The 63,471-nt window shown below is 44.9% G+C and overlaps 2 protein-coding genes and 1 pseudogene across 2 annotated transcripts; all 3 read right to left on the bottom strand.

The window, feature by feature from the left end:
• The window catches only part of LOC106991448 (integral membrane protein 2C-like), a 1,978-nt pseudogene extending 1,665 nt beyond the window's left edge, over positions 1-313 (bottom strand).
• Positions 314-6,444: 6,131 nt separating this feature from the next.
• IL20 (interleukin 20) lies at positions 6,445-9,390 on the bottom strand. Its single transcript, XM_004013961.5, has 5 exons — positions 9,235-9,390; positions 8,888-8,953; positions 8,625-8,777; positions 7,887-7,961; positions 6,445-6,522 (listed from the first exon to the last, which is right to left on the bottom strand). Exons 1-5 carry the CDS (start codon positions 9,388-9,390, stop codon positions 6,445-6,447), a joined length of 528 nt encoding a protein of 175 aa, XP_004014010.3.
• Positions 9,391-27,947: 18,557 nt separating this feature from the next.
• Positions 27,948-37,361, bottom strand: IL19 (interleukin 19). Its single transcript, XM_012186967.4, has 6 exons — positions 37,311-37,361; positions 33,839-33,985; positions 33,633-33,698; positions 31,197-31,349; positions 30,186-30,251; positions 27,948-28,508 (listed from the first exon to the last, which is right to left on the bottom strand). The coding sequence occupies exons 2-6, from the start codon at positions 33,980-33,982 to the stop codon at positions 28,398-28,400; spliced, it is 540 nt and encodes a 179-aa protein (XP_012042357.1). The 5' UTR covers positions 33,983-33,985; positions 37,311-37,361; the 3' UTR covers positions 27,948-28,397.
• Positions 37,362-63,471: the final 26,110 nt, after the last annotated feature.

The following is a 63,471-nucleotide window of genomic DNA, read 5'->3' as shown; positions in this document are numbered from 1 at the left end:
AATCTGCAGTGTGGCTTATCTATTTTCTAGCAAAAGCCAAAGCTGTTAATTCATGAAAAAATTGACTGAGGGCCACAAACAGAAAAAGCAGTTTCTCTTTTTTTTTTTTTTTTAACTTTTAAAGACACTTTCCATTCGCCTGCTTTTGAATTTAGTCCTCATCAATAATGTAATTTTGTACTGTGCTGAGATAAGGTAGGCTTTTTTAACATAGTCCTGTCCTGCAGGAACTTAACAGTCCTGCAGGGGAATGGTCCATTCATTCTCCATCTGTATGGAAGAGAAACAGTCAGACAAAGTTACACTGGACCATGTTGGAGAAGACCTGAGTCCTTGAAAATAAGAAGTTGGGGCAATCCCAGGGCATGGTAGAAATGAAACGTTCAGCAGACTTTTTTATTCTTTGAGTTACCCTGCAGCTGGATCTCATTCCTAGCTTTAGAAGACACTCTGCCTTCTGAGCCAACCCCTCCATCAGAGGGAAGCCTTGTCCAGTTTCACTGACATCACCTGGATATTTCCAATCGATAGGTTTACCTCAAATTCTGAATCCAAAGCTGGTGACACAGGAGCCATACAAACCCCTTCCAATCATGAAGGCAGCAGCAGCTAGATCTGATCTTCTGAGCCAGATTTAGCACATCCAGTTTCTAGAATTCAGAATCATGTGTCCCAACTCTTTCATTTAATTTTGCAGTGTGGAATAAATGAAGACCAACCAAAAGAGAACAAGCAAAGCTATTTATTCAGAGCTTATTCTAGAAAGAGAGTCAGCCACCATGACATGTGTTTCAGCAGAGACTCTAAGAGTTGGACACAACTGAGCAACTGAACAACAAAAGCCTGCAGAAGTGGCAAATCATTACAGGAGAAAACAAGAAACTTGTCAGGTGTGCCTTGACTAAAGGTTGTTGACATGAGGGGCCATCAGTAGGCTAACTAGAAGCAGAACATCCTATGTGATTGGTTAAGGACACATTAGTTGGCTTTTTCTGGTTCATGCTAGGTTAGAAACAGGGACAAAAATTGAGGAAGTTGCCAGTTTTTAATCAAGTCCTGTTTGAATCCAATGGCTACAAGAGTTATAGTTTGCCTTCATGGGCTGGTTGCTAGAGATTGTGGTCTGAGTTCATATCAATCTAACTTACAGATAGTAGACCAGCTCTGTAGGCTGCTTACTGCAGATAATGGGTTGGTTTCCTGGGCTGGGTGTTGCAGACTGAGGATCAGAGGTCTACTTTTATACCTAGTCTAGCCATTGTCCATCTTTATATGCACTCTCTCAGAAGAAACTGAGGCCTAGAGAAGTAGAGTGGTTCTAAGACTCTTAATCCAAGGTCTAAGAGCTTAAAGTAATCAGAGCTGACAGGTCAATCCTATGATTTCCAAAGGAACTTATTCTGCTTATTGAGGAGACAATGTTCAGATGCCTAGAAAAATGAAGTTCCTAAAAGATATTATAGAGGTAAGTGGCACCAGGAAGTTAATAGCTTGGAAGGAAGGCTCGTCACTTTCCTCTCCAGGCAGAACCACAGCTACAGCCAGAACCTCTACTGACCAAGAGCTCTCTATGTACTGGGCATTCCAATCAGCTAGCAAAGCGAAGTGGTTAAATGCATGGTTCTCTAGGCTGCTGACTCTCTTCATAGTTTGCCTTCAGAAATATTTGCTGTGAACTTGAACGAGAGATTTTACCTTTCTGGTCTTTAGTTTCCTCATCCATAAAATGGGAATAACAGCAGCACCTATCTCATCATGCTCTTGTGCGAATTAAATGGATGGACGCCTGTAACACACTTAGAACAGTACCTGATACTTAAGATGTGCTTGTACAAGTTAGATATGACAATCTTGTTTATTCTTCACATCAACCCAGCCTGATAAGTGGTATAATCCTACTTTTCAGATAAAGAAACTAAGGATAATACTAAGGGTAGCTATGTCACTTGTCCAAGACAGTGAATTTCTGAGTCAATATTTTCACTCATATCTCTATGAAGCCCAAACTTATTATTCTTCACTACTGAGCTTCTGAACACAAGATGCCACTGTTGGGAAAGAAGTGGTATATAGAATGGGAAGCCATATAGGGCTGTGGTATCAGGGTGTCTGTGTTCAACTCTTTGTTCTGCCCTTACACAAATTACTTATCACCTTTGAACACATTTTCACTTGCAAACTGGTAATAATAACCTATCTCACAGGTTTAAGGATTAAATAAGACAGTGTTTTAAGGATTAAATAAGATAATGTATGTGAAGTTTCCAGTACAGTGACTGGCACATAAGTACTTAATACATGACAGCAATGATTTTAATTGTTTAATTTTAATTTAATGAATTGAAAGCAACAATTGCAAACTATTCTTTAGAGTCTGTCCCTTAAAAGCCCACCTTCATGTCCCCAAACTGACTTGACTCTCCACTGCTGTATTCCCCATTGTTGGCACTGTGATAGGTCAAGGGGAGACCAGAAAAATAACTTAGAGGAGGAAATGGGTCCTGCAGGGGAGAGGAATAGACAGGTAAGGAGTGGTCACATGGTAACATGGAATTCCAAAAGACCAAGGCTTCCCATGGCCGAGACTTCCAGAAGAATCAGAAATGCTTCTCAGGAAACAAATGGAGGAGCTTCATCCTCAGCTCTGTAGGTCAACCTGAGACATGCCCATCCGAAAGACTCAAACTTGGCAGGTAAAACTAGCCTCCTCTTTGCCATCAAGTATCTCTTGGAGGTCGTAGTGTTAGTCACTCAGTTATGTCCAACTGTTTGGAGCCCACCAGGCTCCTCCATCCATGGATTCTCCAGGCAGGAATACTGGAGTGGTTTGCAATTTCCTTCTCCAAGGGATCTTCCTGACCCAGGAACTGAACCTGGGTCTCCAACACTGCAGGCAGACTCTGCCATCTGAGCTACGAGGGAAGCCCTCTCTTGGAGATATTGGTTCTCATTTTACACTGAGCTCAGTGAAGTCTCCTTCTCAACTATTCCTTGAGAGCCGAAGCTGAGTTGTTTGTCAGACTGGTCAGGGAAACCAGGGAAGGGGCAACAAGAAATTCTGATAGGAGAAGGGTGATCATAATGAGGAAAATAAAAGCAGAAAATGCCCTGTTTTAAAGGAATGTAAAGAACCATTTCTTCCATCACCCTGAAACATTGATGTTATCAACTTGCTTTCCAGAAGAAGAAATTAAATTCCGAGAAGGTTAAGTTTTACAGCCCAAACCACTCAGATACTGAAAGGTGAATCATGATTTGAATCCGATAAAAAAAGATGTAGAAAAAACATACCTAAATATTTCAGACTTATTATCTGTGGGTGATAAGATTATGAGTGATTTTAATTTTCTTTTCTATACGTCTTTGTATTTTCCTAATTTTCTCCACTGGGTAGTTGTCACTTAATAATGAGAAAAAATAAAGTTCTTTAAGTTTCATCAGGGCCTGGGATAAGGGCTGGGAGCAGAGACAGCAAAGAAAGCTCACTACAGAAGCATTAGTCTGCTATTTCTGAAGCTGGGCAAGGTAAACTGCTAAGCTGAGATGCAGCTCAGAATGAGCTGGAGAGGGAGGAGGCAAGCAGCCCAGGCCAGAGTTTTGGCTCCTTCGAGCCCAGGGAAGCTCAGCATGAAAGGGGCCTGGACCGAGAACACCAACTTAGTAGTTGGTTCCAAACACAAAGACTTGATCCAAGAACAACCTAGACTGTGGGGCTGGCCAGAATCCAAAATGGAAGGGCCTTCAAAGAGGGCACATGCAGCTCCCTAGGCAGGACACTTTGCACCTATGTGTTCTTAACCCTTATAATAGAACCTCCTGCCTATTGTAATTTGTGTTGCAATTAAGACCTCTGACACAAAAGTATGAGAGCCTGAAATGAAGGAGAAAGCAGGGGCACAGAGAAGACTGCTCAGTGCTAGGGAGGAAGAAGCAGGGAGGGCTGATGCCCCTCATCCCCACACAGCCCCTTCGTGTGGAGGAATCAGAGCTGTGGGTGAATTAGGAGACAGAATTGGGGGTGCATTTGGCAGCGGAGAGAAGCCCTAGGTTCCCACAGGCAACTTCCTGCCCCAAAGGAGTAAGAGGTCCCTAGGTCATATGAGACTCAAGCTCATCCCTTTAGAAACCCATCCCACTCAAGCTCAATTCCAGTGGAAACCATTGTTTCCACTCCTGAAGCATTCTCAAGCTCCAAGCAGATATTATACAAAGAAAACTTTATTTGTAAAAAATATCCTGGCCACATAGGTTTCCATAGCTGGAAGACACAAGTCTGGGGTCTAGGAGTTGAATGGAGTGGTCAGTAATTTTAACACAAGCCTGTAACTTTACATCAAAATTCCTTCTTCCACAACCCACACTTAGTAGCCATTAGTTCAGTTTTAAATATCTCACAGAACACTGGTGGTCAGTAAACATGTCCTTAATTTAATAAAATTCTAGCCACTCCTCTAGAATTTAGAGAGTTTGTTCACTCTATGAAAAACCTGCTCTAGTCAGCTTATAAATATAATCTCTGAATTGTTTTTAAAAAGTCTCATTTTCAAATATAAAAATAAATAAGTTAAATAGAAAAAATAAATAAATACATTAATAAATACAACCAACAGTAGAAAAGATCTTACTAAAATCTTATAAAACCATGATCCAGATTAAGAGTTCAGTTCTGTTTAGTCACTCTGACTAAACAGTCCCGTCCAACTCTCTGCGAGCCCATGGACTGCAGCATGCCAGGCTTCCCTGTCCATCATCGACTCCCTGAGCTTGCTCAAACTCATGTCCATCAAGCCAGTGATGCCATCCAGCCATCTCATTCTCTGCCATCCCCTTCTCCTTCCTACCTTCAATCTTTCCCAGCATCAGGGTCTTTTCCAATGAGTCAGTTCTTCCCATCAGGTGGCCAAAGTACTGGAGTTTCAGCTTCAGGATCAGTCCTTCCAGTGAGTATTCAGAACTGATTTATTACTATATATCCCTTATCTAGTCCTTTGGAATAGACTGATTGCATCTCCTTGCAGTCCAAAGGACTCTCAAGAGTCTTCTCCAACACCACGGTTCAAAAGCATCAGTTCTTCAGTGCTCAGCTTTCTTAATAGTCCAACTCTCACATCCATACATGACTACTGGAAAAGCCATAGCTTTGACTATGTAGACCTGTGTTGGCAAAGTAATGTCTCTGCTTTTTAATATGCTGTCTAGGTTGGTCATAGCTTTTCTTCCAAGGAGTAAGTGTCTTTTAATTTCAAGGCTGCAGTCATCATCTGCAGTGATTTTGCTAAGTCGCTTCAGTCATGTCTGACTCTGTGCAACCCCATAGACGGCAGCCCACCAGGCTCTGCCATCCCTGGGATTCTCCAGGCAAGAACACTGGAGTGGGTTGCCATTTCCTTCTCCAATGTATGAAAGTGAAAAGTGAGACTGAAGTCGCTCAGTCGTGTCCCACTCTTAGCGACCCCATGGACAGCAGCCCACCAGGCTTCTCCGTCCTTGGGATTTTCCAGGCAAGGGTACTGGAGCAGGGTGCCATTGCAGTGATTTTGGAGCCCCAGAACTAAAGTCTCTTGCTGTTTCCATTGTTTCCCATCTATTTGCCATGAAGTGATGGCACTGGATGCCGTGATCTTAGTTTTCTGAATGTTGAATTTTAAGCCAATGTTTTCACTCACTTCTTTCACTTTCATCAAGAGGCCCTTTAGTTCTTCTTCACTTTCTGCCATAAGAGTGGTGTCATCTGCATATCTGAGGTTATTGGTATTTCTCCCAGAAATCTTGATTCCAGCTTGTGGTTCAGCCAGCCTGACATTTCACATGATAAACTCTGCAAATAAGTTAAATAAACAGGATGACAATATACAACCTTGACATACTCCTTTCCTATTTGGAACCAGTCTGTTGTTCCATGTCCAGTTCTAACTGTTGCTTCTTGGCCTGCATACAGATTTCTCAGGAGGCAGGTAAGGTGGTCTGGTATTCCCATCTCTTTAAGAATTTTCCACAGTTTGTTGTGATCCACAGGGTCAAAGGCTTTAGCGTAGTCAATAAAGCAGTAGTAGATGTTTCTCTGAAACTCTCTTGCTTTTTCGATGATCCAGAGGATGTTGACAATTTGATATATGGTTCCTCTGCCTTTTCTAAATCCAGCTTGAACATCTGGAAGTTCTTGGTTCATGTACTGTTGAAGACTGGCTTGGAGAATTTTGAGCATTACTTTGCTAACCTGTGAGATGAATGCAATTGTGCAGTAGTTTGAACATTCTCTGGCATTGTGTTTCTTTAATTAAGAGTAGAAACACTAATAGCCACAATAAGGAAACAAATAATAAATAAATAATGGACATGGTGACCAGCACTAAATTACACAACAAACAGACAGCGGTTTGGGGTCATAATTCCATGAGTCCTGAGGGCTGAGCCCAGAATACTCTCAGCAGCATCACTTTCATCCTAGTCCACCTCTTCCATCCATCGCAAGAGAATGTCTAGCTCCCCCAAAGCCTTCACCACCGCTGCCTGAGGCGGAAGCTGGAAGACACAAAGTAAAGAGGTGAGCAACTCATAAAGAGACAACATGGGCTCCAAGTTTAATCCTCTCCTTTCACTGGTAGGTCTGTCAGGGATTATAAATGGAGGATATTTTCAAAATGAAGAGCTTGAAAGACATTATGGAACCTCAACATCTCACAAGAGGGAAAATCAGGGAGTCTAGTCACACTCGCAGAGAAGGCAATGGCAACCCATTCCAGTACCCTTGCCTGGAAAATGCCATGGACCGCAGAGCCTGTCTATGGGGGTCGCTAAAAGTCGGACACGACTGAAGCGACTTAGCAGCAGCAGCAGCAGTCACACTAGTCTTACATAGGAAAACTAAGGTCCAGAAGAGTAGCAGAATTGGGACTACAACCCAAGCTTCTTGAAACACAGAGAGTAAAGCTGCTTTTAAAAGAAAGATATGTGTTTCTGTGTGTGTGTGTGTTTGTGTGTGTAGGGATTGCCTACTGTGCATCCTCGCACTGAACAAATATTTACTGTACTAAGCACTGGACTGGCTAGGGATTCAGGGATAAATGACACCATCACTACCCACAGGGAATTTACAGTCATGTAAAGGAGACAAGCAGAAGCAGGCAATTAAAATGCCGTGTGGTGAATAACTGCCGGGGTCCCCTCAGGACAACAGAGAGGCACTTAAGTCTCAGAGAAGTAGCCAGTGCCTTCCCGGAAGTGATGCCTAGGCTGCATCTTAAAGGATGAGCAGAGCGTGCAGCAAGCAAACTCCAGTCTTCCTGACAGAGGTTCGAAGGCTTTGAGGTGAGAAAGAGCATGGCAAAGGCATGTGTGAAATGGCGAATGCCTGTTTTTGAAGGTATGTATATGTGTGTGAAGGCTTCCCCGGTGGCCCGGCAGTAAAGATTCTGCCTGCAATGCAGGAGACACAGGAGATGAGGGTTCCATCCCTGGGTCAGGAAGACCCCCTGGAGGAGGGCTTGGCAACCCACTCAGGTATTCTTGCCTGGAGAATCCCATGGACAGAGGAGCCTGGTGAGCTGCAGTCCACAGGGTTGCAAAGAGTCAGACACGACTGAAGCGACTTAGCGTGCACACGTATGTGTGTGAATGTGGAAAACTAATGCCTCTTATCTGTGCAACTGGAAGGTCCAGGTGTCTCGGGTGACTTGATGGAATCACAGCTATTCCTTCTTGATTCCCAGAGTGTCTTCCAGAAACAGCACCCTTCTAAAGCCTGCAGATGGATAGTCTACATGCGCTCAGAGGGCCACTAACCTGAGGGCTATAGGATTTCTTTGAGTATGAATATCCATCCCACCCATCTATGATCTCAGTTCTAAAAACACACTCATCCCAACCAAGGCCAAAATTGCATATACCTCTTCGAAATGACTCAGAATCTGGCTGTATTTCTCCTTTGCTTCTTCCCCACAAGGGCATGACATATGGGCATGCTGAAAAGAATACCAAAGAATGAGAGATGTTATTAAAGATTGCAATTTTCTGCCATTGACATGAAGTAGGTAGGAGTTCTGCTCTTTCCACCTATAGAAATCTTTTCATATCTCTTTATTTGGGATCACTAAAGTGTACATCAGCTAGAAAAGGAAGCCAGCATTTTAGGCTCAAATATAGAGCTCATTGCTTCTGTTCAGAAACAGGCAGCGTTGAAGGAGTTTGTGAGCGCCATATCCCTTCCAGCCTGCACCCCTGTTCTAATCTAGTTCCCTCCCAGAGAGCATCATGGGAAGAGCAAATTGGATTCTGAGGTCCTATCTTGAGATTGAATCTGGTGGTCTGCTAATTATCTGCCTGGACTCAGGATGCCCTGAAACATCATAGGATAACTCACAGAAGAACCATAACTTCATTCACATATAGTGATGATTATCAGTGACATCAAAGAGCCAGCACTTTATAGTTCTTTAGACATTTTGCATAGAACATGTATCCAAAAGTCAATATAACTGAGTTCTTATTACCTAGTCACATAGCTCAACACAGATTATTTTAGAACTCTCGAACTCAGTTTTTCCATCCATTAAATGGGTCTAAGATGAGCCTGATTGCTAAGTTATGTGCTGAGGTGGATCCTTTTACCCAAGACCCATACTCACACAGAGCTGGAGGTCCTTCTTGATGGTGAGAAGAGAGTTGGCAAGACGGCTGACCTTCCGAAAGATATGGTGGTCAGGGGGTTGATAGTTTTTGAATACCCTGTCCAGGTAAAGTCTCAGTATATGATGGAGGAGGCAGCACTGATCTGCAGGCTACAAAGAAGACTGGTGTGTTGGTAAGGGCAGGGTGTCCAGGGACAAGGTCAATGAAGATGTCCCCAACTCATATTTCCTCCCAGAATTCATATGGACCAAACACATACCTTTGTGCCTTGCAAAAACTGAGTCTTCCTCAAGATTCTGATGTCAATGATTTCATCTTTTGCTTGCTAAACAGAAAAGGGCAAGGTAAGAAAGTACAAGTCAGTGACTCCCGCCAGGATCCTAGACATCAAGACATCCACTCCATGCCATGGCCCAGTGGGCAGAGTGCCTCTCCAAAAACACTTTTACATTATGAACTGTAGATATTTCCTGGGAACATATCCTGCTGGTAAGGAGCCCCCAACCTGCTTCTTTTCGTAACCACCCTGCTGGAGGACAGATAAAAACAAGTAGAAAAGTGGGGAGGCAGTCGCAAGATGAAGGGTAGGGTGCCTCCCTCACATACCACACTGTCCCGAATCTCTGAAAATCCACTTCGAATTCCCTGAAGATTAGTGGTGATCACACAGCTTCCCAAATGCAGTGTTTTCAGCCCAGCAGAAGGTGTCCAGAAGAGATAAAACACAGAAAGAAGGCAGAGGGGAAGACCAGAACCTCTCATCTTGTGCCAGAATCTGGAGACCACAGGAGCTAAGAATTCAAAGGGAAGAGCGTGACTTACCGATTTCCCCATCCCATCCCTTAATAAGCCAATGCCACCACTGAGGACTTCTCTCTCCTATCCCCCATGCCCCTTGAGAAACTTAATAGCTTCATCTGACTTCAGATGGTCTGGCCCATTCATTCAACTTACTAAGACTGTGAGCCTCCCAGAAGAGACGCCTTCAGGTGCCTGTTCAGAGCCTGCTTATGGGTTGGTGCTACAGGTCCTGGTTCCTTTATTTTGTTCCCCTCCCAGCCCCATCGTCATCGCCCAGCAGGTAAAGCCTGGGGCAGCAGGCACTTTCAGTGAGTAGACATAGGATGACATCTCAGGGATAATGTCAAAACTTGTTTTGGCGAATTGACGTATATAGTCTTCATTTCCAGAATGCCAGTGTAACTCACCCTTCTCCTCCCCTTAGATCTACAGAGGAACTGGGGGAAAACAACCACATAGAAGCTGTTGCTGAGCCACCAAAAGCATTTGAGGGAAATTGTCTGGAGTGTTATGGCCGTCCCCAGGGCAGAGAAATTTAGCTCTACTGGACATTTATCTGAGATCAAGTTGATTGTTTGGGGATGGTAGATTTATTTCAGCCTAGAAGCCAGGTAGAAAGTCAATGATTTCATAATAATCCCACCAGGGAAAGACAAGTTCTGATGGGCAATCAGCCTAATTCCACCTAACACATCTCCACCCTCCCAGGGTGGCTGGACTCCACTGTGCCCTCTGTAGGAAGACTGTAGTCAGGCACACCTGGGGCTAATCCAAGAGTATAAGCTTTCCTAACCTTGTAACTCAGGTTCAAGATCAAGAAAGCGTTCCCAAGAGAAAGAGGGAAAAGGCGGCAAGGAACTCATTTCTTCTTTGGGTGAAGCTTGCTCTGGGCATTTACTTGCTGAGTGTTAAGATAAAATAATAATGGGCTGAGATTAGGAAGAGGAGAGTGAAGCACTCATCTCAGGCACAAAACTTGAGGGGGCAAAAGTCTCTTTGATCAAGATACAGAATGTTTTAATGCAGTAGCAAAATTAATGAAAAAAAATCCATGGTGAACAAAGATCGACAATTTAAATAAAGACAGAATCTGACAGTGCCATGCCGAGCCATGTTGGAATCCAGGACAACAGGGGAAATGAGTACTAATACCTGTCTGTGCCGTGCTTCGTCTCAGGCACGTCTGACTCTTTGCAACCCGATGGACTGTAGCTCACTAGGCTCCTCTGTCCATGGGGATTCTCCAGGCAAGAATACTGGAGTGGGTTGCCATGCCCTCCTCCAGGGCATCTTTCCAACCCAGGGATCAAACCAAGGCCTCCTGCGTCACAGGCAGATTCTTTACTGACGGAGCCACCAGTGAAGCTCAAGAATACTGGAGGAGGTATAGCCTACCCCATCTCCAGGGGATCTTCCCGACCCAGGAATTGAACTGGGGTCTCCTGCATTGCAGATGAATTCTTTACCAGCTGAGCTAAACAGGGAAGCACTCATATCTATCTATATATGATCTATCGAGCCATTTATATATGTTTATCATCCATCTATATCTATCTATGTATCTATATCTGTAAATATGTTTCTGTGTATCAATGGTGATTAATTTTTCCCAGAAATATATGATGAAAATATCAGTGATGAGTTTCTTCCCTTAAAATCAGAAAAGTAAAATTATAATAAATTGTGTTTGGGACATAAATAACATATTTAAGCTTAAAAATAATGTGAGTTGTAATACAATTACTTTTCAAATTTTCAATAATTTTCCACTACCTTAATATCTTGAAAAAATAACATACACAAAATAATAAAAGTATATGTTTAGGGATGTACATCTTTCCCCTTTACATTAGGCTCCAGTGTGGCTTGGCACAGCACTAATAATCATTACTGCTTACTGATATTCTCCTATTTGCCAAGCAATAGGCTTGGTATAATTTACGTCACATTCACTTGGGATACTGCCACATACAGGAAAAGGGGATAAACTAAACCCCAAAGTATCAACGAGAACTCTGGGTTAGAAACAGTCCAAATGTGTGCTCTACAAATCTCCATCGATGTAGGTTATCCCAGTTTTCCCAAGACTGAGGGGCGTCCAGGACATCGGGCTTTCACTGGAAATGTCACAGGCAAATCTGGGAGTTACTCCCTCTCCATCTATGTGACCTTGGACTAGTTAACTCACCTCTTTGAGTTTTCTTTTCTTAGCCCCCAAATAGTGATAATTCAATTTACCTCAGAAATTTGTTTAGACATTTAAACAAATGATGCATGATTTGTGGACATAGCACCTAGTGAGTGATCAATTCTTTTCAAAAAGATTTGAACCAAATCATTCAAATAGAGAATGATGTTAGTTGCCTTGATCGTAGTAGGTGTGTGGTAAATATATATTCAATTCAACAATTTGATCAGCATGTATTAAGTACCCACTATCTTGAATGTCATACTAGATACTGGAGTACGAAGATAAACGTGACAACTCTTTATCCTCCAGGATATTTTGTCCTAATGAAAAGGGCTCCTTTAGACATGGCCCTGGACACACCTGGGGAGATGATTGGGAGAACTGGACTTACCTCCGGAACCATGTGAATTGTGTAGAGAGAGGGCGCCCTCTTACCGGAGTTCAGGAAGGGCTGCTGTCTGCAGTCTCCTAGGAGTCTGTCTCAAACTAAGAGGCTTCCGATTCTGTATCTGTAAGTCACATGAAGGAAGTCAGCTCCAGCAGGTGAGGGCTAAAACTCCCTTGGAATTTCTCTGGTGACAGTGTACTTCCTCCCAGCCTGAGGCAGTTTAATTGCAGGCTGGATTACCTCAACACCTTCCTCCACGAAGAAGCACTTCTTGGGGATTACTTGTTATAGTTATTAGTTAAAGGAAACCTCTTTCTGTTTGCCTCCCAAAAGGAAGGTAAAATGGTAATCAGGACAGAAAAGATACCTGAATTACAGAACTGAAAGAGAATTCCAAGAGGTGCTTTCCCCTCCTCTACACCCAGGCGCCCTAACCAGGTTGCTCCCTAACCCAAACACCGTAGACTCACTCCCCTATTTTCTGTTGCCCTTGCTTTTCCCACCACTTCTCTTCAAAAATGGCTACCCTATTTTCCCTCCATTCATCACTGAAGAGTGGCCCCCAATGCTTTATTCCTAAACTACTTTGGCCCAAAGCAATCTCTCTCTTCTCTGATTTCCAATAGCAGATTTTTCTTTGGCATGTGAGAATCTAATGTTGCCCTCTGTGACAAGGACTAATCCATCAGGCAGGACCACACCTCTAGGCAAAATTAAATTAAGGCACCTGAGATTAACCCTCCAACAATGCTTTGAAAACTCTCAAAATGGTAGAAAGTATAATGTATTCCTTTGCAACTTTTTTTCCTATTCAATATCTAAGACTCTGAAATACTGTATTTGAGTCCAGAGATTCCATAGTTAACAGGAAGACTGGCATGTTGTTTTGTCTTTCTGGATTTCAGTTTGTAAAATGGGAGCAATAGAATAGATAATGTATAAGACCTTTTCCAATTCTGACATTCAATGTCACTATGATGCTTGGCTCATCTATCTTTGATCAGAACACTCCTTTTAATGTCTTCCTAAAGTTCTTTGAAAATGGAGACTATAACTTTTCATTATAAGGCTTGATAAATGTTGAAAACATGTGTGAATATCTAAATATCTCTTGAGTTTATGCCTGTTTTTCCATCCTTGTTGCTAAGTAAACAATTTCTCATCCATAACTGTGATTGAAGTAAAATTGAGAAACATGGTCTAACAAGACATTCAGTAAATATAAGCTGTCCTCCCATCAGTCAATTCCTTTTCATTAACCATGAAGAACCCAACTGTTTTGTTCTAAGTTACCTGTAATGATTAAGTCAACTTAGTTATTCACGTGCAATCTCAACTGACTTTAATAATGAAGTCTGTCCTTTTCCTATATCAGAATATGTTATTCTTTTAAAAATCTAATGAATAGATCCCATTCTGCACTCTGCACAAACACCAATTCAATTTACCTGCTATTAAAAAAAAACTTCCTCTGCCTCACCCTAACCTTTTTCTCAGTCTACACCACCACTTACCAAGGCAAAATGTATCCCTTCTTCCCACCTGCGGAGCTTACCTTTGTTTTGTATAGCTCTTTTGTAGTTAGCACAGTGAATTCACTTTTTTGGTTATATATTTGTATCTCCCACTAGCTTGAGAGCACCTTGTTCAACTTCATGGTCCCAATACCCAGTGGTTCCTGGAAAGCGCTCAGCAAAGGTGCCTATTGTATAGCCCAAGGAACTTGGTGACTATTGAATTAACACATTGATTTCAAGTTTTTCCTTCTTTATTCTGTAGCCTAAAACCACAGGATCTCAGGCTTAGCTGAACCTGAAAATGGAGACTTACAAATTAATCAGTAATTACCAAAGAGCCTAAAACTAGACTGAGAGAGGAGGATGGGGACACAAGAATGAAAAATGAGCTAGTTGGAGGGTCGAAGCAAAATTAGTTATGTGAAGGAGTTGGGACTTTATCCAAAAGCAAGGTGTTACGAGGGCTTTCAGCAAGGAGCAATTCAATTAGAGAGACACTGGAAAATCGCCTTCAGGGAGGAACTGGAGGCAAGGAATGCAGCCATTGACGTGCTCCCAGAGAGATTTCAGTGTGGCTTCAACCAGTAGCAGCAGCACAGAGAGATGTGGATGGACTTGAGGGAATTTGAATACTTTTTTTTTTTAAATTTGGAGGCTGATTAAATGTATAGTTTAGGGCACGGGGGAGTCAAGGATAGTAAAAATTGGGCTAGGCTGAATCATATGCAATTTCCATCTGTGTAGGTCAAGATGGTCTGATATTACAAATGAACTTATCTATGAAACTAAAACAGACTCACAGAGAGAACAGACTTGGTTGTCAAGGGGGGAAGAGGGAATATACTGAATCGCTTCGCTGTATACCAGAAACCAACACAATATTGTGAACCAACTATATGGCAATAAAAAAAAATTAAAAATAAAAAAAGACTGGTCTGATATGGGCCTTGTCAAATGATTCGATCAAATAATTATTATTATAATGATAATATATATAAAGTATCCTAAGCCTAGTACCTGGACTGACATATTAAGTACTGTAGACATTATAATCATAGTATATAATATGTAGTATGTATAAACTAATACATGTAAACTGAGTCTCATGTAATTCTCATAAAATTCCATTAAAAGAAATATAAGCTTTTTGAGGGTAAGAATTTTGTCTGCCTTGTCGACTGCTGTATTACAAATGCCTAGAATAGGTCCCAGTTCATAGTAAGCATTTAATAAATGTGGGTTGAATAAATTATTATCTCTTTGAGGTAGGTCTTATAACTCAACTTTCTGAGGAAGAAACTTAAGCTTAGAAGTTGAGTGGTTTTCCCAAGTTCCCCCAGCCAGTAAATGGCAGGACTTACTCAAAAAGCATCTTTTTCTACTGTTATTACTGATGTGAGGATACTAAGGCCCAGGGAGTCAACATGGAGATGAAGGAGACAGCTGGTGACAGGATGGAGACATTGACCTAGTTGGAATTTATTACTCTTTGCATTAAATTGTGTGTTCTTAGGGACAAGGGGCTCCAGAAAGGTGGTGGGAACGTGTCAGGGGGCAGGATCCCCAGTCCTACTTCTGGCCCCGTGTACAAGGAAGAGACCTGACACGATGTCCAGTTGGAAGAACAGACCACCCATCTTATCTGTCTGAGAACAATCCATAAAAACAATTTTTCTCACTCTAGTACTCTTGCCTGGAAAATCCCATGGACAGAGGAGCCTGGTAGGCAGCAGTCCGTGGGGTCACTAAGAGTCTGACACAACTGAGCGACTTCACTTTCACTTTTCACTTTCATGCATTGGAGAAGGAAATGGCAGCCCACTCCAGTGTTCTTGCCTGGATAATCTCAGGGACAGTGGAGCTTGATGGGCTGCCGCCTCTGGGGTCGCACAGAGTCAGACACGACTGAAGCAACTTAGCAGCAGCAGCAGCAGCAGCACTCCCCATCATCCCTCCCAGGATTCCTGAATCACTAGGATAATTCCATTCTATCATAGGCAATGCCAGCTGCTTAAGGACCCATTTCATAGGCAATAAACAGGATGGGTGTCATTACTGAGTTTGTGAAGCAAGCAAGGAACTGTTGCAACTCACTCTCAAGTCCTGAAATCAGAAGGTTTTCAAACTTCCCAATATAATGAAACTCAGCTTTTCTTGTAGCATTTATTTTTAATCATACCATTCTAAGAATATGTTGATTCAGTATTGCAAATAATTGCTGGAAATAATTGCAAATTATTCCCACACCTTCTGTAACATGACCTACTCAAGTTGTAACAAAAATTACTACAAAGTTGGACAAAAGTGAAGTAGGGTTTTATTGTCTCTTCCCTTTGCAAGCTGACCCCTGCCTGCTGATATAATCCTGCCTGTAATGCAAGCATTTCATCATTTAATTTGGGGGGAGCCCAGGGGGACCCCTGCCACAATATCACTCCTAGAGTATTAGAGCTAAAAGCGATTTCAAGTGCATCTAGTCCAATTCCTTCATTCCACAAATGGAGAAACTATGGTTCAGAGTGATTAAGTAACTTGCCCAAGGTCACTTAGCTGGTAAAAGATTTAAGCATTGGAATCAATCAAGTATTCTTTCCAATAAATAACACTTTTAACCCATTGTGAACAGTAGGTAGCATCCCTTGAAAATGGGAGAAGCTTTCCTATCACAATTCTGGCAGAAGAAATAAGTTTTCTATGGAAAGAATGTAGAGGGTGTTGATTGGCCTAAATGGGATTGAGAACCAGGAGACTTCTAACACTTACTTTCTCACCAACAACTGTCAGGGTGACCTTGGATGACCCATGACCAGTCCTTACATTTCAGGCATTCACCTGAAATGTAAATTAATTCACCTGAAATTTTATTGATTCATCAGTAAAATGGAGAATAAAACCTATCTTGCCTGTCTGGCTCATTGATTTGCCAGGAAGTTTTAAAATATATGCATAGTTATGCAAATCATAAAAAAACAAGAGTAGATTTTGATTACTGTTTGTATATAATAGAATAGATTTTAAATTATTGTTTCCATAAACATGTACTAACTAAATGACTTCAATCTGCAAGACACTGCTGAATGCTATGAATATTGGTGATGCCTCAGGAGGTCTCACGCCCTTGGCTGCTTTATAGCCCCTCTGGGGGGACATGGCACCTGCTTACAGAACACAGAGAAAATCAACACTTTCTGCTGGGAAAGATTTCAGGCAGGAGGAGAAGGGGACAACAGAGGATGAGATGGTTGGATGGCATCAGCAATTCAATGGACATGAGTTTCAGTAAACTCTGGGAGTTGGTGACAGACAGGGAGGCCTGGCCCAGAGTCGGACACGACTGAGAGACTGAACTGAACTGAACTCAGTGAGTAGAGGGTAGGAGCTGAGGAAAACAGAGGAGAGAGGCTCACACAGTGGAAGGTTTGAGCTGACCCTTTAAATGGACGAGGAGGAGGAATAGGGCATCCAGCACAGAGATGACTGGGACGGCAGAGCTGACAAGGTGTTTGAGGACAGGCAGGTGAACCAGCAGTGGCAGACCTAAGTTGGAAATACGGCCGCATCATTGCTGCTGCTGCTGCTAAGTCGCTTCAGTCATGTCCAACTCTGTGCGATCCCATAGGCGGCAGCCCACCAGGCCCCTCTGTCCCTGGGCCTCTCCAGGCAAGAGTATTGGAGTGGGTTGCCATTTCTTTCTCCAGTGCATGAAAGTGAAAAGTGAAAGTGAAGTCTCGGAGTCCTGTCCGACTCCTAGCGATCCCATGGACTGCAGCTACCAGGCCGCATCATTAAGGAGCACAAATATCCTGCCAAGGATTTCAATTTGAACTGGAAGTCTAGAAGCCAAAGTTGTAGCTCTAGCCTCAGCCTCATCCCACTGTGTGGTCTTGGGGAAATCACTTCCCTTCTCTGAACGTGTTTCCTCATCTGTGAGTTGTGCAGTAATGATTTCTTAAGTCTCTTTCAGCTGGGCCTTTTGATTCTATAATTCTTTGTTTTTGCCCTGAGGCAAGAGGGAGCCATGAAGAGTCTTAGAGTGAGAGACACGGTAACAGCTCTGCACTAACCAGGAGATTTTCAAGGGCCCCGCCATGCAGAGCGCACTGTCAGGGCTCAGCTGGAATGGATGGGGATGGTGTGACTTGGCAGAGAAACGGGGGTACATTTCTTGAGCACACCAAGCTAACTTTCAGGAGTCTCAGAACTGCGGTTTAGCGCAAGATCGGTGCCCGGGGCAGAGGAGGGACACAAAGAATGCTTTCTTTTGAAATAAACCCGGCTTCTTAACCAAGCCATTTTTGGGCAGGAAACAATTTTCTAAAAAACCATAAAAGGAAACCCAGCGACTCCTTTTCTCCCACGGCAAGTCCTGAGTTGACAGTTCAGGGTTTTCCCTGTGTGTGATGACATCACACTTGCTGGCATCTGGGCTTCCTGCCCGATGTATCACTTGTCAGGGAAACACGTAGCAGTTAGGGTTCTGCTGAAGGAAGACTCAGCTCCCTGGGTGGGCAGGTGGACGCCTTTCTCATTCTCGGGCCTGCGGCAGAGAAGCTTGGCCCCGCCTGCGCCTGCGGCCTCGGCTGCCTCCCTGCTGGGTGGGGGTGGGCGGAGTTGCTGGGACTCCCTGCGAAGCTGCATTGTCAGTTCCGGGTCCTCAAAGCCGACAGGGTGAGTGACGTCATTTCCCTTTCCTACTTTTTTCCATCGTGTCTGTCCAACCAGCCCGACTTGCTGCCAGCCTTTCTCCTGACATTTCCTCTGACGTATCTGAGTCCCCCAAAGTTGGCTAACCCCTCCCCCTCCTGTCTATAAAGTGGGAGCCACTGCGAAAACCCTCTCCTAGACACCCAGTCTGGGAACAGAAATCCAGACAGGAGCTTGAATTAAGTTTCCTCATCAGGAGAATCCCATGGACGGAGGAGGCTACAGTTCATGGGGTCGCAAAAGAGTCGGACACGACTGAGAGACTTCACTTTCACTTTCTTTCACCTAGGAGATAAGGATGTCCTCAGTTCTTTTCCTTTTAATTCCCAAAACAAACTGCAGTTCTCCTTGTGTGGACACTGAGCTGGATGACCCATGAATACCAGCAGGAACAGGCTTAATTTCTTGGGACCTCTCCTGGGACCTCAGGGCATGGTGAGGGGAAGAGATGCTTTAATATAGAAGTTCCTAATCTGGCAGAAGGAGAGTGGGAAAAAGCCACATCTTATCTTTTCACTAACCTCTAGTCAAAATTTAACTTTTTTTTTTTTTTTAATTTCAGAGGATAGGAAACAAATATAGACCACAGTGGTATTAGCAGTGCCTGTAACCTTGTTGCTGATAGAAATCACAGATATTCTGTGTCCCATTATGGTTGTTTTAGATATCTCAACACTCATCACTGCTTAGAAATGTCAATAATTTGTAGGCCCACTGCTAGATCTTGTTAATGCATTATAGAGAAACACATTTATTATATAATACTAATTGTCATTTCCATATTTTGATAGCTGTATATTAATAAGATTGTTTTCCTTTTCAATTTTATATATTTTATGCATTTAGAAACATTATTAAAAACCATAGGCTTTACTGATGTGCCAAAGGGGCCCATGGCACACGAAAGGTTAAGAGTCTTTGTTCTAATGGCAGACGCAAAGGCCTGTGGGTATAACAACCATACTTTCCCAATTGTGACAGGCAGTTTGAGAAGAATGAGGCTGTTATAAGGATGATGGGAATGTTTGTTATCAGGACGTTCCTGGAACAATTCCAAGTCTGTGTTCATCACAGGCATAGGGAGAAGGGAGTGTCAGGATGACTTCTAAGGGCTAAGAAGTGTATCAGGGAAGGTTACTTGGAGAAAGTCCAGTTTGAGTGACGATTTGAAGAACTAATAATTTTATGAGCTTTGAGGGTGGAGAGACAGAGGCAGAAGCAGAAGGACCCTTGCTCCTTACAGCAGGAAAAGCTGCAACAAAATCCCTGAGACCAGAGAGCACTGTGGTACCTGGAGGATGGCACTTCTGTGGGTGTTGGGTAGGGCAAGGCAGTAGGTTTTGAAAAAGATTGAAAAGAGTCAAAATGCAATGAACTGTGAACAACATTCTGAGGATATTGGATTCAGACTTTTCATTTCTAAAGAATAAGTGACTGTTTTCTTTTGGTAAGCTGCTCAGGATCTAGATATCATCACACACATCCCAGGAACTCAACAAAATTGCTTATTGATGTCCTTCCTTAACTAAATTCAAAGCACTTTATCATGCACTGTTTCCCTGCAAAGAGAGTGAGCTCTCTGATGCCAGCAACTCTCACAAAAGACTTCACTTCTAGCCATCTGGACGTAATCCCACTACTCCACGGTGACCACTGAGGGATGTCATCTGCACCCTGTCTCAGGGGTATCTCATCAAGACTTTAGCTGTTCTTCTTGGGTTAGGTGGGGGGGGGGGTGTTTTAGAGGCATTGAGGAGGTGAGGGAGAGAAGGTTCTTTCTCCCCACTCACAGGGCTACTGGATCACATTGCTCCCTAGAAAGCTGGGGTTCAAGTTGGCATGATATCCTAAGGGCCCAGGAGTGCAGTGGAAGCCACCAAACTTCAGGCTTCAGGATATAAAGAGAGTAAAACAACAATTGGGCAAAATTGAAACCCAAGCCAGGGAGGCCAGAGAGAGTTCTTCTTGCTAGGGGCTAGAGACGGGGACATTGACTGGAAGATAAGAGAAAGCCAGAGATGTTCTAAAAGCCAAACGGCAAAGCCATAGGCTTCCTCCAAGAATCCAAGAAGGAGCTGCCTAGACATCTGGAGTTGCCTTTGCTGCATGCCTTTGAATTCGCTCATTCAAAAACTAAATATTTACTGAGTGCAGCATTCACACAATAGCTATTCATGAGGAGCTTAATCTAGAGAGGGATGGGTGCCAAGATATTTCTGTCATGTCAAGAACTGGAAAATCACTCTAGGTCCCAAGAACGCAAATGTGGTTGAGAGGTGGGAGTGAAGAAGGAGCAGGAGGAAGACTATTTCTGTCCTGGCGGTGGGACTGTGGTTCTCGGGAAGTTAAGTCTAGGCTGGGCTAGAGTAGGAAAGCGACAGGATGTGGCTGCAGGCTCTTCTGTTGTTTGTTTATGGCACTCACCGTGTGCCAGGCACTACACGTTTCATAAAATATTAACTCACTTGATCTTTGAAGTCAAGTGAAGTGAAAGTTGTTCAGTCATGTCTGACTCTTTACAACCCCACAGACTATACAGTCCATGGAATTCTCCAGGCCAGACTACTGGAGTGGGTAGCCTTTCCCTTCTGCACGGGACCTTCCTAACCCAGGGATCGAACCCAGGTCTCCTACATGGCAGGCAGATACTTTACCAGCTGAGCCACAAGGGAAGCCCAAGAATACTGAAGTGGGTAGCCTATCCCTTCTCCAGGTGATCTTCCCAACCCGCAGATCAAACTGGGGTTTCCTGCATTGTAGGTGGATTCTTTACCAACTGAGCTATCAGAGAAGTTGATCTTTAGGCAACCCTTAATGCAGGGATGAGTATTCTCTTTATTTTCCAAATAAAGAAACTGAGGCACAGAGTCTTCTTTGAGTATCTAGGAAAGTGACCAGACGTCCAGACCAAAGCCATGCTGAGATAAACTTATCTCCGGGTATGAAAGCTGGATTTTGAAACCTCTCCTGGTCCCAGTGCCTGAACCAAGCCTTAAGGCCACGCAGAAGAGGTCTCTTTCACAATATTCAGTCCTGACTGACAGTGGTTCCATCGCAGAGACCTGAGACTGGGCTAGGTTTCCATAACAGAGCTGCAAATGTACAGACTAGCTCTAGAGCTCATAATAACTTTTTAAGAATATGCATGCATGCCAAGTCTCTTTAGCTGTGTATGATTCGCTGCAACTCTATGGACTATAACCCGCCAGGCTCCTCTGTCCATGGTATTCTCCAGGCGAGAATACTGGAGTTGGTTTCCATGACCTCCTCTAGGGGATCTTCCCTTCCCAGGGACTAAACCCATGTCTCTTAAGTCTCCTGCATTGGCAGGCAGGTTCTTTATCACCAGTGCTACCTGGGAAGCACTTTTAAGAATATATCCTCCCCCAAACTCCTTGAGAGTCCCTTAGATAGTAAGGATATCCACCCAGTCCATCCTAAAGGAAATCAGTCCTGAATATTCATTGGAAGGACTGATACTGAAGCTGAAACTCCAGTGCTTTGGCCACCTGATGTGAAGAACTGACTCATTTGAAAAGACCCTGATGCTGGGAAAGATTGAAGGTGAGAGGAGAAAGGGATGACAGAGGATGAGATGGTTGGATGGCATCACCAACTTAATGGAAGTGAGTTTGAGTAAACCCCGGGAGTTGGTGATGGACAGGGAGGCCTGGCATGCTGCAGTCCGTGGGGTCACAAAGAGTCAGACACGACTGAATGACTGAACCAAACTGAACTGAAACTCCTTGGCCAAACATGACATGCTGACCCCTGAGTCTACCTCCAGGAATGATCAGTTGGCTTCTGCCACTGAGCAGGGGCATTTGTTCACAGCTGCAGAGGACGTCAAGTGAGTTGGATGTACCCAGGATTGTGTTAGGCGTAAACAAGCTTCAGGAGAGTCAAGGCAAGAGTTTCACACTGGGATGAGTCTGTATCAGAGAAAGGGCATGGGCAGGAGAGGCTGCAGGGGGCAGTCTGAATAGCAGGAGAATCCGGAGGGCTACCCGGCTTGGCTGGCCAGATAAATCTTCAAGCACCTGTATGAGGGGCTCAGCTGAGAGCTTCCTGGAAATACAGACACAGAAGACAGCACAGCTGGCCTGGGCCAGTGCCTTTTGCCTTGTCATACTTGCTAGTTTGAAAAAAAAAAAAAATGACATGTAAGAAGAAAGATTTCCCAAGACAATGGTGTTTCATGGGAAATGAGATTAAAAAAGCTAAAATGCCTGAATAGAAACAACCATCATTTTAGTGAGCACCAACTTCACAGCTACTATAAATGGCATCTTGGATCCTTATTACAATCCCCACACATGAGGAAAGGGGGGCACAGGTGAAGTGAACTGTTCAAGATCACGCAGCAGGACCAGGATTTCACATGAAAGCCAATCCTCTTATCCATTTGGACAAAAAAGTGTGAAAGTCATTCAGTTGTGTCTGACTCTTTGCTACCCCATGGACTGTAGCCCACCAGACTTCTCTGTCCATGAAATTCTCCAGACAAGAATAGTGGAGTAGATAGCCATTCCCTTCTCCAGGGGATCTTCCCAATCTAGGGATTGAACCCAGGTCTCCCACATTGCAGGGAGATTCTTTACCAGCTGAGCCACCAGGGAAGCCCAAGAATGCTGAAGTGGGTAGCCCATCCCTTCTCCAGCAGATCGGAGCTGACCCAGAAATGGAAACAGGGTCCCCTGTGTTGCAGGTGGGTTCTTTACCAGCTGAACTTCCTAGCAAATTCATTGTTCCAAAAGACAGCTGCCCTGAGCATGTGTGGCTGTCAGCAACCCACGCTGGAAGTTGAAAGGAGGCTAGAGTGTCCTCCAGGAGGAGACCAGACTCAGCAGTGCCAGGAACATCGTGTAACACCTTCAGAAGTCAGCCTCTGCTTCTTCGCTCCGTGTTGGTCCATAAATGTGTGTGTAACTTCACAAGCTTGCTGCTGGCAAGTCCAGGCTCCTTTTTACACAGCTGGGTTTAAAGATCTGGCAGCCAGTGTAGCAACTTGGGCTCTGGGTTAGATAGCTTGGTCCAAACAAAATGAACCTCCCCAGCAGCAAAGGGAGAGAGCACCAGATCCAGGAAGATCAGACCTGGGTTCACTTTCTGGACCTGCCATCCCTCAGATGTGACCTCAAGCAAGTCCTCCCACCTCCCTGAGTCTCAGATGCCTCTGCTGGTCACGTGGGAATGAGACCTACAACCTCCTCCATTCCTCTGAGCTTTAGTGTGTTAGTCGCTCAGTCATGTCTGACTCTTTGTGACCCCATGGACTGTAGCCTGCCAGCCTCCTCTGTCCATGGAATTCTCCAGGCAAGAAAACTGGAGTGGGTTGCCATTCCCTTCTCCAGTCTCTCTTCCCCACCCAGGGATCGAACCCAGGTATCCCTCATTGCAGGCAGAGTCTTTACCATCTGAGACACAAGGAAGTGAAGCCACATACAGAAAGTACCCACAGGGTCCTGCCGCAGGCTATGTGTTCCCTCCCCTTGCACCTGACCTGTGGAAGCTGAGCCCCAGATTTCTCCAGGGTGCCTCCTAGGAGCTAATCAAGGACTCAGAGGCCATGGTTTGGGAGAAAATTGTATACTTGGTTCCTTAGCAGGCATTTATTAAGCACCAGCTGTGTGCTTAATAAATAATAACACCAAGGAACAGAAGCACAACTCTGTGCCATGCCCCCTGTGGTCTACACAAGAGCCAGGACACGTTCTTCAAGCCTGGAAGGAGAGCAACGACAGATAGGCAAGTGAAAGAGTCAAAGTGAAGTAAGCAGGTGGGATATATAGGGGGGTTCAGTTCAGTTCAGTTCAGTCGCTCAGTCCTGTCTGACTCTTTGCGACCCCATGAATCACAGCACGCCAGGCCTCCCTGTCCATCACCAACTCCCGGAGTGCACTCAGACTCACATCCATCGAGTCCGTGATGCCATCCAGCCATCTCATCCTCGGTCGTCCCCTTCTCCTCCTTCCCACAAACCCTCCCAGCATCAGAGTCTTTTCCAATGAGTCAACTCTTCACATGAGGTGGCCAAAGTACTGGAGTTTCAGCTTTAGCATCAATCCTTCCAAAGAAATTCCAGGGCTGATCTCCTTCAGAACGGACTGGTTGGATCTCCTTGCAGTCCAAGGGACTCTCAAGAGTCTTCTCCAACACCACAGTTCAAAAGCATCAATTCTTCAGCGCTCAGCCTTCTTCACAGTCCAATTCTCACATCCATACATGACCACAGGAAAAACCATAGCCTTGACTAGCCGGACCTTGGTCGGCAAAGTAATGTCTCTGCTTTTGAATATGCTATCTAGGTTGGTCATAACTTTCCTTCCAAGGAGTAAGCGTCTTTTAATTTCATGGCTGCAGTCACCATCTGCTTTAATAGTTTTTCCTCTCTCCCTCTCTGATTCCATCTGCTCCTCCTCTACTTTTGCACCCACTGATAAAACAGTGTTTCTTTCCTACAGGTACAGCGCCTTATGCCAGTAAAGCTCCTCTTCCATTGTCCACCATGCGTGTAAGGTGGAGTAGAACACCTGCGTTGGGTATTATTAAAAGATAAACTGATGCATATTAAAAGAATTTTACCCTTTTATTTGAACAAAAATCTCTTGGAATCAGCAGCACCAAACCGGAAGTGGTTAGGAGCTCTCAGTAGTCAGGAGCCAGCTGGGAAGGACCTATGTAGAGGAGGTGTGAAAGTGAAGAAAGAAGCTGTTTGATTGGCTGTGGCTTAACGTCTAGTTGGCTCTCAGTGACTGTCCTCAGCGTTTTTATTTCATAACCTTGAGGCATTTGCAGGCTTAGATTCTGGTTTGCTTACACAGACCCCACCTAGGGCATCACAGCCACCTCACTCCAAGGGTCTCCTTGTTTACTTAACTTAACAAACCCCAGTCCCGTAACTAACTGTGTGACCCTTAGTGTGTTGTTGAGCCTCACTAAGCTTCAGGCCTCATCATCTGTGTAATTGGGTTGTTAATAATCTTTCCCATAGAGGGTTATCATGAGGTGTAGAGGAGAAAGCAGAATTATTTTCACTGGTGCATAATACGTGCTCAACACCTGGACACTGATGTTGACAGTAGAGCTCACCCTGGAAGCAGGCTGTGGGGACTGGAAGCCTGGCTCTGCTGCTTATGATCTGTGTGACATCAGGTATTTCTTGACCTCTATGTCCAGGTTCTTCCCCAAGGGTTAACCATCTGTATGGTTAACATTCAAAGAGGGGGGCTTTTTTCCTTTTATTTCACTCTCATTTCTATAGGACTGTCTAGAAAATTAAAATGAAATATATATTCATAATATATTACATTATGTGTATTACTTAGATGACTGCTTGGCTTACAAAAGCACTAAATAAGTGTTTTCCATTATTTTTGTTTTTAATTCATCTAGATCACGTATTCATGAAATGTGAATTTAACACTAAGTGCCAGACAATGAACAAACCTATCCTCATGGAGCTTACATTTGAGTAGAGAAACAGACATAATAAAGTAGAATGCTGGGGAAGCAAAGAAAGGGTATAAGATGTGCTGAAGGTGGAAATGGGGGAGTTTATGCTTAAACAGGACATCCTTTGAGTAAAGGTCTGGAGAAGGTGGAGGTGCAAGCCATGCAGGTGTCTGTGGGAAACACCCCCGCGGCAGTCACAGAAGATGAGATATGCTCTCATGAAGCTGGTCTTGCCATCATCCAGTCAGCTCAGGATGAACATCCAGCCAAGTCACCTTGAGAAGGTTGAGTCCTCTGTAAAACTGCTTCCTCTTAATAGCCTGTTAATCCCACTCGAGCATAACATTGGAGGTTTCTTTTAATCCTATCTCAGTTTAGGTGTATGTGTGCACGCAAAGCACAAAGGCCCTAACATGAGGACAAGCCTGATGTGTTTTAGAGACACAAAGCAGGTGAGCGTGGTTGAGTGGTACTGAGCCTGGGCAAGAACAGGGGACATAGTGCGAGGAAACAGCCAGGAACCTCGTGCGAGTGCAGATATGAGGGCCTCTCCAGCCATCATAATGCTCTGGCTTTCACGTGATAGCACGGGGGTCAGTGTCCACACTGCAGACAACTGAGGGTTAAGGCGACGTGGTGACCTGTCCTGGGTGGATCACGGCAGACTTGGAGCCAGACTGTGATTCCTGGCTCGGCAGTCTTTACACTACACGTGCGGCTTCCCACTCTGAGGGCTGCGGGGCCCTCATCTCACTCATAACTCACAGCAACACCTGGAGACCAGTGTTATTATCTCTGTTTTACCCAGGAGGACATTGAGACTTACAGCCACTAAGTAACTTGCTCAGAGTCACATAGGATTGGAGTCAGGACTGGCTGACTTCAGACACTAAAGCCTGTTCTATGAAATCTCTTTCCCAGGTAGGAATAAAGAAAGGTTGCTTCAGCCAGCCAGTCAGAGTATAGATACAGGACCCAGGATCGTACACGTAAAGCACTTATTTCAGCATCCAGCACATGGCAGCTGCTCAGTAAGTATCGATTCTTATTGTCATTAGCCATCTGAAGCCTGCCCACTAGAAGTTGGTGCCCATTTTGGCGAGAACCCCTCTACCCAGAATTCCTCTTGCCTTGGGCTTCAGTCATTTAGCTTTGTCACCATGACAACCATCCCTTTGTTAGAAATACCTTCTCTCCAACTCCACATGCATACCTGTGGGGGATGAATTTAGGGCCTGAAAAGATATATCTAGGTTGGGAGCAATAAGAAAGAAATGACAGAGAGACAAGACAGACATGTGGGCAGCTTTGGGCAGGAAAGAGCTCTCTGCAGGAGGCACCAGCTCTGCTCACCTCTGGCCCTGGCACACCTTCCACATCTTTTGATCACACACTACTTTGTCTAACTTGTTGTTTCTTTACATAGATCAAAGAAATAGAAGTGAAGAGTAAGTAATTAACACATCACCAGATCTCCTCCCCAGCTTCCCTTTCACTGATCTTTTGAACAAACTGTGTGAGCAAGATAACATCTAAAGAAATAAGAAAGGTCAGACAGAGTTAACAAGCCTGCACACAGTGGGGGATGGTGGCGACTCTGACCCCCCCACCCACACCCCCAGCCCATCTCAATGATTAACTGAGGTTACTTCCCTGTTTCCCTTTAAAAGCTTTTACGTCTGAGCAGAATCTTCAGAGGTGGTTTTGGGGGGTCCCCAGATTGCTGGCATTCTGAATAAAAGGCAACTTTCCTTTACATCAACATTTGTGAGTACTGATTTTGAAAGCTGTGAACAGTGGGACCCAATTCAATAACAGAGAGACAGAGAGAAAAGGTAGAAACACAGAGAAAGAGAGATCAGAAATGGAGTGACGGCGAGGAGTCATGATTAGAAGTCCTGTGCTCACCCTCTTGATCATTATGTGGAGCACAGGTGCTGGGTGGAGTCCAGTCTGAAACCCTTCTCTGTACTAACTCACTTCGAGTAAATTTTTATCCCTTTCTAGGCCTGTTTTCCCATCTATTTTTGTTCTTCAAGGCCCGTTTCATTTCTTTATTTTTAATTTATTTGTTTTTGGCAGTACTGCATGACTTGTGGGATTATTTTGTTCCCCAGTCAAGGGCTGAACCCGGGCCCTTAGCAGTGAGAATTCAGAGTCCTCACCACTAGACCACCAGGGAATTCCCCAAGGCACCTTTCATTTCTCATAGTCTCCATTCATGGTCCTTGACTGGCCTTCCTAAAACAGAAGACACTTCCACTGATTGGTAAAGAAGAGAATTTATTCAGAAAAAAACCAGTCAGTACAATATGCACCACAGGATATTGCTTAGCTCACATCACAGACATGGGATAAGAAACTTCACAATAAATTAGGGAAGCCCACCCTCTCCCTCCAGGATGGCCCCACAGGACCTCTCAACAGACATACTTTGTTATAAAAATAAAACCAGTAGACTGCTTGGATACCTTCAGGTGAGATCAGACAAGCTGGGCCCAGCCGGTGAGATTTTAGCCACAAGGTGAGGTATGCTGAAACCCAGAATTTCCCTTTACAACACCTCAGCCCAAAGAAGAGAATTCCAAACAAGCAGGAAGACGTCCTCAAAAAGACCCTCATTTGCATAAAACAGGGCCTCCCCCGTCTCCCTCACCTTCCAAGTTGGCTGTCCCCCACCAGAAACCTCTCAGGGGCTGTTCATCCTCCCAAATTAGGTTCCTTGTCTTGAGGCAGCTGAAGTTCCTTGATGATGCTTGTCAATCCAGGCTAGAAAGACGTCCAGCTCTCCCAGAGACTTGACGGCAGCAGCCCGGACCTCCAGCTGAAACCATGCAAATCATCATCATAGCCTGCCTTTCTGAGCTGTGCCATAGTTTTCAGTCACTCGCCCCATGTTCAGGTCCCCATGAGGTTTGCTTTTTATGCAACCATTCTCTCTGCAGGGCACACAGACCCTAAATTATTTTCCTAACACATGACCTAAATTGTTTTCTATAAACAGTTAAATCATGTCAGTAACTTATAAACAAAATAAGAAGTTCTTCATTCTTTGCCCTCTGTTTTTCTTCATCCTATATGTCACAGAAAAACAAACAAACAAACTTGCTTTGCTGGAAGCTCTGCTTGCTTTCCTGTTGACATCAGCTTGGCCTACTACTGCCACTCTCCCTGAAATCCACAGTGCCCGAGGGGCCCAGCAATGAGAAGGGGGAACAGCATGTCTCCGTTGGACGCTGCCGCCCCTAAGAAGGTGTCCTACCCAAAGTCACACAGCCAACTGGCAGCGGAGTTAGACTGGAACCCAAGTCTCCTGACTTACCCTAGCTCTTCCTCAGCAGAGTGGAAGAGATGGTAAGATACAAAAGTATGTCCTGTGGAGCCAGATGGCATGGGATCGAGCCCTACCTCCATCACTTAGTTGTGGTGTAAACTTAGTTAAGTTACCTAACCTGTTTGTGTCTTGGTTTTCTAATGTATCAAATATAGACAATGGCTGTAGCGTTGTAAGGAATAAGTGTGCTGCTAATGGCTTTAGTGCACTTAATACCTGGCTCATAGGAAGAACAATATGAATTTCTGCCATTGTGATGTTACTCTGTGGAGCCTCTCCATAAAGAAGAAGAGCTCTGAACAGACCTTGCAGCTCCTTGTTATTCGAAGCATTGACTTAATCTGGGAGTGTGGGTGAACCGCAGAATCTCAGACCTCATTCCAGGTCTACCAGCCAGAATCTGCATTTCAACAGAATCTCTAAATGATGCAGGTAAGAGACCGTGCTTCTAACTCCACCTCTACATGAGGTATGCGTAGGACATCCGCTCCTACACGAGAGGCGTGCTCCACCTCCACGTGAGGTGTGCGTACGACATCCGCACCTACATGAGAAGCGCTGTTCATCACCACACAGGACGCTGATCACAGTGCCTAGACACAGCGACACAGAAACACGCTACCAGGGAGCACGCTTCATGCATAACAGCTTACAGTTCACTGGGGCTCTTTGCTCCCTCTGCGCTGTGCGTGCATACTAAGTCACTCAGTCGTGTCCAACTCCGTGTGACCCCATAGACTGCAGCCCGCCAGGCTCCTCTGTCCTTGGGATGCTCCAGGCAAGAATACTGGAGTGGGTTGCCATGCCTGACCTGGGGATCGAACCCGTATCTCTTACGTCTAACCTGCATTGGCGGGCAGGTTCTTTACCACTAGCGCCACCTGGGAAGCCTTCCTCTGCCTCAGCCCTATCTTAAACAGTGTGTGCTTTCCCTCAGATCTGAACATAGTTCTGATATGTGAAAAGGAAACAGTGGAGGCATAATGGGGAGAGAGAGACCAGGAAATTAACAAGTGAGGTAAGACCAACACACTCTGCAGACACAGAACTGGGCAGACCGGCCATCAATACTGTTGAGTAAATGGATGAATTTGAGCAGGGAGGAGGCTGCCCACTCAGGCTGCTGCACCCCATCTCTCCCTTCCCTGTCCTCTCCCCCTCCCTTACCTGATCATAGTTGTCATGGATGATTCTGGTTGCATTGGTTGCTTCCTGTCTGCAGTGACACAGCTTCTGTTGCAATAAAATGGAGATAGCATCCATCAGAAGACTTTTCCACCCTGGCTCACTCTTAACACCACCTCCTATGTGAGGAGTGATAGTTCTCCTTCCTCCCAAGGTGAGAGTCGGGTGAGTCAACCCAGGCTGGGGCAGCAGGGGGCTGTAGGGGCTGTTTGTAGAATCACCTTGCATGTCACCAGGGCTGGAAAGGCCTGGAGAGCAGGGGCCAAATCTGTCTTGTCACCACCCTGTGAATGCAATACCACTCTAGGCAGGCACTCAATATTTGTTGGGCTAGTTAATCAAATAACTGGTTAAACACATCTTCACGTAAGTGGGACAGGGGTCATGACCTCTTCTAACAACTTCAGGATCCAAGGCACAGAGAGGTGAAGTAGCTTGTCACAAAGTCACCGGGAAATCATTGGCAGAGATGGGGCCAGAACCCCCGGGTTTTCTCCTGGTCTAAGTTTTTATTGGCTCTTGGGGGCTCAGTTTCATTTCTGAGGTTTGTTTTTAACAAATCACAATGAGTGTATAGGTGATGCTTATATAGGATAGGCTATATACCAGGGAACCACCCAGAGGTTGACTAGTATGGAAACCCCAAGGGCTCGGAACAAAGAAACTAGGGATGTGCCTATGATAAGCCCAGAATCCTCAACACACCCCTCTCACAGGCCAGTCCCGGGATCACTTAAGAGATCACTTTGAGGTAAGTTGGTCATCCCAGGAAGATTATCCATAAGGAAACCGGGTCTGAGGAGGAGGAAGCCCTGGGCGAGGAGGAAGCCCTGGGCAAGGAGGACCCACTAGAAGTGGTTCCTGACACTTCTGTCCCCGTGGATGACAAGGCAGGGGATTTCCCTTGGGCCCAGAACCATTTCAGAAGGCCACAAAGGGCCAGCGTGTCCTGGGCTCCATGGGGCAGGCAGGAAGTAGATGCTGGTGACTCACACATTGTTGTAGAGTCTTCTGCATGTAGAGGAAAGAGTTGGCAAGGCTGCTGATTTTTCTCATGATTTGGGGGTTCAGCTCCTGATGGTCCTTGAACACCCTGTCCACATAAAATGCCAGGAGGTTCTTGGTCACGCAGCACACATCTAAGGGCTACAGACACAAATTAAGAATAGCCCCAAAGGACCTCTTCTCTTATTATCCTAGAGACAAAAGCAGCCTGCTTGGGTTGGGGCAAAAAGGAGTGAAATAACTAAAAGCCTTTTTTTTTTTTACATTTTTATTGGTCTCAAAGTGTCCTCTTAATGACACCAAAGCTGCTTATGACAGAGTCACCAAGAAGAGATTGCAGTTCTTACCCTCTTTTCATGTGGCCAGGAGATATATTCACAGGGGATGGCGCCCAGCTATAGGCTAGAATGCTCTCTACAGCATCCCCTGACATATCATCACTAACTTCAGCTTAACTGTTTCCAGGGATCAGACACCTCCCTTTCAAAAGGAGCGATGTCTGAACAGCTTTCCTGAAAAGCACTTCCTTACACTGTACTGAAGTCTGAGTCTCTGGAACATCCTCTAGCCACTAACAGCCACTCAGTGACTGCTGCATGTCAGGCTTGTGCTAGGCACGTATTCCTTTCAGTGTGATGACTGCTCGTCTCTCCTCCAGTGTGTTCTTTTTAAATTTCAGGGATCACTTGGTTGGAGTGGAGATGTGCAAAAATGGAAACTGACAGCGGCAGAAATGCATGCATCTGGGCAGGTCCTCCTCAGAAAAGCTCCTGACTTCCTTGGGCATGGCTCAGGGCAACTGGCCAGCCAGAGTTTCCTTCTTGCAGTTTGCACTCCACCCTAAGAGCCAGTGTAGGAGAGCTGTAGGTCAGCCTGAGAAAAGAAGGGTCTGCAGCAATGTACATCTATATCTTCATTAGCATTAAGGCAGCAAAGCCTCCTTGGCCCGACAGGTAGCTTTTCCTGGATGGAAACTGAACTTGCTACACAAAACCTCTCCTCTTCCTCTGCTCCTTCTAATTCCCTTCACCAAAGGAGTAAAAAGTTGTAACCTTTGTCTCATCAAAGAGGGAGAAGGGAAGAGAATAAATATGACGATGAACTGTATACTTATCGACCACTTGCCTTAGGCCACATCAACTATTTCTAGACCTTGAGAGGACGAAGAAACAGGGGCATGAGACTTGAGAGTCTATTTCTGACAACCACTACTAACTAGACATTCTTTCTCCCAAGACGTCCTTTGGTCATTTGAAAATGATGGTTTCAGAGCAGATGACCTTTGGGTCCCTTCCAGCTGTAACATCCTGTAAGTCTCCTATACCATTGACCAGAACAGAATTTAGGAAGTGTCTCCTCGTGTTTACCATAAATAAATCAGGCCTAATAGAATGCCTAGAAGAATGATCTTGTGCCTTGTACTCTGTCACATAGATAACTGAAAGAACTGGGTTTCTCTAGAATGCTATCAAGGACAGGAGGAGCTCGCTTTTAAAGGTACTTCTCATTGGCCCCTTCTGTGAAGTGAACCATCACCTCATACATCAGCTGTTTTCCAACACACGGACTCTCAGCACCTCTAGTCTGGCAATTAGACATTCTCTCCCTGCCTTCTGGCCTCAAGCTGTCTATTGTGAAGACCATCACCAGACTGTCTTTCTAAAAGACTTTGTGGTCACCCACTCTGGTTCCAACACCCGCAGGAACTCTATGTGGCCTGTATTATAGGTCCCTGCTCAGAGCTCTCTGGCTGTCCAGTGGCTAGGATCCCACGCTTCCTCTGCTGGCGACACAGGGTCCCCCGCTGGGTAACCAAGATCCCACAAGCCACTCAGTACGACCAAAAATAAATAAAGCTGAGGCTCAGCCTGGCTTTCAAGTTTGCCTCTTTTTTTTTTTTTTCTGTCTCGCCTCATGGCTTGAGAGATCGTAGTTCCCTGACCAGGGATTGAACCCACACCCTCGGCAGTGAGAGTACAGAGTCCTGATTACGGGACCACCAGGGAATTCACCCCAGCTGCCCCTCTGTTCCCTGATATGTATTTCCATTGATCTTACACACCTATTCTCCCCAAACCCTTCCTTTCTTTTAGCCACTAACCCCAAGCCTCTTCAGCTTTTGAGACACTGCTCATTGTCTCAGCTTCCCCACAAAACCACAAAAGTCACTCTAAGCCATAGAAATCCTGCCCCATCTGAGCATGTGACACCTTAATCACTGTTGGGGTGAACACCCTCCCTGGGGTTCAAGTTCCCCAAGAAAGGAGCACACCCTCGCACATTACCTGACACGTGAGGAGTCGGCGGAGCCTCAGAGTCCAGGGAGGTCAGGGAAGAGGCGTGCACAGGCACAGATTCCCCCTCAGCCCTGGGCCACTTCCCCACAAAACGCCAGAAGATGAGTGAGCAGACAGAGGCTGGTACCTTAATGCCATGCAGGGTCTCCGATGGGGACAGGATGGTGACGTTTTGGAAGGTGTCCTTAGCTTGCTATGGAGGAAAACACGATGGGCACAAGCAGTGAGGACTTCACATCCTCCAAAGACACCGAGGTGATGAGCAGGAGCTGGCTGTCACACTAAGGTAAAGTGAGGCACGCTCCCACGCCTTCACCCCAAACCCACACTCACAATGGCTGTTTTGATTCCTCGGAAGCTCTCCTCCATACGGTGCAAGTTCGTGGAAATCAGGCATCTCCTGAGGCCTCGGGCGTGCGCTGAACACAGGAAGAGCCCGGCACCCAGGAGGCAGAGGGAAACGCACAGTGCCTTCATGTCCTGCGGGGAGGGGTGGAGTGAGCTTTCCGGCCAAGAGACCCTGACTGAGTCTCCCTTCGGACCTCGCAAGGCCGGTCAGAGTGCAGCCCAGAAAGGAGGACTCAGGACCTCAGCCTGCGGACCTTAGGGCATGTCTCCTCTGGCTTCTATGAATCAGTTGAGTTGGCCCTTCCTTGTACCCCCCACTGCACCCACTCCCCCCGCCCCCGCCCGGGAAAGCCTGATCCACAGTGTTCTCCCAACTTTCAAGGAGTGAATTTGTGAGTAAATCATTCACATGACTCAACACAGCTCGTTTTTCAACAGGGGTGAGAAGCGGTTTTTTGTTGTTTTTTTAACAAATTAAATAAAACAGGGTTGGTAATATGCCCTAGAAATTAGGCAATAGATCTGAAAAAACCATAAAACACATTTCACTTTTTTATGTTTACCCCTAAAAATAGGAGACATCTTTTTATTATATCCCCACTTGGTAACTAAGTTACATACCCACTGTGTCTGCTTAAAAGCACTCCTTTGATGCCAACTATATGGCAACCCACTCCAGGACTCTTGCCTGGAGAATCCCATGGAAGGAGGAGCCTGGTAGGCTACAGTCCATGGGGTCGCAAAGAGTCGGACACGACTGAGCGACTTTACTTTACTTTACTAGGAAGATGTCACCAGCTGAAGAAGATGGGAAAGGGAGGTACGGGGCCTCTAATAATCCGTTAGCTGCAGTGTCGAGGGAGACCCACAGATGGCAAGGTGGCGGCTTCCCCTCCATCACCCATCGAGCCAGGAGGTGCCAGGGATTTACTCACCCCTCGCTAACCTCTAACCAGGGCCAGACCCAGATCCCTGCTGCCCTCGCCCCCTGCCCAGTTCTCACACCCCCTCCTGCCTCTGTCCTTCTGTCTCTTTTCAGTGAACCCCTTTCAGTGGTGCCATGTAATATATCTTGAGAAAAGTGCCCCAAGCATGATTGTACAGCCTGCTGAGTTCTCCTCCTCTGACTTTTCCCAGCACCAGCACACATTTCACAAACAGAGCCAAGCATTAAAAATAAGTCAGAGGGCAACACTTGCGCATGGACTGGCCTCTGCCCAGCGTCGTCCATGGTACAGACTGAGCGCTCGGTTCCAGCACGTGTGTGCTGTGTAAGGTGTGTGGGCGCCACAGTGGACGAGAGGGGGGCCGCGAGCATAGGAAGCCAGCTGGGGGCTGTGGACTCCCCCACTTCTAACCACGCCTGTGGGGAGCGTGAGCCGTACCCCCCTTCCCCCGACCCCGGGTCATCCCCCAGAGTCCCAGGCTCTTCTCCAGAAGCTGAGAAGCAGTGACTCCTGCTTAAGAAACCGTGTTCCCTCACTTCTCCTTAACTCAGCAGCATTCCCAGCAAGGGACAGGTGTACGCTGAGACCTCACTGGAGAGCAGGCATTGTGGTAAAGAGCTTGATTTCTCTTCTTGCAACCTGTTTCTAGCAGAACAAGGAAACAGACCCCATTGACAGGGCAGGCAATAGAATCCTCTCTCCCCTCAAAAGACAGCTGGAGTGCTTCTGGGGAGACAAGTGACTAAAGGGGTCACAGTTTTTCTGCTGACCACTCTCAGAAGCAGTGGGGTGTTGCCTGCTTACCCCTAATGGGAGCCTCGGAAGAGAAAGATGTCCCTCAGGGGATCCCAGCCTTTTCACCGGATTCAGGCAACAGTAGTAGCTAACATTGATCATGCCTGCCTCATGCCTCGGGCTCCATGCCAAGTATTTTCCATGGTTATCTCATGCTCCCAGTCAGCCTCTAAGGGTGGTTCTCTTTCCATCCCCTTTTTACCTGAGACGGAACTGACTCTTAGCGAGGTGGAGAAACCTGCCCAAGGTACCTGGCCCCTGAGCGGCGGCGGAACCAGGATGGGAGGGCAGGTGGCCGCTCCCCTCACCTGTGCACCGCCCCCTAGATCTCAGCGGGAGACCCAGCAGATCCCCTCGCAGCAGACAGACAGGAACAAACTTCTGCCAGGTCCCACCGAGCCTGTGATACTCCTTATATTTAAAGATATACTTAAAAATAAATAAATAAAGATATACTTAATAACTGCAAATGATTAAAAATATATATACTATAAAGTTCCCAGAAGTTTTTAGAATTAAAAGAAGTTTATAGTAAAGGCTAGACTCTTTTCGATTTGAACCCTCCTGCACTGCTCTGTGAGTGTGTGTGTTTGTCGTATCCGACTCTTTGTGATCCTATGGACTGCAGCTCGCTAGGCTCCTCTGTCCATGGAATTCTCCAGGCAAAAATACTGGAGTGGGTTGCTATTACCTTCTCCAGGGGATCTTCCTAACCCAGAGATCGAACCCATAGCTCCCACATTGCAGGCAGGTTCTTTACCATCTGAGCCACCAGGGGAGCCCCCTACACTGCTGATGGGAATGTAAATCGGTGCAGCAGCTGTGGAAAACAGCGTGGAGGTTCCTCAATAAACTAAACAAGGAGTTACCACATGATCCAGCAATCCTACTCCTAGGCGTATATCAAACAAAAATATAATTCAAAAATATATGTGCAGCCCTTTATTCATAACAGCACTATTCACAATAGCCAAGACATGGAGACAACGTAGATGTCCATTGACAAGACGAATGGACGTGTACAATGGAACATCACTCGGCCACAAAAGTGAATGAAATAATGCCATTTGCAGCATCATGGATGGACCTAGAGATTATTGTACTATGCGAGGTAAGTCAGAAAGAGAGAGACAAAAGATGTACTTATATGTAGAATCTAAAACATGAAACAAATGGACATATATATGGAACAAACCGGACTCTCCTATATGGAAAACAGACTTGGGGTTGACAAGGGGGAGGGGAGTCAGGGAGGGAAGGACTGAGAGTTTGGGATTAGCAGACACAAATTACTGTGCATACAACAGATAAGCAACAGGGTCCTTCTGTGTAACAGAGGGAACTATAGTCAATATCCTGTATAAACCACCATGGAAAAGAATATGAAAAAGTATGGATATAGCTATATATACATAACTGAATCACTCTTAAGTTAACACAACATTGTAAATCAATACACTTCAATAAAACTTTAATACGATCATCAAGTTTCTGAAAACAAAACAGATCCCTTCCTTTTCCCTTTCTTCCTTCCCCCTTTCCCACTCTGCCTCTCTACTTATTGAGAAGAAAGGACTAGAAAGTTCAACCGAACACCCCTCCCCATTCTACAAAATGCCCAGCACCTGGACCACAGGTCACCTCTCTGCAGCTGTAATGGAAGAGGGCTGGGAAGGTGATGAGCAAAGCCTCAGGATGGACGCCGCCAGCCTCACCTCTCACAGGGTGCTCCAGGGCCGGCCCTATGCCTTCTCTCTGCGCTCCTTGCCACTTGGAAAGGGCTGGTCACTTTTATGCAGGTGAACACAAGGAAATGCTGTCAGGGTTTAACTGGGTGGGTCCATCTGGGGGGAGATCGTTTTTCCCCACCTTTCCTTAGCATCTTATTTCCTGAATTGTTTTCTTTTTCTTTTCAGATACAGCTGATTAATCATTATTAAGAAATGCGTCTTTCTTCTCAGTCTTGACAGGCAGCTTCTAGGAAAAATGAGCTCCCTAACTTATGCAAATGAGATGTTCTTGCAATTCAGTGTCCATACAGAAAAATCCAAGTTAGATCACTTTCCTGAGAGCTGTGGCATGTCACCAATTGTACCCTGCAGGCAACGTCAGGAAAGCAATCTTCTGACAGCCACGCCCCGCCACAGCCAGCCCTGAGATCCTGCAGGTGCCCGGCTCCTGTCTGCTGCATGTGCCCGAGCTATTCAGCACCTAACGTGTGCCAGGTGCTAGCTAAAGGCTCTACGTGCATTATTTTGTTTAACTTCGTCAGGAGGGTTTTTTCTTCCTCTCACGGAAATGCAAGGGCTTCTTTGGGCATCTCCTCTCTCTTCAGCATCTTGTCCCTTCGCCCTTTCATTCTTAATCAATGCAGAGGGGGAACATGAGACTGGGAGGCAGAGGAGCTTAGCAGCCAGGAGCAGGTCAGGAACAGAGAGTGGAATCCTTGATCTTGGGCCAGAAGACTCTCTGTCTAAATTGCTTTTTTATATGTATACAATCTCTACACTACCAGTTCTTCAGAATCAGGGTTTGGGGCGATGATGATAAAAAAAAAAAAAGATAGGGCGTAAAAAGTTTCCTCTCCAAACAAGAACTCCCTAAACAGTTTGCCTTTACCAAAACGAAACAGCTTGGGATGGGGTGTGATTATAAGAAACCCCATGGGCCCTTTGGACAACAGGCTGGAATGGAATCTGCCCCGTAGCCAGCCTGGGGACACAGAGTGGTGGGCAGCACCCAGCGGGGAAGGAAGAGGGGCAGAGAACACTGAGGACACTGTATGGGCAGAGATGCCGGGAAGTGGACCACAGGGGTTGGACATCTTGCGGTCCCGCATCTTGGACTTAATGAAATAGTACACGTTGAGGGAAGCAGTCGATTGTAGCGGTCACAGCGTTGCTCTAGATTTAACCCTGGCTCTCTCTCTTCTCTGTGAGATACTGGACAAGATGCTCAGCACTTCCCTGAAGTTTCCTAAAATAGGTAAAAATAAACTATGAGGCTCTGGATGATCTAATGGACTTGACCCTGGTGAATATTCCATAAATATTATTTATTCTGATGCTGTGTACCAGGCACCTGGAAAAGGAGAAGATACCTTTTTAGGACTCAGTGTCTCTGTGCTCCTTCTGGGGAGGAGAGGAAGAGGTAGTCTTGAGTCCAGAGATCTCCCCCTCCTCACTCCTGCTTCTCCAGGGAGGGAGACGGGCAAGGGAGTGGATGCTGCTTTTCACAGCACTGCCTAAGCTGCCGGCTCATAGCTCACAGATGGTGAGTGGATTGCAACACGGCTGACTCTTAGCCTGTATTCACCACCTTGTGCTCAGACTGTGTGTTCTCATCCAACTTTGATTTCAGGACAAAGATGTCACATCAGGAAGCGTGTAGAGAAAGGGAAAATATGTGCTGTGTTCATAGCTCCACTCCAGTACACACTGTATCATAGTAACTGGGACTGCAACTCTGGAGTCAGCCGACTCAGGCTGACTGCTTCCGCTTGCTTTGGCTGTCAGACCAAAAGCAAGCCAGTTAATCTCTGTGCCTCTGTTTATTCATCTGCAAAACGGTGCTAATTATGCCTGATGAACATTCACCATGCAGGCATGGTGTGTAGATTACATGATCAAGTGTAAGCTTTAGCACAAGGCCTGAAAAATATAAGCTATTAGAAAATGATAAGCTTTGTTATTAATTTTGCAGCACCCCCCTTTCAGTTCCTAAACTAGGAGAAAAGAGGGACAATAAGAAATTACTTTTCTCCATCCTAAGCCTCACTACTAACACATGATATAAAAAGACAAGAATACCGATTGAGGTGGAATGGCATTCCTCCCAGGATTGCAATGAAACTGTGGATTTGATCCATAGATGTGGGTTCTATCTAGCCTAGAATTGAGTCTTCTAGAGCCAGCTGACCCACCACTGGGATACCAGAGCTCCATTGCCCATTTGTTTAATGGGGACACAGACACAATGAAGGGAAACCGGAGACTGAGATGGAGATGCTCTGAGTTTGATGTGTGCTGGACACAGCTCTCTCGCACTTTCCAATCCCCTGTCCTTCCACTCCAACTCCATGAGCCACTCAAGATGCTGCCAAGGCAATTTCTTCTCCAGAAGAGGGTAGTTTGCCTCTCCGAAGAGCCAAGTCTTGGAGCTCAGACAAGAAGGGAACCAGGCATTGTGCAACACCAGAGGGCACCAAGCCCAGTGCCTTTTATGGGAATGAGGTGCCCTGGGGTTGAGCAAGGTGCAGCCCTACTGGGTGACTTGGAGGAAATGACTTAGGTTTATATGCCTAACTTCAGTGGTATATGAGGAAAACCCTATAGTTGTGAGGGCTGTATGACACCAGAAAGTATGACAGGAAGAATTTGCAAAAAAGAAATACTGATACTGATGAAGGGACAGTTCATTTGGGAAGTAAATACAGATTTAGAAAGAATATAAATGATTACTCACTTTTCTGTCTTTTTACTTATTATATTTTAAATCGAAGTATAGCTGATTTATAGTGTGTGTTAGTTTCAGCTGTATAGCACAGTGGCTCAGTTATACATATATATTTTTTTTCAGATTCTTTTCCTTTATAGGTTATTACAAAATATTGAGAATAATATAGAAAACAAACATACTTATCAGAGAGAAGGAGAGAGGAATAAAGTAGGGGGTTGGGATTAACATATATACGTTACTGTATATGATAAAGCAGATAACTAACAAAGACCTACAATATAGCATAGAGATATATACTCAGGAATGTAAATTTTAAATGTCTCAGTAAATATATCTGGATTGTAATAATTTGTTTTTAATTGTATATAACTTTTAAAATACAGCAAAAAAAATAAAAATAAAAAGAGATAAGTTTTCTGGTTCTGTTGTTCTCGTTGAGTGGCTCTGTAAATAGCTGTACTTTCGGTGTGTCGCTGGAGGAGGTGAATGCAGGGTCTTCCTGCTCTACCTTTTCAGCCCCTCTCCTGGGGGACCTTAAGCCTGAACCATTTCTCCTCTGCCTGGGATTCAGAAATGAGAGTCAGAAAAGACATCAAAGAGCACCCAGTTCCACGTTCCCTTTAAAGCCATGAACAAGCGGAGATGTGAGCCAGCCCTTCGTTCACCCAGCAAAGACACGGCACACAGTTCTCAAACCTCCTTGTCCTGGCTTCTAGCCTTTTCGAAGCCCAAGCTGCCTTCCCATCCCAGGACCAGGTGGACCGCAACCGAACAGTGGGGAGCCTCAAGCCTGTGTAGCAGGGGAGGTGACGTCAGTCTCCCAAGCCAAGCAGTTCTGACTGCCTTCACCTAGAAAGTTGATGACTTAAATGCAAACTGATCACCCCTTGCTGATGGGAAGGGAAGCACAGACCCACCTTGGGAACCTGTCCCCCACCAACCTGGCCTTTCCTGCTCCATTTTCACTCCCAAGGTTCTCAGCCGCCACCTGCTGGTCCAGGACCTCAGATGCTGTTTGACGTCAGTGGGTTCTATGGTTCAGCTGCCCTGAAACAGCCCCCGTGGAGACTGGCGGAGGGAGCAGGATGGGTCACGGAAAGAGTCCAAGCGCTACCTCCCGATTTCTGTCCTGGGTCGCTGATCTGGTCTCAGCCCCAACCACCCATCCTCCCCCAGGTCCCCGACTGTATAAAACACAAACCCAGTCTTGGTGTTCCCCTACCAAAACCTCCCCACGTGGTCTCGGGGTCTTCAGGTGAAGGAGACTGCTCCGCATGACACGCCAGCCCCATCACAGCCTGACCCTGACCGCATCTTCAGCCGCACCCCTCGTGATGAGCCTCCACGCCTCACCTAGAAAGCACACCCTGTGCTCTTCTGCCTTGCAAATGCCTACTCAGCTTTAAGACTCAGTCCAGATGACTTTCTTGTGAAGCCTCTCCCCTCTTCCTTTCCCTCTCCTCTCTTCTCTCCACCTTCCCACCACCACGTTGGTTGACTTCTGTTTCTTTCACATTCCCACTGATCGGATACAAAGACATCCAGTTAACTTTGAATCTCAGATAAACGCATCTCAGTGTTTATCCACCTGAAATTCAAAGGTAACCGAACATCCTGTATTTTTATTTGTTAAATCTGGCCACTTTCCACTGAACCTTCCACAGACTTCAACCCCCGCCAGGGCCAGATACATGAGGCCTGCGGCTCATGGGATGCTCTTTAAGAAAAGGAATTTTAAAATAGAAGTTCAAAATTAGGGACCAAAGTGAATGTTTATTAAGAATGAGAAGTGAATTGTGACAAATTACAAATCTCAAAAAGCTGACAAATTCCACAAACCCCACACAACTGAGAAAGATAGCTCAAACACTTTTAGAAATGAGCTACCTGATGCCTGTTTCTTTGCTTCTTCTATGACAATAATTTTTAACTTATTTTCTGTAAAGATGATTTTTAAAAGTCAGTCTTTCCTTTGGTATGGTTGTTCAAAATTCAGTTTTGGTCACTGATAGCTGGCAGGCATGAAAGATGGTATAGGTTTGTGCCCTACAAATTTCACAGAAATTCCCATAAATTCTGCTTCACAAGGTTCCCATTAGAAAAGAAAAAAGTATGTGATTCACTTATAATTATATGTATTGCATTATTGAGTAAATGTTTTCACTTTTACTAGATTTTAATGAAAACTAAATCTTTAGCTTACAAGTTTAGGTGTTTGATGGCTGGAAGAATTTTCAACACATTTTTTTTCTGGCTCCAAACATCTCAAACTTTGCTTCTCTTCCAAAATCCCTACACTTTCAATAAAAAGAGTCAGTACAATGGCTGGAAGGACTATTCCCTGATGCCATTCTTACACCAGGATGGGTAGCAGTGTCTTAACCACACACATATATGATTCCAAGCCATCTAAATACATCTCTCTAAGGGTCAAATTTGGATGTGAGAGTTGGACCATAAAGAAGGCTGAGTGCCAAAGAATTGATGCTTTCAAACTGTGGTACTGGAGAAGACTCTTGAGAGTCCCTTGGACTGCAAGGAGATACAACCAGTCTATCCTAAAGGAAATCAGTCCTGAATATTCACTGGAAGGACTGATGCTGAAGCTGAAGCTCCAATACTTTGGCCACCTGATGTGAAGAACTGACTCATTTGAAAAGACCCTGATACTGGGAAAGATGGAAGGCAGGAGGAGAAGGGGATGACAGAGGATGAGATGGTTAGATGGCATCACCGACTCGATGGACATGAGTTTGAGCAAACTCTGGGAGATGGTGATAGACAGGGAAGCCTGGCATGCTGCAGTCCATGGGGTCGTGAAAAGTCAGACACAACTTAGCGACTGAACCACAAAGGGCCAAATACACCCCCAAGTCAACAGCTCCTTACTCAGATCCCCAAGTTATTTTGATCTCTTCAGTGTCACCTGAAGGGAGGCCAGAGTAGAAAAGAACACTGATCTTAACTGATTAAGATAAACTTATCTTCCCTTTGTGAATTTTACAAGAACATGACATGTGAACACATACGCTTCCTTAGCTAAACAGTCATTTCTCCTGACCACAGACCCTAGGATGATATATTGCATTTTACTGTATTTTCTAATTTATTTTTCATTGAAGATTTCCACGTATGAAATTTAAGATGGCATATATATGCCGCAAACCTGCAGGCCATTGCCCCAGTCCCCCCGCCCTGATTCCTAGGACCGGTAGGCCACGGCTATCAACGTGCAGTGTCCCCTTTTGCTATTTAGCTGCATAATTCTAGAGAACACACATTTATTCTGTTTCTGAACTCTTCATTTTAGAAATGAGTTATTGGCTTCCAGGGTGGCGCAGTGGTAAAGAATTTGCCTGCTAATGTGGGAGGACCAGGAGATGTGGGTTTGATCCTTGGTCTGGAAGATCCCCTGGAGTAGGAAATGACAACCTGCTTCAGTATTCTTGCCTAGAAAATTCCATGGAGAGAGGAGCCAGGTGGGCTATTATAGGGTCACAAACAGTCTAATATGACTGAGCACACATGCACTACTGGCTTACTATAACTGAAGATAAAGATTTAGCTTCTTTACAACACCTCACACAGACATGCTCATTCCCCTTCACCATCACCAGAGCTCCTCTTCCATGGCAACAAGTCACTCAAAGCCAGGTCCACCCAGGGCAGCCAAAGCCACCGGGAAAAGGCAAAGTCCTGCTCTCTTGCCCTTGTGACAACCTGCTCCAGGGAGAATCAAAAGGATGTTATCAGGGCCAAACATTGCATGTGCCCTTATCATTCCTTTATCTGACGTTTCTCATTGTCACAAACTCAAAATTCACAGGGGAAGGAGCAAGGCTGACAGCTCAGCTCAGTTCAGTCGCTCAGTCATGTCTAACTCTTCTTGACCCCATAGACTGCAGCAACCAGGCCTCCCTAACCATCACCAACTCCCAGAGTTTACTCAAACTCACGTCCATCAAGTCGATAATGTCATGCAAGCCTCTCATCCTCTGTCGTCTCCTTCTCCTCCTCCCTTCAACCTTTCCCAGCATCAGGATCTTTTCCAGTGAGTCAGTTCTTCACATCAGGTGGCCAAAGTATTGGAACTTCAACTTCAGCATCAGTCCTTCCAATGAATATTCAGGACCGGTTTCCTTTAGGAAGGACTGGTTGTATCTCCTTGCTGTCCAAGGGACTCTCAAGAGTCTTTTCCAACACCACAGTCCAGCAAGGCTGACAGTGATAGCTAAAAAAACAAGTCGTGAGCAGCCCCCCACTGTAGTAGGTGCCTATATGCATTAACTCTTTTAATTTTCACATCTACTCCACAAGGCAGATAATATTTTTGTGTCTATTGTTTTAGAGAAGAAAGCTAAGACAGCGCTGTCAAGAGCATGCCCGGGGGCACCCAGGGAGTAAACAGCAGAGCTGGATGCCATTTGGGCTGCCCGACTCAGGCACCTCCATCCTCAGCCACCTCACTACCAGACAGGAAGGAGCAGATGGTCCAGCCGTCTCCCTCCCAGAGGAGGACACAGTGAGGCTCTGAGAGAGGACGTGACTTGCCCAAGGCTGAATAGCAGTGGAGCCGGGACCCAAACCCACACCCTCAAACTCTCAACCCAGTGCTTTTCATTCATATGCCCTTAGTCACCTCTTCTGATTTCAGACCTTCCTCCCACAGAAATAAAGACACTTCTCTTGAAGCTGAGGAAAAGCAAAGCAACAAATTATATTGCATCTAGCTTAAGAGTGCCCTTCCCAACCAACAAATCCAGGCAAGTCAGCAGAAACTGTGATTCTATGGAAATCAGATGGGGTTTTTCCTTCTTGGTAAAATGACCAGTGGCCGTTGAGAAGAGCTCCCCTGGGCACTGGGAGCCAGGGAGTTCCTGGGGAGAGCTTCACCTCAGGAGACCTGGGCGGAGGAGGGAATCGGGCTGGAGGCTGTGGGCTTGCTGTATCTGTACAGTGAGGGGACAGCAGAGAGCGGGCTGGGGGATGCGAAATGTTTGCAGGGTGAGAGCAAGCAGAGCACAAGGACTACATCTTGCTTTCTTGTTGTTTCCTGGAGGAAGCCCCAACCTGCATACCTCTGCTGTGGTATTGTCCTAGCTTTTAGGATTCTGTTCACTCAGAGAACCAGAGACATTGCTTACACTTCCTTTCCTAGAGGACTTTCTCCCCCAGGTGGCCTAAACCTCCACCAAAATTCAGATACAGAGTGATTCAGTCAGCATGCTGAGTGGGAGCTGTGATTTTCTTAGACGTGAGCTGTGATTTTCAGCTTACGGCCCAAACTTCAAGCAAGATGCAGTTCCTCCAGGAATTTCTCCCATCACCCTCCTTGCGCTCTTTCCCCTTAGTCTCTCCTTGGCACCTGGGGACTTATTTTGAGATCTGGTCACTAGGAGGTTAGGTTGGTTGAACTGTTCTAAAATCTCTCTCCCAACAGACCTGAAGCTTGAGATGGACTGAGGCTGTGTCTCCTCCCCATCAGAGAGAGCATTTCAGAAGTGACTAGATGGCCCCTTTTAGTTTGAGAAACTGAGGTCAAGTTCTTCCTTGGATATAGACCCCATGACGGCAGGGATCTTCTCTGTTTTGTTCACTGGTTTACCTCCAAAATGTAGCACATAGCAGATACTCCATAGAAATTTCTTAAGTGCATGGATTAATGACAAGGAGTGTATGTATGCACATTAAGTCCCTTCAGTTATGTCCAACTCAGTGAGACTGTATGGACTGTAGCCCACCAGGCTCCTCTGTCCATGGGATCCTCCAGGCAAGAATACTGCAGTAGGGTGCCATGCCCTCCTCCAGGGGATTTTCCCAAACCAGGAATTGAACTCAGATCTCTTGTCTCCTCACTGGCAGGTGGGTTCTTTACCATTAGCACCACCTGGAAGCCCAAAGACAGGGAATGGGACCTCCCCAAAACAGGGACAATTGCATGGTTCTTTGATGTTTCCACACACCCACCTGCACAGGGTTTTGCTAAGTTCAACATAAAGAGTTTGCCTGCTAGGCTGGGAGCCTGGTGAGAAGGGGCCCTGGATTCATACCACAGAAACACTATTTTTCTATGCCCCTTAAGTGAAGCACTTCCACAGGAAAATCAGAGAAGCCGGGCCTAAAGCATTTGAACGCCTCTCTCTCAGTGTGCAAAACAGCGAGCCCCCAGGAAGGACTGAAGGCAGTATTGGAGAACTGAAGAGTTGAATTGTACAGGCCTTTTTCTCTTTTGATGTGTGCATCTATGTTGTGAAATTAAACAAAATGTGGCAACAGAAGAAAAAATTCTGAACATGACATTTTAAAGACATTGAAAAATTAACAGGAAAAGAAAAAAAAATCAATTTGACTAGCTGTGTCAAAGTTCTGTAAAATCAATTAGTTTCGCCTGGTGCCCTTAAAACACTTAAGCACATTTTAAGTACCAGAATAGCTTGTCATCCCTAAAGCTTTTCTTGTAATAAAATCAATATTGAAACACAGAAAAAAGTTAATCATGCACCAACTGTAGATCTAAGAAGTCTAATTCATTCCTTTGAGAAATTGGTGAACTATGTGAGATGCCCCACTCCCCAGCAAAGAGCACATGTACATATAAACGCTTCCTCTGATATCGATCTACAGGCCTTCAGGAGTCCGCAAACTCTAAATTTAAACCCTTAAAAGACTTGGATTTGGATCTAGTTCCGACACTTGGCTGTGTCACTCTGGACAGGCCAACCTCTCTGCGCCTATTTCCCCATCTTGAGAAATGGGGGTGATAATTTCTGCTCTAGCCGCCTACATCCAAATCATATGCTGTATGCATGTGTAAAGGATGATAATTACAAAGGGAAGGGTGTTCATCTGGAAAGGAAGAGGTGCCTTTTCTCCCTATTTACCCAAGAGCAAGTTACGACCTGCTCGGTGATGGAAGCCGCAGAAAGGGCAATTGGTCTGATGCTAGAAGAGAGCTGTCCATCCTTCTTTCTGTTGGGTTGTTCATGGTAGTCTTGCTTGCAGAAGGGTTTTCACAGGGCTGGGGCTTGGGTCATTTCTTCCCTTAGGAAGAAGCAAGAGTGAATAATTCCGGGCTCTTCTTAGATCTACAGCCCCCACTGTGTGTGGCAAAGCCAATGATGCTGAGTTATGGAATGATCCCTGGACTGAGAGTGACCAACCATCCCAGTTTTCCTGAGAAGAAGGAATTTCCTAGGACGCATGACTTTCAGTCTTAAAGACAGAAAAGTCTGGGGCAAACCAAGATAAATTGGTCACCACGAGTTGGACTGAGAAAGAACTAGATCTGAGCTCCAGTCTGCCACTTAACAGCTGTGTGACCTTGGACAAGTCCCATAAGGCTGTATTCTACTAGCTTCAGTTTTCTCATGGGGCAAATGAGGAATTGACGAGATGATATGTAGGATAGATCCTAGCTAAAGGAGGAAATTCAACAAATTGCTTTTTTTTTTAATCTGAAAATGCAAGCAACAGGAGCATAACTCACTCTGCTTTCCTCTTCTCCACCAATAATTCTCCCATTCACAAAAGTTGGTCTTCCCTTATAGCTCACTTGGTAAAGAATCCGTCTGCAATACAGGGAGACCCCGGTTCGATTCCTGGGTCAGGAAGATCCACTGGAGAAGGGATAGGCTACTGACTCCAGTATTCTTGGGCTTCTCTTGTGACTCAGCTGGTAAAGAATTTGCCTACAACGCTGGAGACCTGGGTTCAATCCCTGGGTTGGGAAGATCCCCTGGAGAAGGAAAAGGCTCCCACTCCAGTATTCTGGCCTGGAGAATTCCATGGGGTCACAAAGAGTCAGACACGACTGAGTGACTTTCACTTTCACAAATGTTAATAGAATCAGTCCATCATTCCATGCACTCCAAAGCATTTCCATATATGGTAGCACTTTATACTCAAAATTCCACATAAGTAAAGAGATGTCCTTATATTTTTTCCAGGTGGGGAAACTGAGGCTCATTGACTAGTGGAGCAACCAGGTAGAGCTAGAACTGCAACCGAATCACCTTGGCTCTTAGCCTAGGTCTCTTTCTTCAAGACCACTCTCCTCCTTTCCCCCCATGGAGCAGCTGCCAGCCCTTCCTCCAGCCTGGGGACTCCAGGCCTCTGGAGATAAATACTCCACTGATATCAAGAGGTGGGTTCAGGGTGAACCTTGGGGAAGGCTGTCCACCCCCTACTACACATACTCCTGATCATTTCTTGGCACCACAAGATTCAGGGCTGAGAATGTTCTTTCCCTCTGAATCCATGAAGGTCCTCTTAGAGCTCAAAGTTGTTTCAATCACATCCTTCTCAGGATAAGAAAAGCAGGAACCATGTCTCCTTGGCTTTGTGCTTTGAGAATACCCTGGGCAGGAATCAAGCTGTGAGGCCCACCCCCTCATGGGCCTTGGAGGCTGAGAAAGCTGATGGGAAGGAGAGCAGAAACACAGCCATCCTCTGCACCACTTTCTCATTCTTATCCTGCTTCACTTCTCCATTCCAAACAGTGCAGAGTTTTTGCTTAGAAGGATTGTCTCTTTTTTACCCATTGGAAAAGTCATCTTTGTTTTGGTACAGAAAAATTATAGAAACCAAAGAAAGAAGAAAAGAAAAATAGTCACTCATAGTCATTCCATCCAAGAATAACCTTGGTGTCTTTGAAAGAAAAGTTATGACCATCCTAGACAGTTTATTAAAAAGCAAAGGCATTATTTTGCCAAAAAGGTCCATCTAGTCAAAGCTATGGTTTTTCCAGTAGTCATGTATGCATGTGAGAGTTGGACTATAAAGAAAGCTGAGCACAGAAGAATTGATGCTTTTGAACTGTGGTGTTCGAGAAGACTCTTGAGCATCCCTTGGACTGCAAGGAGATCCAACCAGTCCATCCTAAAGGAAATCAGTCCTGAATATTCATTTAAAGGACTGATGCTGAAGCTGAAACTCCAGTACTTTGACCACCCAATGCAAAGAACTGACTCATTTGAAAAGACCCTAGTACAGGGAAAGACTGAAGGCAGGAGGAGAAGGGGACAACAGAGGATGAGATGGTTGGATGGCATCACTGACTCAATGGACATGAATTTGAGTAAACTCCCGGAGTTGGTGATGGACAGGGAGGCCTGGCGAGCTGCAGCTCATGGGGTTGCAGAGTCAGACACGACTGAGCGACTGAACATTTTCTAACCTGGGATCATCAGAGAAAAATGTTTAGCTGGTGCACACAGCGACTGTAACTCTAGGTCCTAACCCTCACAAGGGCCCTAACTCGAGTCTATCTTAGTCACTGATATATTCATTCACCAAACACTCACTGGGCCCTTACAACTTACCAGACACTGCACTCAGTTCTGATGATGCAGCGGTGGAGAACACAAACAGTCCTGCCCCTACAAGCCTCGGAGCAATCAGGGAGACAGGTCTTCAACCAGCCATGGTCTCTACATCATCCTGAGCATTCTAGAGCTGGTCTCTGTGCTAAAACCTTCCAATGTATTGTTTCATCTTACAACTCTGTGTGTGCTAAGGAGCTGCAGTCGTGTCCGACTCTGCAATCCTGTGAACTGTCACCCAGCAGGCTCCTCTGTCCATGGGGATTCTCCAGGCAAGAATGTCTCCTGTGTTGACATGGGTCCTTTACAACTGGCGCCATCTGGGAGGAGGGCCTATATTCAGCCACATTGCAGACAGACAATTTAGGTTTAAAAGAGCTGGACTGTTTGAACAAGACCATAGAGCTAGTAAGGGAGAACATGGGGTCTAGACTGACTCTGGGGTGGGGGAAGGGTCGTAACTGTGCTGCCCTGACAGAAGCTGTGAAAGTGAAAGAAAGTGAAGTCGCTCAGTCGTGTCCGACTCTTTGGGACCCCATGGACTGTAGCCCACCAGGTTCCTCGGTCCATGGGATTTTCCAGGCAAGAATACTGGAGTGGGCTGCCATTTCCTTCTCCAGGGGATCTTCCCGACGCAGGGGTCGAACCTGGGTCGGGTCTCCTGCACTGCAGACAGATGCTTTACCGTCTGAACCACACGGGAAGCCCTCACAGATGAAGCTGTACAGGAGCCTAACTAGGTCCACAGGCCAAGGAAGGGGTCCTGACAGAAGTGAGATTTAACTGGAAATATGGTGGAGGTGCACTGGAAAAAAACAATGATGGAGGAAATGGATTCTTTCTTCCCGATCACCCGCGAGACTGCAGTGTCGCCCCCCAGGAGTCCTGCCCCACCTTCACCTGGAGCTGCGGCCCTCAAGGCCCTCGCGTCTGCATCCTCACATGTCGTGCTCTTGGTCTATCTTAGTGTTCCCCATGGACGCTCCTCAGGGCCCCATTCCAAACTCTTCCTCCGCACCCTGCCCCTTCTCCTCTTCTCAGCAATCTGGGAAACTTTCATCCCTCCTTTCCCTCAAAATGTTCAAGCTTGGCCCAGAACCCAGCTTTCCCAACACCAACTATTAATCACAATTCAGAATGAATTGCCATGCTCAAGTTTCCCCACATTCCAGGCAAGGTGGAGCTGGGACATGATGATGAAAAATCTGGGACTTTTCAGCTGCCTGCTACCCAGAAAGTCAGGGCGAGAGCAAGGCCTGAGGCAACCTGAAGAGCCTAGGCAGCTCCCCCCAAATTAAGGTGCAGACCAAGCCCTCTCCCTGAGGGCAGTTAGCGTCCATTCCACTCGGCGCACTTTCCCACCAGCTTTCCCCCAAAGGACCCCAGGCTCCGAGGGCAAAAGGGAGCTGGGTGCAGATCCCAGGGTGGCAGACGCTAGAAGAGCCTGTCCCTGACTCCTTTCTGCCTCCCCGTAGCTCTCCAGGCCTGGGGCGGTTCAGAAATGCCTGGCAAGTGGCAACACCTGTATTCACCTGCTGCCATGGAAGCCAACGGGAAGAAGTGATGGCGCTGAAGCAGGGGCTAAGCTTATGCCAAAGGAAGACACACCCCATACTCGGTTAGCCCTGAACACACTTCCTCTTCCTGAGGATTCCTCTTTCCGGAATTCTAACCTCAGGGAACTCCCAGAGCCTGAGGGCGGAGGAGGAGCAGGGAGGGGGCCAGTGGTGACGTCCAAGGGCCTGTTCTCGGAAAAGCCGGATGGGAGAACAAAAGGAACTTCTGACAGGGACGACTCTACCTCTGAAAGCTGCACAGGTCCCGGTGGTTGCACTAGCAGCGGTAGTCTCAGCTGCAAACACTTCTGTGCGAGGCACTGTTCCAAAAGGCTTTATGCACTTGAGCTCATTTAATCTTGGATCCAAGAGAACCTGCTTTGCTGAGACCCTCTTACAGGTGTTGGGTCCCGTTACTAGTCTGGTATTCTGACAGCATCGTTTTAACTCACAAAATCTGCTTTAGCAGCATGTCATTCATCAGTTCAACATGCTGAGCTGGGTTATATCTACTATATCCCACTGTCCATGAAATTATCAGTAAATAACCTATAATAGGAATAGAAAAGAGTTTTATTTGAGCCAAACTGAGGACTGTGGTCTGGAAGATAGCCTCTCAAATAACTCTGAGGAACTGCTCTGGAGAAGTCTGGTTTTTAGCAGTTTTATGTCTTGTCAGAACAAAGAATATCAAGCAAGTCAGCAATACACTCCTTCAAGGTTCAAAAAAAAAAAAATCAACACATACACAGCAAGTCAGTATGGCCTTGACACCTGGGAAGGGAGTCTTATTGTCAAAAGAGTACCAGCATTTGTGTCCCAGGAAAGGACGCGTTTAATCTTTATTTTTAATGTGGACATTCTTAACTTTGGTCAGTGTGCCCTTCAACAATTTAAGCAGATGTACAAGCTATGTGTGATAGGCCAAAAAACCAGCTATTCCAGTTAAGTTAACTCCTGTACAAGTCAGAATGACTTCCCCACGCCTCAATACATGACAATTTATTTTACCACTACACACTGGCCATACAAAAACACAACAGTTCCTTCCCATAAAGAGCTAAGGGTCTAGTGGGACAGAGAGACAAAAGGACAATGATCACAGAAGGTAAGTGTTCTGAAAGGGACCCACATGTAGTGGGGACGCAGTGGAGAGATACTTACTGCAAATCAAAGTGTGTGGGGTAAAGGATATCAGAGAAGGTGGAGGTGCACACTTAGCTGAGCCTTCAAGGACACATAGGAGTTAGTCAAGAAAGGACAAAGAAAGACATGCTAGGTGGAGGCCTGCAGATGGCTGAAGATGGCAAGTCCTGAGAAACACATGTTGGCCAACACGGACAGACTTTGAAAGCAGGGTGGGAAGAAGGGTCATAGGAAGGCATGAGGCAAGATCACTAGATCCTCAGAATTTACACTTAATGAGTTTATGTCAGAGAAGTATCTTGATCCTCCCAGGCCCCATGTTTGGTTAGAAGCATGCATTGTTTGCTAACATCTGAAAGCTAATTACATCAGCCAGTAAATATTAGTATATAGTTCTAGATGGTACTAAGGGGCCTCTAGGCTCCAAATGCAGAGCACATCCCCAGAAACTGTATACACGGACAGGAATGAGGTAGGATGCTAGTAGCTCAAAGGGTACAGACTAATAAAGCTATGTCAACCTAAAAGGGGTGTTCTAATAGCTAGCCATAGACTTCCACCCTTCCCCTTGTCCTGTCAATGATTTTTATCAATCACTTGGTTGAATAAAAGTTAGGAGACAAGGCTTATCAAAGTCACTGAAGATACGAAGCTTGGAAGGTTAGTGCACATATGAAATGAAGGAATGAGAATCCTAAAATATTTTGACAACTGGAGGGATAATATAAGACTGCATGTTTGAATCTAAGAGGAAAGTTTTCACAAGTACAGAATGTAGAAGGTGTGACCTAGCCGCAGGATATATGAGAATCACCTCAGAGTTCAGACTTTGGACTGAATTTAGGCTTTGGGCTGAGATAAATGAGAATCTACACTTTAGCTAGAAAATTTAGTGTCTTGAAAACTACTTAAACCTCTCTGAGCCTTAGTCTTTCCTTGTAAGAATTAAAGATAATTCATTTAAAGAGCAGTGTCTGGCACAAAGTGACTGCTCAACAAATGGCAGCAGAGATCTAAGTTGTTTGCTAAGATGTTTTATAAAGCTATGATAACCCCCTAATCCCTACAGAGTCTGGGAAAGAGAACTTCCTCTGATGACACAAATGTTCTATAATCTGCACTGACCGCTAAGGTAGCCACTAGCCACATATGGCTACTGAGCCCTTGAATATGGCTGTTGCCGCTGAGGAACTGAATTTTTTTATTGTAATTAAATGTAAATGGCCACTTGTGACTAGGGGTTACAAATTGGACAGCCCAGGTCTCAATGAGGTTAAGACGTGCTAAACTCTAAACCTAAGTAGGATCTGGAGAGAAGGGAAAACCTTCACGCATCTTCTTTGTGAACTTCTACACCAGTTGACCTTTTTTTATTATAACTAATGTGTACAATTTTATAAACTTTGACACATCTACCTTCATAAACTATCCCTTCAATCAAGACTATGAACTAATCCAGCTCCCTAAAAAGACTTGTCCTGCTCCACTGCAATCTTTCTCTCCTGCCCCTCTCACTTGTGGCCCCGCTCCTACTTCCTCCAAGATAACCACTGGTCTGCTTTCTGACAACAGAGGTTAGTTTGGATTTTCTAGTATATTATATAAACAGAATCATATAAGATACTGTCTTTTTTGGCTGATGCCTTAAACTTACTATAATTCATCCCTGAGATTCATCCATGATGTTACATGTATGAGTAGTTCATTTCTCTTTACTAGTGAGCAGTATCCATTCAGTTTAGTTCAGTTCAGTTCAGTCGCTCAGTCATGTCCAACTCTTTGCGGCCCCATGGACCACAGCACCCCAAGCCTCCCTGTCCATCACCAACTGCCAGAGTTTAAGTATCCATGGATGCCACAGTTTCTTTATCCATTCACCTTCTAATGGACATCGGGCTGTTTGAAGTTTCAAGCTATTGGAAATAAAGCTGATATTTCTCTAGAAGTTTTTATGTAGACACATGGTTTCTTTATATCCCAAAAGAAAGACAATGGAATATCCCAAAGAAAGGCAATGCCAAAGAATGCTCAAACTACCGCACAATTGCACTCATCTCACACGCTAGTAAAGTAATGCTCAAAATTCTCCAAGCCAGGCTTCAGCAATACGTGAACCGTGAACTTCCTGATGTTCAAGGTGGTTTTAGAAAAGGCAGAGGAACCAGAGATCAAATTGCCAACATCCGCTGGATCATGGAAAAGCAAGAGAGTTCCAGAAAAACATCTATTTCTGCTTTATTGACTATGCCAAAGCCTTTGACTGTGTGGATCACAATAAATGTGGAAAATTCTGAGAGAGATGGGAATACCAGACCACCTGACCTGCCTCCTGAGAAATCTGTATGCAGGTCAGGAAGCAACAGTTAGAACTGGACATGGAACAACAGACTGGATCCAAATAGGAAAAGGAGTATGTCAAGGCTGTATATTGTCACCCTGCTTATTTAACTTCTATGCAGAGTACATCATGAGAAACACTGGACTGGAGGAAACACAAGCTGGAATCAAGATTGTCAGGAGAAGTATCAATAACCTCAGATATGCAGATGACACCACCCTTATGGCAGAAAGTGAAGAGGAACTAGAAAGCCTCTTGATGAAAGTGAAAGAGGAGAGTGAAAAAGTTGGCTTAAAGCTCAACATTCAGAAAGCGAAGATCATGGCATCCAGTCCCATCACTTCATGGGAAATAGATGGGGAAACAGTGGAAACAGTGTCAAACTTTATTTTTGGGGGCTCCAAAATCACTGCAGATGGTGACTGCAGCCATGAAGTTAAGAGACGCTTACTCCTTGGAAGAAAAGTTATGACCAACCTAGATAGCATATTCAAAAGCAGAGACATTACTTTGCTGACTAAGGTCCATCTAGTCAAGGCTATGGTTTTTCCTGTGGTCATGTATGGATGTGAGAGTTGGACTGTGAAGAAGGCTGAGCGCTGAAGAATTGATGCTTTTGAACTGTGTTGGAGAAGACTCTTGAGAGTCCCTTGGACTGCAAGGAGATCCAACCAGTCCATTCTGAAGGAGATCAGTCCTGGGTGTTCTTTGGAAGGAATGATGCTAAAGCTGAAACTCTAGTACTTTGGCCACCTCATGCAGAGTTGACTCTTTGGAAAAGACTCTGATGCTGGGAGGGATTGGGGGCAGGAGGAGAAGGGGACGACAGAGGATGAGATGGCTGGATGGCATCACGGACTCGATGGACGTGAATCTGAGTGAACTCCGGGAGTTGGTGATGGACAGGGAGGCCTGGTATGCTGCGATTCATGGGGTCACAAAGAGTCGGACACAACTGAGTGACTGAACTGAACTGAACTGATGGTTTCTTTTCTCTTGGGCCAATACCTTGTAGTGAAATGATTGGATAATGCGGTAGGTGTCTGTTTAGTTATTTAAGAAACTGCAAAACCGTTTTCCAAATTGGTTGCGCTGTTTAATGTTTCCAGCAATGGGAATCCTCCCCAAAACTTGGTGGCCAGTCTATTTACATTTTAGCCATTCTAATAAATTCCAGTGTGGTAGTATCTTCTTGGGGTTTGTGTGAGCGTGTGTGGTTGGAGATGTCAGGGAGTTTTTTTGGTTTGTTTCTTTGTTTCAGTGTTTGGCTGCCCTGGGTCTCGTTGCTGCCTGCAGGCTACTCTTTGGTTACAGTGTGTGGGCTCCTCAGCACGGTGGCTTCTCGAAGTGGAGCACAGACTGTAGGGCACACGGGCTTCAGGAGCTGAGGCTTGAGGGCTCTAGAGTGCAGCCTCAGTAGGCGTAGCACACACGCCTAGCTGCCCCACAACACTGGAATCTTGCTGGACTAGGGATCTAACCCGTGTCCCCTGCACTGGCCGGTGGACTCTCAATCACTGAACCACGAAGAAAGTCCTGTCAGGTTGATTTTTCTTAATATAGTTGATGTGTAATATTATATAAGTTACAAGTGTACAACATGGTGATTCATGAGTTTTAAAGGTTATATTCCATTTGCATAAAACACTAACAAAAACAAAAAAGTTATTATAATGAAATATTGGCTACCTTCTCCATGTTGTACAATATATCCTTCAGCTTCCTTCATTTTTTTAAATTTGTATTGGAGTATATAGTTGATTTCTAATGTGTTAGTTTCAAGTGTACAGCAAAGTGAATCAGTTATACATATACCTGTGTCCACTCTTTTCTTTGTCAGATTCTTTCACCACATAGGCCATTATAGAGTATTCCTTGTAGCTTATCTCATACCTAAGAGTTTGTACCTCTTACTCCCCTGCCTACCTCTGTACTGCCCCATCCCCTCCCTATACCCCACCCCACTCCCCGCCAGTAACCATTGCTTTTTCTAATGACTCATGATGTTGAGCCTCTTCCCACTGTCTATTTGCCATCCAATATCATATTTGTGGTGAAGTGTCTGTTCAAATATTTTGCCCATTTTTTAAGTTTAGTTTTTTTAAATTTTTCATTGGAAGATAACTGTTTTACGCTATTGTGCTGGTTTCTGCCATACATCAACATGAATCAGCCACAGTATACGTATGCCCCCTCCCTCTTGAGCCTCCCTCCTGTCTCCCACCCACCCCACCCCTCCAGGTTGTCAGAGAGCGCTGGGGTGAGCTCCCTCTGCCACACAGCAAACCCATGCTGGTTATCTGTTCTGCACATGGTAGTCAGCAGAGAGCAGTCTCTCTCCCACCTTTCACTTCCTCCACCGTGCCCCCAAGTCTGTTCTCTGTGTCTACGTCTCCACTGCTGCCCTGCAAAAAGCTTTATCAGTACCATCTTTCTAGATTCTACACGTATGCGTTAATACACAATATTTATCTTCCTCTTTCTGACTTTGTACAATAGACAGTAGGTTCATCCACCTCATTAGGACTGATTCAAATGCATTCCTTTTTATAGCTGAGTGGCATAATGTACATATTAACCACAATTTCTGTACCCATTCATCTGTCGTGGACATCTAGGTTGCTTCCATGTCCTAGCTATTGTAAAGAGTACTGCAGCGAACACTGGGGTACATGGATCTCTTCAATTATGGTTTCCTCAGGGTATATGCCCAGTAGTGGGATCACTGGGTCATATGGTAGTTCTATTCCTAGTTTTCTAAGGAATCTCCAATCTCCGTACTGTTCTCCACAGTGGCTGCATCAATTTACACTCCTATCAGCCGTGCAAGGGAGTTCCCTTTTCTCCACATTCTTTCCAGCATTTATTGTTGGTAGATTTTTTAATAATGGACCTTCTGACCCTGACTAGTGGGAGGTGATACCTCAACATAGTTTTTTGCATTTCTCTAATAATGAGCAACGTTGAGCATCTTTTCATGCGTTTGCTGGCCATCTTCACGTATTCTTTGGAGAACTATCTGTTTAGCTCTTCCACCCATGTTTTGATTGGGTTGTTTGTTTTTCTGATATTGAACTGCGTCAGCTGCTTGTATATTTTGGCGATTAATCCTTTATTGTTTCCTTTGCCATTATTTTCTCCCATCCTGAGGGTTGTCTTTTAATCTTCTTTATTGTTTTTTTCTGCTGTGCAAAAGTTTTAAGTTGAACTAAGTCCCATTTGTTTACTTTTTTTTTTTCCCACTGTAGGAGGTGGGTGGAAGAAGACCTTGCTGTGATGTATGTCAAAGAATGGACTGTGTTTTCCTCTAAGAGCTTTATAGTTTCTGACCTTAACTGCCCATTTTTAAAATCAAACTTTCTTGTTACGAAGTTTTAAGAATACTTTATGTTTTCTGAAGACACATGTTTTATCACGTACATGTTTTGAAACTATTTCCCCCCTTTCTGTGACTTGTCTTTATTTTAACAGTACCTTCTAAAGAGCAAAAATTTTTATTCTGGTGACATCTGTTAGAAATTAATAAGCAGAAACCTCTATTAAATAGAGTTGTGAGTCCAGAAAGGGGAGCTCCCACTCCCTGTGATGGTAACAGAGCCCAACAGAAAGAAGAAACATTCTTCTTTCCCAGCAAGGAGTTAGCCAGTGAAAAGCCATGGACTCTATGTGTTATATCCCTCCCAACTTCCTTTTCCTACCATGGTGGCAGACCTCGAATTGCCATTCTCCGCTGATCCCAAATAAACCCTTCTTTGCTTGAGAAACATCTACTGGTTTATCTGTTTCAGATAAACAAGTCCAGTTATCAAGTTACTCTTTTATGGATTGGGCATTTGGTGTGAATCTTTGGAATCTTTGCCTAAGCTGAGGTCACAAGATTTTTCTCTCATGTTTTCTTCTAGAAGTTTTATAGTTTTAAGTCGCACACTTAAATCTATGATCCCTTTTTACACACAGTGTGTGGTAAGGATCAAAGTCTATTTTTTAAAAATATGGATATCCAATCGTTACAGCACCATTTACAAAAAGACTATCATTTCTTACTGAATGCCTTTACGTCTTCGTCAAAAATCAGTTATCCAAACTTTTGCATAGCAAATGAAGCTATAAGCAAGACAAAAAGACAACCCTCAGAATGGGATTGAAGCAACTAACGAAGGATTAATCTCCAAAATACACAAGAAGCTCATGCAGCTCAATATCAGAAAAACAAACAGCCCAATCAAAAACTGGGTGGAAGACCTAGACAGACATTTCTTCAAGAAGACATACAAACAGACAACAAATAGATGAAAAGATGTTCAACACTGCTCACTGTTAGAGAAATGCAAATTAAAACTACAATGAGCTATCACCTCACACTGTTCGGAATGGTTATCATTAAAATTAAAAATCTACAAACAATAAATGCTAGAGAGGATGTGGAGAAAAGGGGAACCCTCTTGAACTGTTGGTAGGAATGCAATGTGATACTCACTATGAAGAGCAGTATATAGATTCCTTTAAAAAAACTAGGAATAGAACTACAATATGACCCAGCAATCCCACTACTCAGCACATACCTTGAGAAAACCATAATTCAAAAAGATACTTGCACCCCAATGTTCATCGCAGCACTATTTACAGTAGGCAGGATACAGAAACAACCTAGATGTCTATCAGCAAATGAAAGGATATAGAAATCATGCTACATAGGTACAATGGAATAGTACTCAGCCATAAAAAGGAATACATTTGAGTTAGTTGTAGTGAGGTGAGGTGGATGAACCTCGACCCTGTTATACAGAGTGATGTAAGACAGAAAGGGGAAAAAAGCATTGTATATTAAAGCATATATGTGGAATCTAAAACAATGGTACTGATGAACCTATCTGCAGGGTAGGAATAGTGATGCGCACATAGCGAACAGGCCTGTGGATACAGCAGGGGGAGGGAGAGGGTGGGAGGGGTGAACCGAGCGAGAGGCCTTGACGCCACGTGTGAAATAGATAGCTAGCGGGAGAAGGCAGTGTAGCACAGAGAGCTCAGCTCTGTGCTTTGCAATGACCTAGAGGGTGGGATTGGAGAAGGCGACGGCACCCCACTCCAGCACTCCTGCCTAGAAAGTCCCATGGATGGAGGAGCCTGCTGGGCTGCAGTCCATGGGGTTGCTGAGGGTCGGACAGGACTGAGGGACTTCACTTTCACGCATTGGAGAAGGCGATGGCACCCCACTCCAGCACTCCTGCCTGGAAAATCCCATGGACGGAGGAGCCTGCTGGGCTGCAGTCCATGGGGTCGCTGAGGGTCGGACACGACTGAGCGACTTCCGTTTCACTTTTCATTTTCATGCATTGGAGAAGGAAATGGCAACCCACTCCAGTGTTCTTGCCTGGAGAATCCCAGGGATGGGGGAGCCTGGTGGGCTGCCGTCTATGGGGTCGCACAGAGTCGGACACGACTGAAGCAACTTAGCAGTAGTAGTAGAGGGTGGGATGGGGTGGGAGGGAGCTCGAGAGGGAAGGGATATGTGTATACTTATGGCTGATTCAGTTTTACAGCAGAAAACAGCACAACACTGTAAAGAATTATCCTCCTATTAAAACCAATTTTTAAAAAACCAGTTATTCAGATGTGCGCAGGCGTATTTCTGGAGATACTATTCTGTTTCACACACTGCCTTGATAACTACTTGTAGCACATCTTGAAATCAGAAAGTGTTAGCCCTGTAAATGTATTCTTTCTCAAAATTGTTTTGGATATTCTCAGTCCTCTGAATTTCTATGTGAATTTTGGAGTTTTCTGTTGGAAATTTTGGCTATTTATTGAATGTATAGATTAATTTGGGGAGAATTGATAAATTAACAACATGAGTTTTCCAACCCATGAACAAGGCAGCTTTTTATCTTCCTTCCCAATCTTTCTCTCATGTGTTTGTTTGTTTGTTTATGTGTGTATTTATTTTGCCTCATTGTAGTAGAGCTTGGATCTCAAATACAGTATTAAATACAGGTGATGAGAGTTAATATTATTCCATTGTTTCTGGTATTAGAAAGAGGGTATTCAGTCTTTCTCTACTAAGTATGATTTTAGCTATAGGTTTTCCAAAAGTGCCTTTTAGCAGATTGAGGAAATCCTTTTAATACAAGAATTCGGTGGGCTTCCCTTGTGGCTCAGCTGGTAAAGAATCCACCTGCAATGTGGGAGACCTGGGTTCGATTCCTGGGTTGGGAAAATCTCCTGGAGAAGACAAAGGCTACCCACTCCAGTATTCTGACCTGGAGAATTCCTTGGACTATACAGTCCATGGGGGTCGCAAAAAGTCAGACACGACTGAGCAACTTTCACTCACTCACATGGTGCTATAAATATCCCCCTAAGTATTGCTTTAGTAGTAGTCCACAAATTCAGAATTGTGCTATTTATTTTTCAAATATTGAGGGATTTTCAAAATATTTTTCTCCTATTGATTTCTAATTTAATTCTGTTGTAAACAAAATGTGGGTCTGTATGTCTGTGTCTGTGTGTGTAATCTCCAGTTTACTTTCGACTAGTATATAGTATGGTATATTTTTTGGCATTTTCTGTATTCTTTTACTTTTAACTTATTTTAATCTTTAAAATATGTTTCTTGTAGACAGCAGCATATAATTCAGCCTTATTTTTAAAACCAGTCTGATGAGCTGTGCTTTTAAATTAAGGCATTTAGGCATTTAATGTGATTATTGATGTGGTTAGGTTTAAGTCTACCTTTCAGCTCAGTTCAGTTCAGCCGCTCAGTCATGTCCAACTCTTTGCAACCCCATGGACTGCAGAATGCCAGGCCTCCCTGTCCATCACCAACTCCTGGAGCTTGCTCAAACTCATGTCCATTGAGTCAGTGATGCCATCCAACTATCTCATCCTTGTCGTCCCCTTCTGCCTTCAATCTTTCCCAGCATCAGGGTCTTTTTCAATGAGTCAGTTCTTCACATCAGGTGGTCAGAGTATTGGAGCTTCAGCTTCAGCATCAGTCCTTCCAATGAATATTCAGGATTGATTTCCTTTAGGATTGACTGGTTTGATCTCCTTGCAGTTCAAGGGACTCTCAAGAGTCTTCTCCAACACCACAGTTCAGAAGCATCAATTCCTCAGTGCTCAGCTTTCTTTGTAGTCCAACTCTCACATCCATACATGACTACTGGAAAAACCATAGCTTTGACGAGACAGATCTTTGTCAACAAAATAATGTCTCTGCTTTTTAATATGCTGTCTAGGATGGTCATAGTTTTTCTTCCAAGGAGCACGCATCTTTTAATTTCATGACTGCAGTCACCATCTGCAGTGATTTCGAAGCCCAAGAAAACAGTCTGTCACTGTTTCCATTGTTTCCCCATCTATTTGCCGTGAAGTGATGGGACTAGATGGCATCTTCATTTTTTGAATATTGAGTTTTAAACCAGCCTTTTCACTCTCTTTTTTCACTTTTATCAAGAGGATCTTTAGTTCTTCTTCGCTTTCTGCCATAAGGGTGGTGCCATCTGTACATATGAGTTTATTGATATTTCTCTAGGCAATCTTGATACCAGCTTGTGCTTCATCAAACCCAGCATTTCACATGATGTACTCTGCATGTAAGTTAAATAAGCAGGGTGACAATATACAGCCTTGACATACTCCTTTCCCAATTTGGAATCAATCTGTTGTTCCATGTCCAGTTCTAACTGTTGCTATTGACCTGCATACAGATTTCTCAGGAGGCAGGTCAGGTGGTCTGGTATTCACATCTCTTTAAGAATTTTCCACAGTTTGTTGTGATCCACACAAAGGCTTTGGTGTAGTCGATGAAGCAGAAGTAGATGTTTTTCTGGAACTCTTTTGTTTTTCTATGATCCAACAGATGTTGGCAATTTGATCTCTGTTTCCTCTGCCTTTACTAAATCCAGCTTGAACATCTGGAAGTTCTCAGTTCACGTACTGTTGAAGCCTGGTTTGGAGAATTTTGAGCATTACTTTGCTAGCATGTGAGATGAGTGCAATTGTGTGGTAGTTGAAACGTTTTTTGGCATTGCCTTTCTTTGGGATTAGAATGAAAGCTGACCTTTTCCTGTCCTGTGGCCACTGCTGAGTTTTCCAAATTGCTGGCATACTGACTGCAGCACTTTCACAGCATCATCTTTTAGGATTTGAAATAGCTCAACTTCAATTTCATCACCTCCACTAGCTTTGTTCATAGTGATGCTTCCTAAGGCCCACTTGACTTCACATTCCAGGATGTCTGGCTCTAGGTGAGTGATCACACCATCATGGTATGGTGACAGAATTATCTCTGTTCATTTCCAAGGCAAATCATTCAATATCACAGTAATCCAGGTCTATGCCCCAACCACTAATGCTGAAGAAGCTGAAGTTGAATGGTTCTATGTAGATCTACAAGACCTTCTAGAACTAACACCCAAACAAGATGTCCAAGTAGGAAGTCAGGAGATATCTGGAGTAACAGGCAAGTTTGGCCTTGGAGTACAAAATGAAGCAGGGCAAAGGCTAACAGAGTTTTGCCAAGAGAATGCACTGGTCATAGAAACACCCTCTTCCAACAACACAAGAGATGACTCTACACATCGACATCACCAGATGGTCAACACTGAAATCAGATTGATTATATTCTTTGTAGCCAAAGATGGAGAGGCTCTATACAGTCAGCAAAAACAAGACCAGGAGCTGACTGTGGCTCAGATCGTGAACTCCTTATTGCAAAATTCAGTCTTAAATTGATGAAAGTAGGGGAAACCACTAAACCATTCAGGTATGACCTAAATCAAATCCCTTACGATTATATGATTATCACTTTGTGACAAAGTGACAAAGAGATTCAAGGGATTAGATTTGATAGACAGAGTGCCTAAAGGACTGTGGAAGGAGCTTTGTGACATTGTACAGGAGGCAGGGATCAAGACCATCTCCAAGGAAAATAAATGCAAAAAGGCAAAATGGTTGCCTGAGGAGGCCTTACAAATAGCTGTGAAAAGAACAGAAGCAAAAGGCAAAGGAGAAAAGAAAGGATATACACATCTGAATGCAGAGTTCCAAAGAATAGCAA

Source organism: Ovis aries, chromosome 12, assembly GCF_016772045.2.
Source record: "Ovis aries strain OAR_USU_Benz2616 breed Rambouillet chromosome 12, ARS-UI_Ramb_v3.0, whole genome shotgun sequence".
Classification (NCBI taxonomy): domain Eukaryota; kingdom Metazoa; phylum Chordata; class Mammalia; order Artiodactyla; family Bovidae; genus Ovis; species Ovis aries.
Note: the sequence above shows the minus strand (reverse complement) of the source record. Positions and strands in the feature narration are given on the sequence as shown.

Coding starts and splice junctions, on each gene's coding strand:
- IL20 (XM_004013961.5), bottom strand. CDS start 9,390: ATGAGAGGTTCTGGTCTTCCCCTCTGCCTTCTTTCTGTGTTTTATCTC. Junction 7,962..8,624: donor AGAAGGACCTCCAGCTCTGT/GTGAGTATGGGT, acceptor TATTCTTTTCAG/CATGCCCATATGTCATGCCC. Junction 6,523..7,886: donor TTCTGAGTCATTTCGAAGAG/GTATATGCAATT, acceptor TGTGTCTTCCAG/CTTCCGCCTCAGGCAGCGGT.
- IL19 (XM_012186967.4), bottom strand. CDS start 33,982: ATGAAGGCACTGTGCGTTTCCCTCTGCCTCCTGGGTGCCGGGCTCTTC. Junction 30,252..31,196: donor AGAAGACTCTACAACAATGT/GTGAGTCACCAG, acceptor TTATTGCAACAG/AAGCTGTGTCACTGCAGACA. Junction 28,509..30,185: donor TCCATGACAACTATGATCAG/GTAAGGGAGGGG, acceptor GCATGGTTTCAG/CTGGAGGTCCGGGCTGCTGC.